Consider the following 72,089-nt stretch of genomic DNA (forward strand, 5'->3'; position numbering starts at 1 on the left):
TTGAATCATAAATGCAATTGGCTTAACTATTTGATTGATAACTTATTTTTATTTGTTAATTAAGGGTCGACACTTAATTGGCATGCATAAATCCGTTGCTAGAATATAAGGAAGTTTCTCATAATCGTTACAAACTTATATTCACATGTAGTGAATGTCGCTTATAAACGATCGCGTTAAGTTTAATTCTAGCATGAGTAACATGATGTCATAGTTGCAAGTGCTTTGTCAATGCTTATGATTTTCATTAAACGTAATGATCTTTGATTGTATCTCTATTATGATGTCATGTAGGGAACTCTAGAAGAATGTTTTGGGTTATCGAATGATGTCATCCAATCCAATAAAACAAGGAAAATCTGAGAGTTAACTAGTGATGTCATGGTTAATTTGGAGAATTGTCGTTCATAATTCAATGAAGTAGTAACTGGAAATCGAGTTATTTGCATACATGTCATGTGTGGAGAAAAAGCCTCTAGCTATCTCATCCATCATCTTATTTCTCACATTTGTTTTACAATCTATCTAATTTTTCATACTTGTTTGTTTGTTTCAACTTCATCCAAATCAAAACCCCCTTTTAGTTTTTTGTTTCAAAGTGTTTCAAATCTGTTTTAGTTGTGTTCTTAAGTGTTTTGATTCAAGTAAAAGTCAATTTTCGTCCAAAGTCATTCCTAGTGTCTAGTTTAAGTTTATTTGGTTATTTTAAGCTGTTTTGAGTATTTTAAGTTTGGTTTGAGTCTTGTGAGTCTTGTTAAGTGTTTTTAAATTTAGTTTTATGTTTTTGAATTAGTTTAGAGGTTATTAGCAAGCCCTCCTAATCCCCGGTCCAGAACGATCCCTACTTATACTGTACTACAATTGTCAAAAAATGGTTAAATTTGTGTGTTAAGATAATTTTCGCATCATATAGGCTTCCACTCGCAACTTTGTCGCTCCTCCATAAACGAGGAACATGTCCTTAATTCTTCTTAAGTACTTAAAGACCATCTTGACAGTTGCCCAGTGTTCTGATCCTGGGTTAGATTGATATTGACTAGTAATGCTCATAGTATATGTGATATCAGGCCTTGTGCATATCATGGCATACATGAGACTTCTTATGGCAGAAGCATAAGGAATAGCACTCATCTACCGTATTTCATCAGGAGTCTTAGGTCCCATGGATTTCGAAAGATGAATTCCATATCTCACAGGAAGAAAACCTTTCTAAGACTATTCCATCTGGGTACATAGATTGGGATAATCCAATTAATTTTCTAAATCTATCACACTAGAGCTTTATCTCAAGTACGACATAAGATGCATCTCCCAAATCTTTCATGTGGAAGGTTTTGGACAACCACACTTTTACAAAAGAAAGTACTACAGTGTCATTCCTGAATAGTAATATGTAATCTACATATAACTGCATCCCCAACAACCTTTTGATAAACATAATTGTCATCTTCATTTTAAGTAAAACCAAACGATTTGATTTCAGTGTCAAAGAGAATGTTCCAGCTCCTGGAGGCTTGCTTAAGTCCATAAATGGACCTTTGAAGCTTACATACCTTAGTCTTTTCAGACTTGAACATGAAACCTTAGGGTTAAGTCATATAGAGCTCTTCCTCTGGGTAGCCATTCAGAAAGGCAGTCTTCACGTCCTTTTGCCATATTTCATAATCATGGTATGCAGCTATAGCAAGCAAAATCTGAATAAACTTAATCATGGCTACATGAGATAATGTTTCTTCATAGTCAATCCCTTCTCGTTGCCTGTAACCCTTGGCTACTAATCTAGCCTTATTAGTTTCCACGTTCCCATCAGCGCCTATCTTCCTCTTGAAGACCCATTTATTTCAAACAAGTACTATACATTCTGGAAGATCTACAAGAGTTCAGACCTAATTTTGATACATGGAATCCATCTTGGATTTCATGGCCTCTTGCCATCTCTTTGAATCAATGTCGTACATTACTTCAGTGTAATCTCTAAGGTCCTCCTTTGTTTCATTGTCACCAAGAAGGTGCAATTCCCCAAAGTCATTATCCAAGCCATACCTCTTAGGTGGTTTACTGACCCGTTCAGATCTATGTGGAGCTAGGGGTTCAGGAACAGGGTTGTCAACTTGTCGATTGCTTGTTTATGGTTCATCATTAATCTCATTAATTTCCATCGTTTTACTTATAGTTCCTTTGAGAACAAATTCGTCCTCTAGAAACTTAGCAGTTCTAGCGACAAAGACTTTCTGGTCATCAGGATGGTAGAACTCATATCCCATCGTTTCTCTAGGATATCCCATAAAATAGCACCTAACTGATCTCGCTTCAAGCTTCTTGACATATGCTTCACAACCCCAAATCTTAATATGATTAAGACTTGGCTTTCTGCCATGCCATATCTCATAAATCATCTGTGAAATGACTTAGAAGGTACTCTATTAAGCAAGCAAGTTGCTGTATATAGAGCGTATCCCCAGAATGTTACTGGTAAATCAACAGAACTCATCATAGAACGAACCATGTTCATCAAGGTTCGATTTCTCCTTTCAGAAACTCCATTAAGTTGTGGAGTTCCCAGTGGAGTCCACTGTAGTTTGTGAATTGAACCTAAACCATAAAATAGGAGGATTCGAGCGAATCTTGTCATAAGAAGGCTTAATAATAAGCTTTCCCATGCAGCAGGTTTGACATGCGATTCCTTGAATCGAACCTAAACTTTGGGTTAGTGGATGCCCGTGTGATGATTTGAGGATACGGCGCATGGCTATCCGTCCAGCATGTCCCAAACAATCATCCCAAAGTTTAATTTCGTGCGTGGTCCCAGAGGTAGGGCCGGCCACATAGTGGCTTTTAATAGGGCATATGGTCGTAGTATACAAACCACTCCAGATACACTCTACCCTAGAATACATTTTTGGTCATATTCGTAGAAAGTTATGCATAAAAATTCAACTCCATTTTCTACATAGGTTTCAACGTGGTAATTATTATCTCTAATGTCCTTGAAACTCAACAACGTTCTTCTAGAACACGAAGAATAAAATGCCTCATCAATGGTCAAAATTGTACCATTGGACAACATTATACGTGTCTTACTGTATCCTTCGATCAGATTGAATGGCATGAGAAGGTTGTCAGAGGTGCATTCTTAGGTATGAAGTTAGTGAAATAGATGTGTTCACGCAAAATGGTGTGCGTGGTTGCACTATCTGCCAAACAACTAACTTCCCCACTAGTTATACCTAGAATAAAAATAATTTGAATCAATCACATGCATAAAAGTTCATAAACTTAAATTCATTCAATTAATTTTGTTGAGAAAAATTTATGAACTTCAGGTTCATAGTACCTACAAACAAACACATATATATACAGAAATATGTAATAAGAAAATATGCAAATAGAACTTTAGGTCTAGAATTATAATTGAATTAATTATTTGGACAAACGCATATATATACAGAAATATGTAATAAGAAAATATGCAATTAGAACTTTAGGTCTAGAATTATAATTGAATTGATTATTTGGACTTCGAGCCAAATTTAAGTGTGGGTGAAAAAATATAAAACCCATTAGGCCTAAAATAATTAGTTAATTAAACTCATGGCCTAAAAATAAGGGGTCAAAGCCCATGGGTGGGCTGAGCAAATTTCTGTCGTGAGGTCCAGGCATAAGAATTGGGCTAAAATGGGCTCGGGTAGGCTACAGGCCCAAGGAAAAGAGGGAAATGAGATGGGCTCGATAAGTAGGCCCAATTATCTAGGCTAGATCCAAATGAGGGCCCGTGAAAGGGCACGGATTGATAGGAGCATATTTATGCGACTTAGTTAGCTTGTTTCTTGGCATTTATATTGTTAGTTCGTAGTTATTTTAGTATTTTAAGCTATTTTCGTATGTTTGTAGGTCCAAAGGGTTAATGTGGCAAAGAAGTGCATTTTGGAGCATTTTGGAGCATTTTTTGGGCATGAAATGGATGGCATATGTTTGGTGCAAAAGAAATGGACGAAATTTGAAGTTTGTGCATCATCCTCTCCCTATAAATAACCATTTTAGCACACTCATTTCACCCAACACATCCATTCACCTACCACTACATCCACTCATTTCACCCAACACATTCACCTGCCACTACATCCACTCATTTCACCCAACACATCCATTCTCCAAACATCCACCCACTACACCCATTACATCCACTCATTACCACAACCCACTACACCCATTACATCCACTCATTACCAAACATCCACCCACTACACCCAATACATCCACTCATTACCAAACACTCATCCACTACACCCATTACATCCACTCATTACCACAACCCACTACACCCTTTACATCCACTCATTACCAAACATCCACCCACTACACCCATTACATCCACTTATTACCACAACACTTACCCACTACACCCATTACATCCACTCATTACAACTCCATACACTTTTCTCCCTAGCCTATAAATACATCCACCCTTCACCATAATTTGGGAGGCCATCATCCAAAGACACTACATTTCACATCTCACAACTTCATTCACAAACACAATTTCCTTGTCGTGACCTCCATCCATTCATCTAGCCATACTACATCTCACCAATCCATACACTTTCATCTCTTAGCCGTGCAAATCCATTCCATCCATATATCCATACACATCCTAGACACTTGTGCTACAACAAGGTGGTGAAAACAAAGGTCCTTGACGTTTCAAGCTTGGAACTTTGGAGCGTTTTAGGTGTACTCCGTTCTTGCTTTCAATGTCTACTTTGTTATTTTCTAATTTTGTTGCAATTATGAGTGGATAAACCCCTATTTAGTTAGGGGGAAGTTTGAAGCCATGAACATGCTTGAGATTTGAATTGATTTCTTCCAATTGTGATTTGATAAGTTGTGATTGCAATTCAATTATCTATTTTATTCATAACTGATTCTTGTATGTTTGTTAAGGATGCATACTTAGTTTTCATGCATGAATTAGATGCTACAATACAAATGAGTTTCACCTAATCGTTACAAGTTTATATTCATGAGTAGTGAAGGTTGTCTATCACAATCGCGTTAATTGAATTCTTGGCAATTGTATCATGCATTCATAGTTATAATTGCCTCGTCAACACTTATGATTTTCATTGAACGTAATGATCTCTGATTGTATCTCTATTATGCATTCATATAGGGGACTTTTAGAGAATGATTTGGGTTGTCACATGCATTCATCCAATTCAATGAGTAAAGGAAAATATGAGGGTTAATTTGTGCATCACGGTTAATCTGGGGTGTTGAGTATCATAGTTTATTGAAAAGCAATTGGAAATCGATTCATGTACAAGTGTGTCATGTGTGAAGAACGGACCTCTAACTAATCCATCCATCATTTTATTTCTGAAATTCATTTTATAATCTGCCTAGTTTTATAACTTGCTTGTTTATTTCAAATTCATCCAAATCAAAACCCCCATTTTACTTTCTTGTTCCAAAGTGTTAAAAATCTGTTTTGTTTGTGTTTTAGAGTGTTTTGATTTAAGTCAAAACACTAAATTCGTCCAAAGTTGTGTTAGAGTCAAATCTGCCCAGTTTGTGTTTTTAGGCAGTTTTGAGTGTTTTTAAGTTATTTTGAGTCTTTAGAATCTGTTTTGAGTCCCTTGAGTCTATCCAAACATTTTTAACTTTGTTTTTATGTTTTTGAGTAAGTTTAGAGGTTTTAGCAAGCCCTCATAATCCCCGGTTTAGAACAATCCCTACTTGCATTTATACTACAATTTGACAACAAGAGGGTTTAATTTGAGTGCTTAACTTTCATCGCATCACGGATCCGATGCTACGAGGTACAGATAACACCGAAGGCCCTACGGAGGCTGGGTTCTGCTACAGTGGGGATACGGGAACACCAAAACATGGGTTGGTGTTGCAAGTTGAATCCAACAGAAGACAACTGGGCTCTGTAATGTTGGCCTATGGGATTATTCAAGCCCAAAGGGCTGAAGCTTGCCGAGGAATAGGCCAAGCCCAAGTGGGCTTGGGTTTGCTTTGATCCAAACACCCCAGTGCGAGATGGGTGAACTAGCCGAAGAAGAAGACCGGCACCACCGCTTCAGGGGGTCATGTCGTGGTGCAAAAAATCACGACGAAGGCCGTGGGTTCAACGGCAACCCATAAAATTGAACGGAAAGTCAAAAACTCTCAACATAGTAAAACCCAGGAATTTTCGTTTTTAATTTCAAAGAAAAAAATCTAATTATAAACAAGAAATCATCGAGGACGACTTCAAGTCGTTAGGAGGTAGCTGAAGGTAACTAGGCATGGCTGCGGGCTTTGCTACTCGACAGTTTCATGGTGATCGACGTCTTCTGGGCATCGGGTCTAGGTTTTGGGCCTGAAGTCATGGCTCCAGGGTTGGGTTTTCAGCTCGGGAAGAAACGGGGGTGGCTTATCAACATGGGTGGGTTTCGACGAAACCCTAAACAATATCTATTATTTTTCTTTTCAATTCCACATTAATTCAATGCATATTTATATAATTTAATGCTGAGGAGTTATTTGATGCAATTCATGGCATTATCAAATTCACATAATTCAACAATTATGGTATAATGCATACACAATTTATGTAGAATCTAAAATTCGAAAACGTAAAGTTGGGTCATGCATTATGATGAATGTTCATGCTATCAGGGCTGCAAAAATATCGAGATAAAAACTGTTGTTTTGGACGAACCTGATTGTGTGATGATATGGATGAACTGGTTTGATGCAGAAAGCTTCCACATCAAATTCCTAGGCGTAACGGTAGGAGCGTGCCAATAACATGTTGTGGCCTGTATTTAATTAACAAGGGAATGGGGCCAACGGCAGAGAGAGATTAGAGAGAGATGTGTTTATAGTATTGTATAGAAGAATGTGTGTCTTATTCCCCCTACGCAGTGCCTTTAGTTATAGTAATAAGAGAGAGAAGAAATCCTTCTCCTCCAAGGAATACAAGTCCGTACAGGAAAGAATAACTAGAATCAAATCTAATATAGGATTTACACAATCACACTTAAATAAGAAGTTTACAGCACTTTCTATTTTATTGTGATTATACAACAATATATTTACACTAAGGGACTGTAAAATTTGGTCTGTTGGACACAATGGGCTGGTCAATTAAATTGGTATCAAACTTGCAATTTACGAGATTGGAAATCCAATACCGCTTTTAACAAGTGATGAGTAATATCATTAAACCATAATACTATTTTTTATTAAGAATAGAACATTGAAAAATTTAGTCATTATCCTTAGTATTTTCCCACATCTTCTTCCCCTGATAAATAAAGGGCATTTCGTTCAGATCAAATTCATTGGCTTCTTCTTCTGCAAGTAATTGTGAATAGGATTACCAAAAAAAAGTAATTGTGATTACAAAACGTAATATTAGAAAGATTTAAAAAATCTAATGGTAACAAGTGTTTTATTCATTAATAAAAAAGTGTATGTGGATATCCATGTGTATTATAATGTTATATTTACCACATATTTATACCATCATTTGTACTCTATCTATAATAGGGATAGGCCCCACAATTTATGCAGACACTCAAAGTATCCTTCGTGAATTCAGCTGCAATGCTTACAAAATTCCCTTCTAAGCTTGTAGCTGATTTGACCCCGAGCATTCCCCTGAAATATGTAAACTTGTCATTTGGCGGTGCTAGTTAAAACGTCTGCCATTTGTTTTTCTGTTTTGCAGTAAAACAATTCAATTTCATTCTGTTGGAATGCTTCATGCCTAATTTGGTTTCTATCACAACTCTGCCTTTTCTGCCACACTAACAGTCTCACCAGTTCCCATTTTCACTTTGGCAGTAAGGTTTCTCTTCACAATTATCAACAATTTTTCATTTCATGTCATGTAGTTGCTGCATCCATTATCAATGTACCAAGTACTATTGACCTTCACCTTAGTCACTGCATTGCAGGCATATAAAAGAGTTCTCAACTTATCAATTTGGTTGACATAATTTGCTTTCTGTACTACTTTATTCCCGTTGCAGTTTCTAGCCTCAGGACTAAACTTTCCACAGTTGGTTTGGGAGCAAGTTGGGCTTATTATCCCATTATTCCCTTGTTCTTCAAATTTTTCTCGTTGCTACTTTTTTTGTGGGATCCATTGTTTTTTGGGGCTGGATGTAGCCCCATTTTATGCTACCCAAGAAAGGAAGTTGCTAGCTCTAATGGTGGATCTAGCCCCATTTTCTGGCTCATTGGGGATGAAATTTCTCATTTAGGCTTGAAATGTAGTAGCCTCATGGAGGATAGAACCCCCATTGGGGATGCTCCAAGCAGGTTCAACTTGCTCTTCATCGAAGTCTTCTAGTACAAATCTCAACCATTTGACTTGAGAAGTTGCCTTTGCAGTACTGACATAATCAATTTCTACAGTAGAGAGTGCAACTGTGTTTTGCTTGATTGACGCCTAAGAAAACACACCTAAGCAAGATTGAATGCATATCCAAAAATACTCATCATGCCCTCCTCACTTACAACCTCATTGGTGTCACATTAGCTTATAACTAGTGTTGTTTTACCTTTGATGTACTCAATGACATAATCCAAAGTGCCCTGAACATATCTTAGAACCCACTTAGCAATTCTCATGAGTTTCTTAGTTGGACTATGCATGAATATTGAGAGAAGGCTACCAACAAACATGATATCTTGCCTTGTAGCAGTCAAATAGAGCAAGCTTGTCACTATCTTCCCATACTCAACTTCATTTGCAGCCTCGCTACCATCAACTTTACACAATCTATCATTTACAGCAAGCGGAATTCCAACTAGCTTGCAATCTTTCAGTCCAAATTTTTGGTGTATGAAAATACTTTTCTCAATTTGGACAATTCCCATACCAAGAAAATGATGTAACAATCCGAAATCAGTCATTTCATAGTGCTTTATCATATTACTTTTGAATTCTTCAAGAATTGGTGGACAACTTCCAGTATAAAACAATGTTATCTATATAAAGAGATACAACGATTATACCTAAGTTTTCATTGGTTTTTGTGTAAAGGGTAGCTTCATTAGAACTTTTCTGGAATCCAACTTTGGTGAAATAAAAATCTACCTCATCATACCAAAGCTATAGGAGCTTGTTTTAGACCATAGAGAGCCTTGTTAAGCTTATATACTTTATCTTCTTCATCTTGAATTATAAAGCCAAGAGGCTGATCAACATAAACTTCTTCTTTAAGTACCCCAATAAAGAATGCATACTTTAAATTCAATTGATACAAATTCCAACCCTTCTAACCTGCCAAGGCTAACAAGGTTCTTATTGTGTCAAGCTTTGCAACTAGAGCAACAACAACAACAACAACAACAACAACAAAGCCTTTTCCCACTAAGTGGGGTCGGCTATATGAATCCTAGAACGCCATTGCGCTCGGTTTTGTGTCATGTCCTCCGTTAGATCCAAGTAATCAAGTCTTTTCTTAGGGTCTCTTCCAAAGTTTTCCTAGGTCTTCCTCTACCCCTTCGGCCCTGAACTTCTGTCCCGTAGTCACATTTTCGAACCGGAGCGTCAGTAGGCCTTCTTTGCACATGTCCAAACCACCGGAACCGATTTTCTCTCATATTTCCTTCAATTTTGGCTACTCCTACTTTACCTTGGATATCCTCATTCCCAATCTTATCCTTTCTCGTGTGCACATACATCCCACGAAGCATCCTCATCTCCGCTACACCCATTTTGTGTACGTGTTGATGCTTCACCGTCCAACATTCTGTGCCATACAACATCGTTGGCCTTATTGCCGTCCTATAAAATTTTCCCTTGAGCTTCAGTGGCCTACGACGATCACACAACACGCCGGATACACTCTTACACTTCATCCATCCAGCTTGTATTCTATGGTTGAGATCTCCATCTAATTCTCCGTTCTCTTGCAAGATAGATCATAGGTAGCGAAAACGGTCACTTTTTGTGATCTTCGCTAGATTGCTCCGGTCATTAGTGTGGATAAGTATATAAATGGATAGAGATAGGAAAGCAAACACAAGATGTACGTGGTTCACCCAGATTGGCTACGTCCACGGAATAGAGGAGTTCTCATTAATTGTGAAAGGTTTACACAAGTACATAGGTTCAAGCTCTCCTTTAGGGAGTACAAGTGAATGATTTAGTACAAATGACATTAGGAAATATTGTGGGAGAATGATCTCGTAACCACGAAACTTCTAAGTACCGGAGTGTGGTATCGTCTTGACTTTCCTTATCTGTCTCATAGGTAGATGTGGAATCTTCTCTGGAAGTACTCTTCCTCCATCCAGGGGTGGTATCTGTAACTGGTGGAGATGCACAAGGTAATGTATCAATGTCACTTGAAGCTTACTTGTAGTTTCAGGCTTGGTCAAGCGCGATACAAACCATGTAGTAGGAGTCCCCCAAGTCGCCGAGCTAGGGGATCTGCTGAAAGAGGTAACAGACAAGGTAAGCAATCAAAGCTCCGGCTGATTGTTCACATTCTCCCTATCTTGCAGGCAGCATGAAGGATAAAGAGAAGAAAAATGAGAAGAGATGATATGGGATACTTTTGCTTTTGAAGAAGTAACTTTCCACAGGCTTATTCTTGAACTGGGCTGGAGGGTTTTCTGGTTTCCTCCAAAGTATAAGGCCGACTGAAGAATTTGAGGGTCAAAACAAGTCCATCAAATCTAGAGTACGTTCGACCCTGCTGATATGGGATACTTTTGCTTTTGACAGAGTAGTGGATGTATCGGCACGTGTGCTGTTACGCTTGTCTCCACATGCTTCCTTGTATCCTTCTCACTTGCCCTATCTGTTCCTCAGGCAGATGCGGTATCTTCCCTGGAAGCATAAGATGTTGAAGATGAGTACTCGAGAGCAATGCCAGGGTAAGGGGTTCCAGGCAGTCAGTTCCTGGCTGGAAGCTTGATTCCAAGTGCTGACTGATTGCTCTCTTTCTCCTTGTCTTGCAGGTAAGAACAAGGCCAAAGGAAAAGACAGGGAAAAAGCATGATATGGGATACTCTTGCTTTTAACCCTGATGATATGAGATATTCTTGCTCTAGTATAGCTTGTTTACAGAGGTATTATCGGGGGGAAAGAAAGCTGAATATTTCGAAAGGCTTCGTTGGGAGTGCCCTCTCAGATAAGAGGAAGGGTTGAGCATTTTTGCAGGTCTGCCTGTCCGTTGGGGATGGAGGTCGACATATATAGGAGTCTCCCTAACATCAAGTAATAATGCTATTCCTTTACCCTGCTTGGTCATAGCACGGTAGTGGGAGCTGCCAGCTTCACAAGTTTTAACTCTGTCAGAGCACTTTGAAAAAGTGGTCTATGGTATCTGGAAAGCTGATGTTGCGTGTGAAGATTACAGACAAGCTTTATCCAAGGAGATCCGGCTCTTGAAGTTGGGAAAGTGGTGCCTCTTCGGTTTTCGAACAAGCAATCCTGTCGGGGATCTGGCTCTTGAGATTCGGAGAACGATGCCTCTTCGATTTTTGAGAAAGCAATCATGCTGGGGGTCTGGCTCTCGAGATTCGGAGAGCGATGTCTTCGATTTTTGAGAAAGTAATCATGTTGGGAGTCTGGCTCTCGAGATTCGGTGGGCGGTGCCTCTTCGATTTTGGAGCAAGCAATCTTGTTGGGAGTGTTTTCTCGAATATGAGTAAAGGTTGGGCATGTTTGCTAGTCTACCTTGCCACGAAGCACAGAGGTTGACACACAGGGACTTTCCAATTATCCAGCAGTGGTACTGTTCCTTTACCCTCTCTTCGATTTTTGAGAAAGTAATCATGTTAGGAGTCTGGCTCTCGAGATTCGGAGGGCGGTGCCTCTTCGATTTTGGAGCAAGCAATCTTGTTGGGGGTGTTTTCTCGAATGTGAGTAAAGGTTGGGCATGTTTGCTAGTCTACCTTGACACGAAGCACAGAGGTTGACACACAGGGACTTTCAAATTATCCAGCAGTGGTACTGTTCCTTTACCCTCTCTTCGATTTTTGAGAAAGTAATCATGTTGGGAGTCTGGCTCTCGAGATTCGGAGGGCGATGCCTCTTCGATTTTGGGGCAAGCAATCTTGTTGGGAGTGTTTTCTCGAATGTGAGTAAAGGTTGGGCATGTTTGCTAGTCTACCTTGCCATGAAGCACAGAGGTTGACACACCGGGACTTTCCGATTATCCAGCAGTGGTACTGTTCCTTTACCCTTGTGGGTAATAATATGGTAGCTAGGCCTTCAAAATTTATGTGTCTAAACTTTGTTAGTGTTGTTTCTTTGCTATTCTTTTACCCTTCTTGGTCAGAGCGATGTAGTGAGAGTTGCAAGCTTCACGTGTCTCGACTTTGTCAGAGAACTTTGGCAAAGTTATATGTGGTACCCATGAGCTACTGTTGCGTGTGGGAAGTGGGTGATTGAACAGTACGATTCATGTGCTTTCTACTTCGCCAGAAATCTTCGACAGAATGCCCATAATTTCCGCAAAGCTGAGTGTGCGTGTGACAGGTGCTGACAAGGCTGGAAAAGTAGTCTCAACTTTGTCAAAGAACTTTGGCAAAGTTATATGTGGTACCCATGAGCTACTGTTGCGTGTGGGGAGTGGGTGATTGAACAGTACGATTCATGTGCTTTCTACTTCGCCAGAAATTTTCGACAGAATGCCCATAATTTCCGCAAAGCTGAGTGTGCGTGTGACAGGTGCTGACAAGGCTGGAAAAGTAGGTGCCTCTTCGATTTCTGAGATCGGCCCTCGTGGTCTCTGAGCAGCCCAGCTTTTGAGAAAGCAAACCTCTTCGATTTCTGGGATCGGCCCTCGTGGTCTCTGAGCAGCCCAGCTTTTGAGAAAGCAAACCTCTTCGATTTCTGAGATCGGCCTTCGTGGTCTTTGAGCAGCCCAGCTTTTGAGAAAGCAAACACCTCTTCGATTTCTGAGATCGACCCTCGTGGTCTCTGAGCAGCCCAGCTTTTGAGAAAGCAAATGCCTCTTCGATTTCTGAAGCTTCGTCGAGTGCAGATTTTTATAGAGGCTAACATTAAGTTCCAAAGCACACTTGAATATCCACCAGTAGAAGCTCCATTCTTGCACTTCTAAGATCTTGATTTGTCCGACCTCTTCTCTCTTCTACACCTTTGAAAATGTCTGGCCCCTCCGACCGTCGTTTTGACTTGAACCTTGTTGAAGAGGCAGCCCCGCCTTCTCCAGACAACATATGGCGCCCATCCTTCGTCTCCCCTACTGGTCCTCTTACCGTTGGGGATTCCGTGATGAAGAATGATATGACCGCTGCGGTAGTGGCCAGGAACCTTCTCACTCCCAAAGATAACAGACTACTTTCCAAACGGTCTGATGAGTTGGCTGTTAAGGATTCTCTGGCTCTTAGTGTTCAGTGTGCAGGTTCTGTGTCTAATATGGCCCAACGCCTATTTGCTCGAACCCGCCAAGTTGAATCATTGGCGGCTGAAGTGATGAGTCTCAAACAGGAGATTAGAGGGCTCAAGCATGAGAATAAACAGTTGCACCGGCTCGCACATGACTATGCTACAAACATGAAGAGGAAGCTTGACCAGATGAAGGAATCTGATGGTCAGGTTTTACTTGATCATCAGAGATTTGTGGGTTTGTTCCAAAGGCATTTATTGCCTTCGTCTTCTGGGGCTGTACCGCGTAATGAAGCTCCAAATGATCAACCTCTGATGCCTCCTCCTTCTAGGGTTCTGTCCAGTACTGAGGCTCCGAATGATCCCCCTCCGGTGCCTTCTCTTTCTGGGGCTCTACCGACTGCCGAGACTTCTCCTAAGCAACCTTTGTGAAGGCTCCCTCTTGTTTGTTTATTTTGACTCAAGTATATGTACATATTTGTAATTTATCGGGGATATCAATAAATAAGCTTTCCTTCATTTCAACGTATTGTGTTAAATCACCAAAGCCTTCTTCGCTAAGTTCTTTGAATTTTCTTTTGTTGAAGCTTGTATGTTGGAGCTTTGTGAGTGGAGCATGTAGGTTGAGGTAGTGTTCCCTTAACCCTTCTGAGCTGCTAAGGCTAACAAGGTTCTTATTGTGTCAGCCTTGCAACTAGAGCAAATGTTCCATTGAAATCCACTCCACGCTTTTGGGAATAGCCTTTTGCTACCAATCTGACTTTATTCTTCTGCACTATGAAGTTCAATTTTGTCTTGTAGACCCACTTTACACCAACGATAGGTTTGTTGGATGGTCTTTTTATTCTCAAGTGTAATTTTTCTCAACCATATCAATCTCAGCTTGCGTTGCTTTGTTCCATGAGTCATCCTGAACTGTTTCTTCATTACAATGAGCTGAAACGTCATTCATACTTCTCCACTTCTGTGATGTGAAATCAAAGAATTATCAAAAAATTAAAAGTTGGGAATTAAAATTTTGACTCTGTCTTCTTTGCTTCTTCTCCAAAGAACACAAAAACAAATTAATCTGTCTTCTCTCTCTCTATATGTAAACAAGATAGTAAAACAAAATCTTAAATTTTTCCTAGCACGCGGCTCACTTAAAAATGCCGAACGGATCTGAATCTGCCTCCCCAAGAAGATCGATGACTTTTGAAAGATAGACAAAGAGGATTTCAAGTAGAAACTCATAGAAAAACTAACTTTGGGAGTGAGAAAAATGGAAATTTAGAACTGAGTTTTGTTTGGTTCGAAATTTTAAATCTTGGGGTTTTTTTTTTTCCTATCGTTGACTATTTAGATATGAATTTTTTCCAAATAAGTTTTCAATAGATTTTTTGCAACTTGTTTGCCATGGTGATTAATTTTATTATTTCATACTGGAGATTTGGAGAGGAAAGGCTTGTGGGTTCTTTGGAGAATAAGACAAGGAAGAGAGAGTTTTTAATTCCCAACTTTTGTTTTTTTTCACTAATTTTATCAGTGAGACCCATTCAAACATTACTATTGTAATTCCAGTGTCTAGCAGGTCTGGTAGGACACAAGCTTTTTAGGCGAGTCTTCTTAACAATTCTCAAACCGGCCTACTCATAAATCGTGAGCTTAATTAGGCTTGTCAATTACTTACGCGATCTGTTAACATGACATGAAAACGACACGAAAATAACGGATTTCGACGATAATTAATCGGTCCGTTATCGGGTCACCTATAAAAAACTGTTAATAACGGGTCCTTAACGGGTTTACATGCGACTAATCTGTGAGTAACTCGTTTCGACTCGTTAAAAAAAAAAAATCATTTCAATGATTTTAAAGTTAAACTACTAAAAAGGCTTATTATTGTTTACTATTCTATAAGAAGCACTGTTCTAAAAAGCGGGCTAGGCGGCCGCCTGGGCGCTGGGCGTCAGGCTGCCACTGCAATTATTCCAAAAGCGTTCAACAAATCGGCAAGGGTATTAGGTGGCGCCTAGGCGGCTGACTGGGCGGGCTAGGCAGACTAGGCGGTTCAGTTAAAAAAAGTTATACATATCGTTGTTTCATAGCATCGCCTAAAAGAGGAGGCTTTCACATAATATTGAAGAGAGAGAGCGTTGCAGAATTAGAATAGCATATCTACAATTGTAGGGATAAACAAGAAATTGACATGGACAGTTGGTATTTCGTCGACCGAGCATGCAATTTTCTTTGATGCGCTAGAGGTTTTCGGAAATTTTACTGAGGAAAAAGAAGATGGGCGGAGCAGGGAAATTTTACAAAGGAAGAAGAAGATGGGCGGAGCAATCGAAGGCGAGGAAGAGGAAACGGGAAAGATAAAGGCCTTTGCATTTTCCAAGGCGTCAATAACACATCCTCTCTCTTTGACTGGTGTCCACTACTTTCCACTATTAATTACCCACCTTCAGTCTTTTATTAATTACCCACTACCAACTTATAATTATAATAAAATAAAATAAAAATAGTTACCCTCTCCACTAGTAAATATGTTGTATACGGGTAATGTTAGTTTTGTTAGAGAGACTAAATCTTATTCATGAATTTTATACAAGTATAATATTTTGGAGGTGTCAATATGCACTTATTTATAAGATATACAAGAAAGTTACCTAAATCCGCTTAGGCAGCCTAGACCCCGCCTAGCCGCTTAGCCACATAGGCGCTAAGAGCCAGCCCGCCGCCCAACTATTGCCTAGCGTTTTTTAGAACCTTGATAATAAGTTAAAAAAAAACATTTATGTTTTATTTATTTAATTCTTTTTTATTATGAGAGTTTCTTAATATCATTACTAAGATAAATTTTACTTGATGTGTTGTCCAAAATTCAAATCAACTAGTTTAATATTTGTATAGGCAAAAAGACAGATTTTTAATTTTAGAGTTAACGAGCTAACTGTCACAGCCCGTCCCGAGATTCTATTTATCGAGATTGTGAAATGACGAAATTGTCCTTGACGGATGCTAAGGTATGTGTGTGACGTATTATGGAATAATGCATATTTTCCTAAGTTTGGAAAATTTGAAATGGATTAAAAATTATTTGCAATTTGTGTGGTTAGGGAAAGAGGTTGGACTTGTTTTGGGATGGACCACACACACACACGGGACACCTTCCCTTTCTCTCCCCCGTGCTCCAACCTTGTTTTGGGATAGACCACACACACACACACGGGACACCTTCCCTTTCTCTCCCCCGTGCTCTCTCTCTCTCCTCTTCTCAGTTCACTCTCTCTCCCTTTGAATTGTACGGACAAAGAACAAAACCCTCGAATCATCACGGATCGACGCCAATAAGGTGAGGTTCTTCATCCTTTCAACCTCCTGATTCGAATGGTGCAATTTTTAGAACTTAGAACCTTCAAAATCACGTGAAATCAGAATCCCATTTTGAAATCACTGTTCATGCACACGTGAATTGTTGATTTTCAGGAAATTCTAAGCTTACAGTGAGCTTAGTGAGGTCCTAAGGAAGCTCGGAGTGCTTAGTTTGAAGGTTTTGGACGTCGGGATCACTGAGTTCGAAGTTGGCCAGTTTTCTTGGAATTTCTCTGGTGAGATTTCGTCATTTTTAGAGCCTTAAACTAGTACATCGTGATTCTACATGCTTGGGGCTTCATTTTGATATAAAATGTGTGAAAAATGGTTGGGAAATGACGGAGAACAAGGAGATTGAAAAATCTCCAGTTTTCCGGTGACCGGAAAAACCAATCCGGCGACTGGAGGAAGAAGATGATGCACGTGGAGCGCGTAGGTCCGTGCCCCTCCCGGCGCGTGGGGGCGCGTGCAGCCTCAAAAAAAATTTCTAAAAATACCTCGACGTCCATGACGTCGAGTAGGTCACTGTGGTATATTCATATATCCAAATTGAGCACCGTATGAGAAGTTATTATGAATTGTCGGTTATGTGCTTTAATTAACGTTTTTATAGTTGTTTCGCATATAGGTGATACCTATCCCGAGGACGAGCGCATCCAGGGACGTCACGGGGGTTACGACCCTTCGACTTACCAGTGAGTGGGCAGTTATTTTCTGTTATTACGTATATACTACTGAAATTCCCAGAAATTGAATTTAAAAGAAAGTATGTTTATAAGATGCCATGCATGCATATTATGAATTATATGAATTGATAATTGATGCATATATATATGTGAATTGGTGCTGTGGACGCACAGGTGAGTATCAGGTGAGTTTTATGTTATTTATGTGAATCATTGATGATGTGAATTGTGTTGAGAGCTCATAACCTGCACCCTTGGTGTTAGTGCTTATATTATTCATCGTACCGCACGCTCACCTTGGATCCAAGTAGGTGCATGTCGTACAGACCATGAGAGGGTTCCGACATGCTAGTTGTACAGATCACTAGAGGTGGTTCCGACTGGTAGGTGACCTTAGATTATGTGCACAGATGATTGATGAGTAAAGCACTAGAGCGTATTATTACACCATTCTTGTTGTACAGACTACTTCAGGTAGTTCCAACTTATGTGCAGAGTAGTGCCATATAGGTCACCGTGGTGACTCCGGTTGGTTTGGATATTGAGCTATGGAATTAACCGTACAGGACCAACTGCAGGGTCTTCGGTTGATTCATTATGTCACCTATTATATTGATGTGTTCTTAATCTGTTATTGACATTTATGGCATGGCATATTTTCTGGGGTTTGATAAAGATTGGTGATTTGAGATATTTGAAGAAGTATATGCATATTATGTTATTTTCTGGGAAAGTATACAGGTTTTACAGCGAGGGGTTAGAAATGTTTTAAATGAAATGTTTTTGAAAAACTTTGGTTTTACTGACCCACTCAATTTTGTTTTGCGCCCCTCCAGGTTCTAGTTAGCAGCGTTGGTGGCCCACGAGGATTCCCACGGCGTACTGACAGACTACATAAACGTAGGACTCACCTGCGGGTGTTGTAATTTAGTTATGGTCCTACTTGACTGCACCTAGTACTTATGCTCTGAATTTGTGTGTTTCAGACTTAAACTTACTCTAGCATGCTAGTTGGATATTATTGCTAGTAGTTGGTTTTTATTCCTTCGTATTTCTCTTATCTTTTGCTTCCACATCGCACTTTTGATTACATCATGCTCACGTGATGGCCAGCACGCCTTGATTCTAGGATTGGGGTGTGTCATAACAAAATTTTTTACACTCTCTCCTACAGTCAATCATACTCATAAGTGTTTTATCCTCTTAAAAGTTTGATTAAAACATTATAAAACACATCGAAAAATAACAATATAAAAGTAATTTAAAAATACCAAACACGTTAAAAGTTATAATAATTAATTTACAAGTGCAAAAAATGTGAAAAAATTAATATGCAAACGCTCGTGATTGTATCCTCTACGCTTTGAGATGGGGACATCATCATTTGAATTTTTAAAACCTTACAAACCCTCATGAATAGTATTTTAGGGGGTTCAAAATAAATAAAAATTCATAATAATTAATGTACAAGTGTGAAAAATGTGAAAGAATATAAAAACATTCATGATTGCATCCTCTATATGTAACAATGGTTACATCATCGTTTACATTTTTAAAACCCTTTAAACCCTCATGAATAGTGGTTTTTTATATTTAAGTGCAAAATTAATAAAATTCATAATAATTATTGTAAAAGTATGAAAAATGTAAAAAATAAAATAAAAATATACACAACCACTCGTAGTGACAAGCTTTACAACTTTCATGAATGGGTCAACTCTAAAATCCGACACCATAATCGATAAACCCTTAGATTTATATTTAACCGTCGATTCTCGTACGTTTACACTTTATTCTTCTTATTGAATTTCAAATTTTCTTTTTTGGGAACATCATCTTTTAGTGGATGTAGAAAAATGAACGATCGAATCATTGATATCATGTTCCAATATTTACGGTGAACTGAAATATAAGTCGATATTATATAGTTTTTAGAGACTTTATAAACTTTGAGCAATCTTTTCACTAACGGTAAAACTCTGGATGTAATATGAACTGTCCCGAATCGTTCATCTTCCTACATCTTTTGATAGATCATGTTTTCCAAAAAGAAAACCTGAAAAAAAAAATTGGTGAGAAGAATTTCGATCTATAGTTTATTTGATTATAATGGCGACTTTTGAAGTTGAGCAATTTCACGAAAGTTGTTAAACTTATCATTACGAGCGTTTATATATATATTTTTTAAAAATTTCACACTTAATTAATATTTATGTGATGCTTGAAAGACAAAGGTGCTTGACAACTATTATTAGCACTCCAAAAAGCATATTCTACACTCATCATAAGTGTATTTTTCTTTCTAATTATAGAAAGTTTGGAGTGTCAAATGAGGTTTTTAGAGTGCTAATAACAATTCCCATGTGTTTTTATGTTTTGAAGAAATTTTTATGTGGCAATGTGGAATGTATATACTAATTTAGTATTATGTTTTTCATTTGATTATTTATTGGTGTAAATACATTTTCTTTAACAGGTAACGGATCAGATCATATTACTTATTTATTTTAACGAGTATTACACTAACACGACACTATCTATTAAGATATTAGATATGACATAAAAATAACATAAATGCAGAAAACACGACATAAATATTAACGATAAGCCTAATGATCATGGGCCGAGCCCATGCCGGACCATCAGCCGCCACGAACTGAATCCAGGAAATCCTTCCGTTCGTTGGGGCCCACCTTCCACCACCACCGGCACAGAAACACACAAATACATCCCAGCTGACTCTACTCTAACGCTGTCACCTCGCTCGTTATTCATCGGCGCGGCGGCTGAGCGAATGGTTGGAGCCGGTTTGTTTTAATTCGATTTAATATTCCGTATTTATGGAGAGGTGTCGCCATCGTAATCTCTAGGGTCGGTCCGTCTGTAGGGCCCAGTTTATGAGGGTAGAGAAATAAAATACACTAGAAAGTAGAACAATTGCGGACCAGCCAACCAGAGCCCGCGTGCAGTTGCTGGTGAATATATGATATTAATAATACGAAAATATTTTATTGATAATACAAAAGTTTTGTATTAATTCTTTTTCCAGACCTTAAAAAAGTTTCCTTATAGAACTGTTGTATTAATAAATTTGCACTCTTTGGATGAAATTTTTTATTTATTCTTTTGTAACGGGATGCCCTGGGTTTTGCTTGTTTTGAGGATTTGGAATGCGGGTCTCTGGGGTTTTGGAGATGGTTGCTGAGGAAGGTGTTAAATACTGTTGTCAGTGAGAAAAAAAAATATTGACAAATTAAACTATAAGTAGGAGAATATTGTGAATATCTCTGTAAGTATGGAGAATATCTGTGTAAGAATAGTAGGCAATTTTAGAGAGATTATCTATTTGAACGATATTTTGTAGACAATATGATATCGTGGTTGATTATTAGTCTTTCTTTAATCATTTAAAGAAAAAATTCAAACCATCAATCAGATGGTCTACAAAATATGGTTTAAAAATATAGTTTAATTAAAATAATGTCATACATCTAATACATTGTTGCCACATATTCAACCAGTGCATCTCTCATCTAATATATGTTTGCCATGTTGGTGCCTTGATTACATGAGAGTTTCTCTTCGAAATCACGTTCAAGTAATAAATAATTCATGAACTTGAATTTTGTTATAATATATTGAGGTAATTCTTATAAGTAAAATATTTATCATGTGTACATGTTCAGAAACCTTTAATTTCAGTTAGTAATTGGATCGATTTTAAGTCATTTGACAAGCATGCATGTTCTAATAATGATACACACACACACATACTTTTCTCTTTCTGATTAAATTCAACAAAAAAAGTTTAATTTGATAACGGAGAATGTAATCACATATCACATATGGGATGAATGATATTTTTAATTGTATTAATTTTTTTTTTTCACAAACCCAACAGAACAGGCATACATTGGATAGATGAGCTAAATTTCTTAATATATGATGAGATAATTAGGGCTAAAATGTGTGTATATATAATTTTTCTCACTTAGAAGTTAGGAAAAGTTTATCACCACTAGTAGAAAAACATGTTTGCGCGACGAAACCTTGCGCGACGTAGAGCATTTCGTCACGCAAAGTATGTTTGCGCGACGACAACACACAGGACGTCGCGCAAATGGTCTTTGCGCGACGGTACTTTGCGCGACGTAGTAATGCGTCGCGCAAAACAGTTTTGTGCGACGAAGGTACAACTACGTCGCGCAAAACAGTTTTGCGCGACGTCTTGTGCGTCGCGCAAGAGTTTGGCGCCAAACCAAGCTTGTTTTACCGCTTTTTTCGAACTTTGCGCGACGCAGGTTCACTACGTCGCGCAAAACTGTTTTGCGCGACGCATTATGTACATCTTGCGTCGCGCAAAACAGTTTTGCGCGACGTAGTGAACCTGCGTCGCGCAAAGTCAACACGAAAATATACCTTTTTGTCTTTCTTTCCAGTGTTCTAACACTAGTCAAACAGCTAACTGCCTTCCCCTCTTCCTCACCTACAGACCTCCATAGCTGCTGATCACACTCAGGTGATTTAAAAACCTCTATGTTATTTATCCATTTTTTTATATATGATTGTATTGAATTTTTTGTTAATATTACCTAATATATTGAAAATTTTGATCTCCTTATTACCTAATATATTGAAAATTTTGATCTCCTTATTACCTAATATATTGAAAATTTTGATCTCCTATTGATGATGGCACATGATCTTCCCTTCACCAAATTATCTTATGGTGTCTGAACAAATAAATGGTGGGATCCTAAATATAGCTCTATTTGCCTAGCAGTAGCAGACTATGTATGACTATTGTTAATATAACCTAAGCTTTCATGGCAGGGAAATGGTGGGAAACCCGATCATTACTTACCCAAAAAGCTTACGAGAATTAAGATTACCGTCTAAACTGGAGTTCATTATTTGGGATTAAACTATGCCATTCACAGTCACAAAACATCAAAACTAGAAGGAAGTAAAGACAAATATTAGACAATGAAGATAAGAAGTTGTAAAAATCCCACTACTCAAAAGGATAAAAAAGGGTTACTCATGCCAACTAGGATTTGCAATCAACTTGGCAGTTGTAAAACTAGAAAAATGTTTTAAACAACAAGTAAAAGAAGAGAATGGGATAGGAGTGTAGGTCCTTCAAACGCGATGACATGTGTTTTAATGTTTTCACATGACATCGGATTTTAGTTTAGAATGTCACAGACTTACGATGGAGATGTAAGAAACAATTGAGACGCCATTGTTGGAAGAAATCAAACCCACCAAGCACTGTCACGTAGAGAAAGTTAAAATACATGACAATACTTAATTGGGTTAGTTTACTCCACAGTTGCGTCCTAGTTGTAAGTTCGTTCTTGTGTCAACGGGGTTGCTTATTGTTCAATCTAGTTTTTGGCAACCATTCCAAACTGATTAGCACATAGAAGTAGCAGATCATCACTCTGTACACAAAATACTGTAGCAAGACTTTGGATGAATATTTGTTAATCAAAATTGCTAAATTTTATTAAATGCAAAACTCAAGTTACAACAACCTTATATACGAGCTACGTTTTTACAGAGGTAAACTCAGAGCAGTTTGTTTTGATTATTTAAGAAAATTCGTCTTCATCATCGGAGGCCGGCAAACCTTTGAGCACATCTGTTAATGCATAGTAATGGCTCACACACTTGCGGTCAGTTATTATGTTGCTTGAAAGCACAATCCTCTTAAAATGCTCCGCTGCTGCTGGTACGAGCATCCACATTCCTCTTTAGGCAGTAGATGGTACCTAGTACAAATAATTCCTCAGGCACTTTACAAGCAGCTCCTCCACTTTTAATACCACCAGCATTATATGTTACTTCTCTTTCATTTAAAGGGACCCCGGGACCAGTAGGAATTTTCTTTATGATGAGAGCAGTAGGAATTTTCTTTATGATGGGACCATCTGTTCAGACACCATAAGATAATTTTGGTCATGTTGGAGTTTTTTGGGATTCAATTTGTAATTGATCTTTATTAATTTTATCTATTTTATTTAGCTTTAGTAATTATTGTGATTTAATTTATTTGTATGCACAAATTTTTGTACATCACGTACAAAATTGTTTTGTGTTGTACGAAATTAATACTACTTAACTTTGTACACTTTTTTTTAAGAAAAGCTTAGTTTCCCGTTTGAGAATTCGTTGGATTTCGTGTATGGATGCGAAAGCATGACTGCGGTCCAATTAATTCTTGAATTGTCCCATTTTATGGACAGTTTAGGAATACATAGTTATGTGTTGTAGTTTGCGGTTCACGGATTAGGTTTCGATAGTGGAAATTTTGGTAACATTTCCTGTTGTTCTTCGAGTACACGGTGGATATTATGTATCTACGGCGTGCACTTGAAGAACTGTAAGGAGATGCTGCCGAAATTAGCCCACGTCGAAATTTAATCCATTGGAATCGTAAATTACGACACATAACTGTGCATTCCTGAATGGGATAGGGCCCTTACCGGAGGAATAAGGTGACAATACAATAGTTGAAGTTGTTGTAACTCTTGTACTTTTATTGGGATTGCAGACAAAATGGACAAACGGTGGATACATAATCATAATAGATGTGATGTTGAGTACTTGGATGGAATAGATAAGTTCACTGAATTTGCAACTAGACACAACCCAGATTCAACTCATATCCGATGTCCATGTAGAAGGTGTAACAACTCAATGTGGGAGACATTCGAAAATGTTCGATTTCATTTAGTAAGAAATGGGATGATGGAGACCTATACTACTTGGTATCATCATGGAGAACGATTAGATCAAGCTTCGTCTTCATACGTGACACAAGTGGACACTGTTGAATCTAATGTGGATCCTAGTGAACAAGTTATGAATATTGTAAATGACGTTTATCCATACGCCTCGAGCAACACCAATCAGGAAGGGGGAGATGATGTTCATCCAACCATGGACAGTGAGGAATTTAAAAACTATGAAAAACTATTGAAAAATGCCAAGCAAGAATTATATCCGGGTTGCGAGAACTTTTCGGTGCTCTCAGCAATTGTAGAGTTGATGCATGGAAAAATCAAGTTTCGTTTGTCAAACAAGTGTTTTGATTACTTTTTGGGAGTTATCAAGAGGATGCTTCCAAAGGAGAATTGTTTACCTGAAGATCATAAAAGTGCCCAAAAAGTGTTGAAGGGTCTTGGATTGGGGTATGAAAAAATTCACGCATGTGTAAATAATTGTATATTGTTTTATAAGGAGAACAAACAGTTGGATACATGCCCTATCTGCAATGAGCCAAGGTTTAAAATGACATCACAAAATAGAAAGACCAAGATTCCACAAAAAGTAATGCGTTATCTTCCATTGAAGCCTAGGTTGCAACGATTGTACATGTCGATGCATACGGCAACCGACATGAGATGGCATAAAGAAGGACGGGTAAATGACGATGTTATGAGGCATCCTGCAGATGGAGAGGCATGGAAAGAATTCGATCGGATGTACCCTAATTTTGCAGCTGACCCGCGAAACGTCAGATTGGGACTTGCCACTGATGGATTTAATCCGTTTGGGGTTTTAAACCTAAACCACAGCACTTGGCCAGTCGTCGTTTTTCCTTATAATCTGCCGCCTTGGAAGTGCATGAAAAAAGAATACATGATGTTGACTTTATTAATGAGCGAAGATCTAGGAAAGTCCATTAATGTTTATTTGCGGCCGTTGGTTGATGAGCTAAAAGATTTATGGGAAAACGGTGTTCGTACATACGATAAGTATACTGGGCAGATGTTCACCATGCGAGCGGCAGTGATGTGGACAGTAAACGATTTTCCCGCCTATGCAATGGTTTCTGGGTGGATGACTAAGGGTTATTTGGCATGTCCAATATGCAAGGAGAACGTAACATCGTCTTGGCATGCGAGAAAAGTTTGTTATCTTGGTCATCGTAGATGGCTCCCTTGGGACAACGAGTGGCGTCATAACGATAAAGCCTTCCATGGCACAAAAGAGACTCGGCTAAGACCAAGAGAATGGTCCGGAGATGAGATTTTGGATCAGTTAAATAGTTTGGAATTTGGTCATTTCGGCAAAGGGGTCAGTCAGCCCAGACCAACTACACATCTAAACTGGACGCACAAGAGTATGTTATTTGAGCTCCCGTACTGGTCAAAGTTAAAATTGAGACACAACCTAGATGTTATGCATATTGAGAAAAATGTGTTTGATACTTTGGTCGGGACAATTCTAGACATTGAAGGAAAAACGAAGGACACGATTGAAGCTCGCCTCGATTTGGAACGAATGGGCATTAGGTCATCCATGTGGATGCAGAGTGTCGGTGGTACAATGAAGAAAGGCCATCCTTTTTTTACAGTTAAGCCAAATGGGAAGAAAGAGTTTTTCAACTTTATTTCTTCTGTAAAGTTTCCAGATGGGTATGCTTCCAATATCTCGCGTTGTGTGAATGTGAAGGGGTGTAAATTTTCAAACATAAAGAGTCATGATTGTCATGTGATACTCCAACGCCTTCTTCCGGTTGGTATTCGACACTTATTGCCTCTTGATGTGGTGAAACCAATCGTGTTGTTGTCGAGATTTTTTTCGCAGTTGACTGCAAGGTGTTTGCGAAAGTCAGATGTTAAACAATTGCAGGAAGACATTGTGAACGTCTTATGCAAATTTGAACAGATATTTCCCCCAGCTTTCTTTACAAGTATGATTCACGTGATGATTCACTTGCCAGATGAGGCATTGCTTGCCGGACCAGTGAACTGTCGATGGATGTATCCAATAGAAAGGTAATTAAGCGCGTGTGTGTGTGTGTATATATATATATAACAAATTCATGATCAACGAACGCTTTGAATAATTTGTAGCATACCTTTTATTTGTGCAGATATATTGGTGAATTGAAAAAGTGTGTCCGAAACAAGGCAAAGCCCGAAGGATCACTGGTGGAGGCATGGGTCGCATATGAGTCACTTACTTTTTGTGCAATGTATCTTCAAGATGTTGAGACAACTTTCAATCGTCCTCAACGCAATAATGACGGTGGTGTCAGAAAAGAGAAACTGTCTGTTTTTGCCCAAATTTCGCGACCATTCGGCGATCCTGTAAAAGGCGAATCGTTTACCAAAAATGACATGGAGGTAGCGCATTGGTTCATACTCAACAATTGTCACGAGGCTTTGCCATACCTTGAAGAGCATGAACGGTTGATGAAGCGGGAACATCCTTCACATTTATATGCGAAGAAGCATCGTGATTTGTTTCCTTCGTGGTTTCACGCACATGTAAGTTTTATGTGGTTTGAATTAAGCATATTTTCCAACTTGTTCATGCCTGTCTTTAAATTTGGTTACATTAACAAGTTAACTTTTTGTATATGTTATATTAGATGAACAAATTGAAGGAATTGAATTCACCCTCTTACGATGAAGAATTATATAACTTGGCGAGAGGACCACTTCATGTTGAATTGTTCTCGGGTTGTCATGTAAATGGGATCAAGTTCTTAGGGGCAACACGTGATGACAAGTTGTCTACTCAAAATAGTGGTGTCCATGTCCCAGGTGCTGGCGACAGTGAAGACATTGATTTCTATGGCAAACTAACTTGTGTAGTACAATTGCTTTACAAAGACAGGTGTCAAGTGATACTGTTTAAGTGTCTTTGGTTTGATACAAACCCACATAACCGAACGAGTGTTAAGCAAGATCATGGTTTACTATCAGTAAACACTACGAGACATTGGTACGATGAAGACCCATACATTTTGGCAACTATGGCGAAACAAATATTCTATCTAGACGACCCTAAAGCCGGCAATGGTTGGAAAGTTGTTCAGAAGATTGATCGAAGAGGGCTATATGATATTCCGGAACTAGATCATGATGAGAACGACGACAATGTCGCTGACCAACAGTTATCATCTTCGATAGAAATTGGTGAAGAAACACTTCGGGATACTAATATTGTCCAAGAACCGTTTGACGTACCTGGAGTTCCCGAATTCGAAATATCAATTGACCTTGGTGATCTACCTCAATACAATGCAGCGGAAAAGGCAAACGAAGATGAGGACGAATGGGAATCCGGAAATGGTAGTAGTGATGATAGTGAGAGTTATTATTGTAGTTCGGATGAGGATTAATATAAACTTGTGAAGGAAAAAGCAGGAGGCTGAGGGTTTAACACCGCTTCTCATCTACCACACTAATATTCCCAACAAATTATCTCATCGTCTCCATTCTATAAAGATAAAGATATCATGTAAGTTGTATGTTTTATGTTATCTTTATATTTGTTTTACTCTTAGTTGCATTTGATAATTGCGTTATTATGACAATTTTTCAATTGCATGATTGATTTTTTTTTCTTTCCTACATCAGGTTGTCATTGTTGCATTTTTGACATGGCTTGGATGGTTCATCCCTGGAGAATTTGGTCTTTTTTCCGGAAAACTAGATACCAAAAGGCATGGATAAATTTGAGCTGGCATTACAATTCGGTATCTCAGTATTAGTGGTTGCTTGCCCTTTTGCCATGGGACTAGCAATCCCTACGGCAGTAATGGTTGAAACAAATTGCTTTTCAATTTAGAATCTGGGTTTTCAACTTTTCATGCATTTTATTTTCATGTTTTTTTGCTGGTGTACCTTCATTATACTTGTTCCTACTTACTTTTCCTTCCGATGACGTCGAAAACCTGTTTGTTTTGGTATTAGGAAAAGACAATTACTGATTAGATACTATCCATATGTCTGAGGGTGCAAGTGTATTGGGATTGAACATGCAACAATCATTTCATAGTTGGAATCTGTCTCATATGACTCTTTGGTTCTGACGATTGGTGGCCTTGTCCATGTCAAGCCATACTCGCCAAGTTTTAGATCCCAGTTTCTTGTAGATAACAGCTCTCATTGAGGGAGAGTTCTCCCCAACTCCTTTTCTGATAACAATGTAAGAATTCATGTGATTTCATCATTCTTGAATTCATATATGTGAGTTCATCAAACTGCCGATTGCAGCTGAACTTGGTAAATGAGCTGTATATATGGTTAGACTTCTTAAGGTTTTATATTCGAATGAAGTAAAACATACTGGAGGGAAAAATGTGATTAAGCCATGTTTGAATTAATGAAGAACAGTTGGCTTAATAATAACTGAAGATAACTGCATTATTAATGGGATAAGGCAGTTATCAGATATAGAATGGGATTGGTCCCTCTTCTCGGTATAAATATGGATGATTCACAGTTAAGCAAGGTTGCCCCATTTGAAACCTAATACATCCATTGTAGTCGTACAAGAGAAGGGAAGATACATCCTAAAACAGATCATGGCTTCAAGTTCAGGTTTGCATGCTTATTCATGTATATCAGTCCATGCATTGATTTTGGTATAATTGGGTTCTGCCGCTCAAGCGGTGGTCTCTGCCGCTCAAGCTGTAGTTCTGCCGCTCAAGCGGTGGTCTCTGCCGCTCAAGCTGTAGTATGACTGAGTTCTGCCGCTCAAGCGATAGTCTCTGCCGCTCAAGCGGTTATCTATTGCAGTAAATCTTAGTGTTTATCAAATATGCCATTTGTGTTGATTTACATGTAGTTTAGTAACTTGATTGATTGGATCCTGAATTATATTAATTTTAATAAACAAGGCTAATAATTGTTTCGTTCTTTTTGTTTTTTTTTTTCCTTTCTAAAATTAAAAGTTGAACAAAAGGGCATGAAGGTACCTAAGTCATGAAGGTTGATAAATTTTTTAGCATTTCACACTTTATTGATGTCTGGACGTTTACTGACATGTGTTTGATCCCTGCAGGTGAACACGGTTGTCTTTGATATAACAGGAACTCTGACAGTTGGGAAACGGTAGTTAATGCAGTGCTCGTTTCCAATTACTCAATTGAGGAGTTCTGTGCTGTATCTATTGCCACAGAGGTTGGTGCTTATATTTCAAATTTGTACATTAAAAGCTTCATTTGCTTAGTTGCATTAAAAATGTTAGTGTTTGTAGAGTAGTTAGGATGAAAACCTCTCGGAGGCTCTGACCTTTTTCAATTACACTCTCACGATGCAGTTTCCAGCTCATAGCAAGGGAAGGACGCCATGGGAGCCTCTTTACAGGCCTGCGGGCGCCAGAAGTACGTCGAAACCGGACGCAAAGTCCACAACTTGGTCTCTGCGTTGACCGTTTTCAACTGTGATTTTGTTCTCAACACACGCATCATTACCATGTGCAATGTGCGGTTGTCCTTTGGATTCCCGCTCAGTTTTCGACGGGCTGAAGAGGAAGAACTTGTTCCAGTGGAATGCGCTTGTTAGTGGGTATGCAAGAAACGAGCTTTTTGTTGATGCCATTGATGTGTTTGTGGATTTGATCAATAGATGGGACTGATTTCGGATGTGTTTGTAGGCAATGCGTTGATTGCAATGTATGGGAAATGCGGGTCGGTTGAGGATGCAGCTAAAGTGTTCGAGATAATGCCTGAGAAGAATTGTGATTTGTTTGAATTGTAAGAGGCTGCTAAAGACGTTTGGATCAACTGAACATGTGATGGAGGCTAAGGATTTTGAGGTGCACACAGGAGCTGGCGTTAGTGGAAGAGTTGGTGGCAAAATGGTTTTGGTTGGGACTTAATATGTGTTTACAAATTAATATTTCTTGTAGTTTAAGCAAATACCAAGCCAAAGTTCCTCTAAAATAACGGTATCTTTTATTTATTAGGCCAAGCATAAAATGAGATACATATATAGTATTATGGGAATATATGAACTATGGAAGATATGCCTGACAATTCCTGACACGACCCAATAACACGACACGACACGACACGGAAAAAAGAAAATGAAACAAAAAAGAGAGGGAAAATGAAAATTAATAAAAGTTGTGAGAAATTTTTTTTTTTTAAGTTATTAACTTTTTATCACATATATGACATATCCCACTATTTTTATAATGACACGTAATATACTACTTCGTGTACCAGTCAATTATACGTACAAAATAAAGAGATTTAAATCTACTTAATAAATATATATATATATATACACACCATTGAACTTGATGGGATACGAATTATACGAAACTAATTTCAACGATCCAACCGTCAAACTTGTTTGTATATACTTCGAGATCGTATCAGCAAAAAATTGCAAAAACCAAACATTCAGAGATTAAGTAACCGAACAAAACTTTTCAATGGTTAAAAAACGAAAAATCACGATTTAACGGTTATTTTAACTCCGATTTTGATTATTTTTTATAGCTACACTCCTTAATCCTATATGAATACAATGAATGAATTCGATCTTCAATTTAAAATATTTACACTAGTGGATACCAAAAAAATCTTATGTTATACTTAATGAAAGTATGAATAAACTCTTAAGTATTAGTGAATTTATTGTTTTGATGGGATACTCATTCTACGAAAGTAGTTTCAAGGATCCAACCGTCAAACATGTTTGTATATACTTCGAGATCGCATACGCCAAAAATTGCAAAAAACAAACATTCAGAGATCAAGTAACCAGACAAAACTTTTCGACGGTTATAAAAAGAAAAATCATGATTAACGGTCATTTTAACTCCGATTTTGATGATTTTTTGCAGCTACACTCCTTGACCCTATATGAATACAATGATTGAATTCGATCTTCAATTTAAAATATTTACACTAATGGATACCAAAAAAATCTTATGTTATACTTAATGAAAGTATAAATAAATTCTTAAGTATTAGTGAATCTATTGTTTTGATGGGATACTCATTCTACGAAACTAGTTTCAATGATCCAACCGTCAAACATGTTTGTATATACTTCGAGATCTCATACGCCAAAAATTGCAAAAAACAAACATTCAAAGATCAAGTAACCGGACAAAACTTTTCGACGGTTATAAAAAGATAAATCATGATTTAACGGTCATTTTTACTCCGATTTTGATGATTTTTTGCAGCTACACTCCTTGACCCTATATGAATACAATGATTGAATTTGATCTTCAATTTAAAATATTTACACTAGTGGATACCAAAAAAATCTTATGTTATACTTAATGAAAGTATGAATAAATTCTTAAGTATTAGTGAATCTATTGTTTTGATGGGATACTCATTCTACAAAACTAGTTTTAATGATCCAACCGTCAAACATGTTTGTATATACTTCGAGATCGCATACGCCAAAAATTGCAAAAAACAAACATTCAGAGATTAAGTAACCGGACAAAACTTTTCGACGGTTATAACAAGATAAATCATGATTTAACGGTCATTTTTACTCCGATTTTGATGATTTTTTGCAGCTACACTCCTTGACCCTATATGAATACAATGATTGAATTCGATCTTCAATTTAAAATATTTACACTAGTGGATACCAAAAAAATCTTATGTTATACTTAATCAAAGTATGAATAAATTCTTAAGTATTAGTGAATCTATTGTTTTGATGAGATACTCATTCTACGAAACTAGTTTCAATGATCCAACCGTCAAACATGTTTGTATATACTTCGAGATCGCATACGCCAAAAATTGCAAAAAACAAACATTCAGAGATTAAGTAACCGGACAAAACTTTTCGACGGTTATAAAAAGATAAATCATGATTTAACGGTCATTTTAACTCTGATTTTGATGATTTTTTGTACCTACACTCCTTGACCCTATATGAATACAATGATTGAATTCGATCTTCAATTTAAAATATTTACACTAGTGGATACCACAAAATCTTATGTTATACTTAATCAAAGTATGAATAAACTTTGAAGTGTTACTGAATCTATTGTTTTGATGAGATACACGCATTCTACGAAACTAGTTTCAACAATCCAACCGTTAAACATGTTTGTATATACTTCGAGATAACATACGCCAAAAATTGCAAAAAACAAACATTCAGAGATCAAGTAACCGGACAAAACTTTTCGACGGTTATAAAATGAAAAAGCACGATTTAACGGTTATTTTAACTCCGATTTTGATGATTTTTTACAGGTACACTCCTTGATCCTATATGAATACAAATAATGAATTTGATCTTTAATTTAACAATTTAATACCCCTAAAAACTATAATAATTATATAATATAATTACATATATATATTAACTAATTAGATATATATTTACTAGTGGATTTCGTACAACGCGTTTTTGATCAAGTTCAATGATATATATATTTACTAAATAGATTTTAATTTATTTATATAATACTTATAACACTTAAGAAATTGAATGATATATATATGTAAAAATAAAAATTTGTTGGTTTTTATTAGAAAAATATATTATTTTGGGGTTTATGTAAAAAAAAATTGAATTTGAAAGCAGTAAAGTCATATTTTCAGTAATTTTTATAATAATTGAAAAAAAAAAAAAACTTTGCGCGACGCCTTAACATGGTCGTCGCGCAAAAGCACTTTGCGCGACATCAAATTGTATACCAACGTCGCGCAAGATATGATAAATTTCGCGCTCCAATGCAGTGAAAAAAAGGCGCTTTGTTTCAATTTTTCCTAAGTTTCGACTCTTTCCCGTATAATTAATAGACCTCTCTTCCCTCTTGCACTCTTTCGGCCTTTCCCTCTTTCCCATATAACCTCTTGCTCATCTATCCTCTCTTTCCCTCTTTCCCGTATGGTTCCCTTGCTCACCTCTCTTTCCCTCTTTCCCACCCTCTTCCTCACCTTTCTTTCCCTCTTTCCTGTATAACCCTCTTGCTCATCTCTCCTCTTTTTCCCGTACATATCTCTCTCCCTCTCATTCACAAGCTTTCCTCTTCACAATCACGAATCCAACCATCACCACCACTACTCTGTCAGTTGTCTCTCTCCCTCTCGTTCTAAACGACGGGCAGTGACGCGAATCTGGAAACTGACGCGAATCAAGTCCCAAATTCAAGGTGAGGGTTTCTGATTTTTTATGGGTTTTTGTTATTTAGGGTTTAGGTTCAAATTGCATGTTGGGTTTTGTCAAATTGATTTTTTTTGTGATGTGATTCAAGTTGATTGTGTGAAGTTTTTGCAATTTTGTTGATTTGTATGTGTATTTTGTGTATGAACATGAAGGTGTTTTCGGTGAAGCTTTTGCAATTTTGTCGATTTAGGATGCGAAGGTGGACTCACATAACATAATATCAAATCAAATGTATTCAATAATCCAAAAAATTGGGACATAAAATATTGATTAACCTTGACAAATGCTTGTAAACTATAAATTCTTGAAGCTGTTGTTATCTAAGAGTCCTCCATGCACTTTATGTAAAGTAATGTGCTAAGACGCTACAAATGGAAGCAGTTGCTGAGCTCATTAGACTCAAGTCTCTCTGCCCCATTCTTCAAAGTCATCAACATTTGTTAAACTGTCTTTGTTTTTGTTTTTGTTTTTGTTTTTTGTTTTTTGTTTTTTTTTTTATGTTTGGCAGTTTTTATGAGTTATTACCAAAATTGATTTGAGTATGTAGAGCATAATTTGAGCATTTTTGAAATGAATCTGACCTTCACCGAAAGTCAAAGCCTTTGTGTAATTTCCCCTGTTTGTTTATAGAGGATATTAGGTGAAGCACATGCCTTTACTAGATATATTTAGGACCTTGGATGTACAAGTTAAGAGGGGAGAGAAGACTTGTAATTTACTCTTTGATGTACAAGTTAGGACCTTGGAATATACCATACATAGGAAGTTAGAACTCATGGGTGATTTACTCTTCTAGTCTCAGTTCTCTTTCTCTTCTCTGCTTTTCCTTTTCCCTTTAATTTTCTCATTTCTCTGTTTTGCTTCTCTGCAATAATTAAATACATATTCCAAGCATATATATGTGTGTGTATATATATGTATCTATATGCAAATATTGGAAGATTAGTTGGTTGGATGATGGATTGCAAAATGTTTGCCACTGCATTTTGGAATTTCCATTTCTTATTCTGTTTTAATTTTTATAATAGTTTTATTAGTTTAACCATATTAGTAATTTAAGTTTTTCTTTTTAAATGGATTAATGGGTTTCCTACTTTGCTTGATATCACAGTTCTTAACTACATAACTAGATTACCGAAAATAAGACTTGAATTTGAGTCTTCATCCCTTGTATCGAAAAATGACTTAAATTTCATCTTTTTCTGTTGTTTAATGTCATAACTTATGTGATTTAGCTTTTCGTTCTGATTCTTCATATTGGGGAAGATATTGTTTCTTCTTTTTCATCATCCTCTTTTTGTATCACCTTATTCCTTGAAATAAAATGAAGTATCAACTCTAGGACAAGTAAAAGTTGGTGCATGGTAGTGATATCTCTGGACAGTAGCTGACAATAAGTGAATCACCAGATAGTGGCAAATTGCAAATGAATAATATCAGCCATACACCAGTGACATTTATTTTGTGTATCTAATTGTTGATCCACACACATCTACACAAGGTTGTTCATAAGGTTGTTGCATATAATTTGTTACTTGCTCAATTTAAATATACATTGTCCGTACTTTTTTTGAAATTAAGAATGTTGGTAACCTACTTATTACTTTGGTTGCTAATTGATTAGTTTCTAATGTTATAATTTTATGGTTTAAAAAGTGTATAGATGTCGCATTTGATCACTCGTCGTCGGAGTGTGACCAATGCGCCTCCCACATTATCAGCATCTACTGCTCCATGCGTGAGTGCTCCATTGAATGGGGAGCCTACTCCCTTTATTGAGGCTACTCCTACGGCGTCCCAGGTGCCTGTCTCATCGACGTCATCAGTGTCCGTTCACCCGCTCAGTGCACGGCGGCCTCACCGGCGTCGTCGCGAGCCGGACCCTTATGATCACACTTCCTCAGCATCCAGGGTTGAGGGTGAGGCCTCCCAGCCAGGTAGTTTTTTTCTAATTCTCGATCACTACGTTGTATTTTTTTTTTTCATTTTAAAAGTATTATTTTTATGATGCTGAAAATTTGCTAGATTGTGAAAATGTGTTGTGGGTTGTGAATTACTGTTATTTTAATGTTTTAAGGTTTTGGGAAATGCTTTACTATTAGGGGAAGTTATGTCGAATTTTCTGTGCAAATTTAAGCTTAGGGTTTTCACCATTTAAGTATTTTTGGCCAGCTAAAAAAAAAACTAGGGGGCCTAGTCGAATGCTGAAGCCAGCACAGAGTGTACGTTTGACTGGCTCTAAGATCAAGATTGAGTATGACCCGGTACATCGTGGAGCTGCTACAGCACAACAGCATAGCATCGTCGTTAGTAGCTGTGGTGTTGTTATTAAACAAAATTGTCCTATGCAGTGGGAGAAGTGGGCAGAAATTCCCGATAGGACGAAGGATTTGGTGCGAGACAAGTTGTCGGTTAGTATATTAATTTTTAGCCTTTATAATGAAGTTGTTTGTTAGTATATTAATCTTTATCCTTTAACTACTTGGTTCTTCATAAAAATATTGTTCTTCTTGATGTTCTGTATATTCATTTTGACTTACTGGATTACTTAGGTATGTTTCGAATTTGGTAATGAAATTCAATCATCTAACTCTTTTATCTAGTTATTTAATTCATTTTGATCTATTTCATCAAATTTGAAATTAACTCTTATGTTTCTTTTTCAAATTCATAAGCTAATCTTATTGAATCTTGTTTATTATAATCTTGTACTTTATGCCATGTTTGAGTTGCTTGTTCATGAATGTCATTGGGTTCATAAATTATATTTACGATTCTTGCATTCTTTTTATCTAAATAAACAAATTCGAATTCAATATCATTTTTTTAGTTTTGTTTACAAATAATAAAAACCAAATTATATTATCTTAATATTATTAAATTTCTTATTATTATTTTATTGTTTTTCATATTCGTAGGTCATTTTTGATCTTGATGATATATCCCCCGAGGTCAAGGCCTACTTAGACGAGACCTTAGCAACCCGGTACAAACATTGGAAGAACTATCTTCACACGCATTTTCAGCTATGGGATACTTTGGAGATTGCTCGCCTAAGTGGTTGCCCAAGCGAGTTGAAGGACCGGCCAGAGGATTGGGAGTGGCTCTGCAAACATTTTACGGACCCAAAATTTGTGGTATGTACATAATATTTTAATAATAATTTCTTATTGTTTTAGTTATTTTTAAGGTTTTTTTATTAATTTATTTCAAATAGTCGCACTAACATGTATATTGTGTGTTTAACAGAAGAAATCTGTTGCTGGCAAGATAGCTCGGGAGTCAAAGACACTTCTTCACCATTCCGGTTCGAAGCCCTTTTCGTATAGGCTTGAGGCACGACGTCAGGTAAAAGTATATTAATTTAGAAATTTTATACAATTTATTTATTATTATTGATTAATAAAATTTTCTTAATGTTTTTTTTTTCTTCAGGAGGGTTCTAAGTTCCCAGAGATCGACATGTTCGAGGATGTTTACGTTCGACCTGGAGATGCGAACAGTGAGCATCTTCATGTAAGTAAATGTAATTGTTATTATTCTTATATGTATGCATGAATCGTTCAAATATTATTTATATATATGTTTTTTCTTTATTATTACAGGCTCTTATGGTGGAAAAGCGCACTGCTGTTATCCAAGAAGCAACATCGCAGCTTCCCCCTGAGACCCCGATTGAGGACGTCCCGGTACCCGAGGATGCAGGTTTTCAGATCATGACTGATGTCTTAGATCAGAACCTTGGTCGTCGTCATGGCAAGGTTGTTCGTGGCATGGGGAAAGCACGAGTTCGTGAGACTGGTGCCTCTTCTTCCAGATCGAACACCGCAGAGGTCGATTCATTGAAGGAGCAAGTGACAACCCTACAGGGTCAGCTTCAGGTCCAGGGCGAGCAGATGAGGGAGCAGATAAGGGCCCAGGGCGAGCAGCTGCAGGCTTATGCTGGCCAAGTGAGAGACCTTGTACGAGCCATACAGATGACTGGCCTCCAAATCTCACTACCAGTAGTACCTGATCTTGCTACACCTTCGACTTTCGAGCCACTTCACCCTACTGATACCTAGTAGCCATTTCACCAAGAAGATTACTTGTAGTTTTTTTCTTTTTCATTCGGACATAAACAATACATTTCCATATTTATATGGAAATGTATAAACCCTATATATATATTATAATGAAATATTTTTCTTTGGTGCATTAATTATTGTTTATAATTGTAATTACAAAGAAAATAATATTTTTGACCATTTCTTCAAAAAAAAAAAAAAAAAAAAATCCACTTTGCGCGACGTAGTTTACGTCGTGCAAAGTCAAGCGACGCTACTTTGCGCGACGTAGCATACGTCGCTCAAAGTAGATTTGCGCAACGAAGGGTTACATGCGTCGCGCAAAGTTGATTTGCGCGACGTTTCATACGTCGCGCAAAGTAGCGTCTCTTGACTTTGCACGACGTAGACTACGTCGCGCAAATCCACTTTGCGCGACGACGGGTTACATGCGTCGCGCAAAGTGGATTTGCGCGACGTAGCTGCGTCGCGCAAAATCCACTTTGCGCGACGACGGGTTACATGCGTCGCGCAAAGCCTTCTGTCACTGCCTTGCCGCGACGGTTTGCGCGCGACCAAGGTGAGTTGGGCAAGGTTTTGCGCGACGTTTTTTTACTTTGCGCGACGACTGACCTGCGTCGCGCAAAGTGTTTTTTTTACTAGTGCACACCTTTTTAATAAGGGTTATGAGACAAATAGTAATAATCTAGAAAGCGATAAACTTTGGTATCATGATTAAACAGGACGTGAATATCAAGGGGTGTTACTTTTTGGCGGGAGAATGTTCACCACAGCCTCGTCCTCAGGCATGCAGAGGTTAAGAGGGGTCACCACCAAAAATATCCTTCCACTAATTACAAATATCTCCACATATATATTTATATCATCAATCATCGTCATCATACAGTATTACAAATAGTCAATTAATTTCTATAAGACACTATTAATTAAACCCTTTTGTTATTTTGCCCTTCAAGGTACAAGGTTAAGACATCATCCAATCCGCACCGTCCAATCTTCTTTCACTCTCACATAGATAGGATCGACAACCTCAAAGAAGTTCAACTTCAATTTCTCTTCTGGTCTCCATCACTGGTGGGTGGCAAGCTCTCTGGAGGTTACCTCCCTTCCCTCTCTCTCTCTCTCTCTCTCTCTAAATATTCATTGATTGATTTCGTTCACTTTCTTGAGCCATTTGAGCGCCTCCCCTTTTTTTCGGGCAAAGCTTTTGCAGCAATCAAGCCATCCACCCATCCCATACAGACACACTCTGAAAAGACAAGGGAAGAGAGAGAGAGAGAGAGAGAGAGAGAGAGAGAGAGAGAGAGAGAGAATGTATTTGAGGAGAGGGATATATAATATTAGGGCATGTGTTTTGTTAATATATATTTTGTTCGTTTGTTTTGCTTTGCTTCTTATTTAACTCCACTTCTCTGAATTTCCATTCCTGGCTACCCTCCACCTTTCCCTTTCCCTTTCATTTCCCTATTTTCCCTTCCTCGGGATCTGATCTCTCTCTCTTTCTCTCTGGGACTAGTACAAACAACTGTTTGAAGAGGGGAGATTAGTAAGTTCAATTCCCGGGGATTTGCTTTGTTAATTTCTTGTTTGTTTGTTTGTTGACTGTCGTTCCTTTGTTTCTGTGCTTCTTTTTTTGTGTCTGCTAGTGGGATTTTTCTTTTTTTGTGTCTGCTGATTGGTGATTGGATACAAGGTTTATGGTTCATCAACCAGATCTGTATGCAGCAATTTTAACTTCCATAGGGTGTTGTCAAGATTACCAAGGTTGTTACCTCTTCCACTCACCTCCTCCTTTTTCTTCACCATCATCTTCTTCTTCTTTTGTTTCTCTTTTGGGTTTGATTTATTTTCTTTGTTGTAATGGTTTTGATTCATCGTGCAGTCACTGCTCGTGAATGTATTGAAATGATCCTGAATTCTTTGGTATTAAAGCAAATGAAATATTAGCTTGGCTTAGTCAAATATTGGGCAAACTTAAGTTCGTTCAAAATATATATGGTATATGTCTATAGTTCAAAATAGGTGCGATCTGGTTTTTTTCCAGTTTTTGTGGTGTGTTGCGCTTCATTTTTTTATATATAGCTGATATATAATTTGGCAAAATATTATCACATGTGGAAAAACACTAGTCTCCTTTGATTAGTAATTACCTTCCATGGAGCCATCTTTCAATTTTGGGTTTACCCGAGTGATCAAAATGATTTCTTTCTTTATCAACTTGATGGAGTTTTCATGTCTTTTAACCACATGGATCTATACTCTCCAGAACATGTCATTACCATATGGTTACATGAAAAACAAAATCATTAAGAGGAGTCCTACATGTATAATCATTTTGTTTCTGGTTATCTGATAACTTGCATTGGCTTCTTTTTGTTATCGTTTTTTATTACCACAAATATGTGTTTCATGGATTATAGTTTGAATATGTATCTTCCAATTCTCACAAGGAGCTATTTTCTGCATAATTAATACACATCTCTCATATATGTGTGTGTGCTTGGGTGTTCCTTTTTATTTTTTCTTTTTGATTTTAGTTAATCCTTTTTATGAGCTGACCCGATTGAACAAAAAAAATGATAGTTTCTTGTGGTGTAGACAAAACATTTTGTGTTTGTTTAACTTTAAGCATGATTATACCTTTCGTTCCCATCTTCTTAGTTTAAGTACTTGAATCTTAAGTCAACTTTTTGTCATACATTTTTTTTTCTTGGCAAATTTTGTGGCCATATTTTTCAGTCTCACAAACATCAATCCTTATGTTATAAACTTAAAGTGAAAGATGCCTCAGTAGTGGTCACCATGCTTGATACAAAAGAAACCCTTTTCTTTTCTGTTCTTCTATATTAAACAATATTTGATTTATACATAGGATAAAAGTTTTCACATCCCTAATGTTAGTATATAATTACACATTTATACAAGATTAAAAAGCTAATACCTTGAACGAATGTTACTAATGTACATACATAGTTCCAGTCCAAGTGCTACACGTCGGTCATCTTGTTTAAATTCTTCTTGCATGCCAATGTCAAACTCCTGTTTTCTGTAGTTCTCACCTTTAGTTTGATGGACATATATGCATTTTGTATAATCGGTAAAATAAAAGATAGAACCACATATTAATTAATAATAAATCAATTGTTAATGGAAATATTTTGGGTTATGAAATTCGTACTCCTCTATAATTAATTCGCCAACTGATTTCCCATAATCTCCCATAGGCACATTCTTGGAAAGTGGATTTTTTTCAATAAGTTCTAGAAAGAATTTTAAAAATATCTGGTCAGGAGGGGAGATTTTATAGGATGATCTTCTCTAATTTGGTAAGTTTTAGATTTCTTTTTTATTTTCCTTTTTTTTTCAGAATTATTTTAGGCCCAACTAGGGTTCTTCTCTAGCTTTAGATGTATATATAATTTTTTTTGTCTATTTTCTAGGTTTATATACACATATATATGCTATATGTTTTAGCCTTTCGATCGACATAAGATTTTCTTAATCATTGAAACATAGTGTTTTCTCCGTTCTTTGTTTTCTGCGGAACCATCTATAGATAATAGAAGGCTTCTTCATGGCATACTCCATTGTAAGAATCAACAAGGTATATTGAAAGTAGTTGTGATTCTCAGGTTCCTACCCTTCATGCCCGCTACGTGATGCTTTTTTGTTTTTCTTGGATGATACGGTGCATATGTTATTTGAAAGAACAAAAAAGAAAAAAAAAAAAAAACTTTTTGCAGCTGCATATGTCCTCACTCATGCATTTACACAGTTATACTAAAATATTGTTCTGTAACTAAACAATTTGGTACGTCATTTTTGCGCTACATGTATTTGTGTAATATTATTCTTTTTATAAACAACATCCAAATTACTCGTCGTGCACGGGAACATTAATCAAATATTATCTCTGCGTGTGTGTATTTTTCTCTATTGATATGAACTTACTGCATTAGAAAGTTAGATATGTTAATCCCATTCTTAAAGTCAGTAAAAGTACAGTCTTCTTTCCCCTTTGCACATAATCCTCTCACAACCAGGAGAAAGAATTTGTAATATACCTTAATCATATTGCTTATTATTTGGTCATGTGTTTTTTTATTGGTCTGAATGTGTTCATATTTGAAATTATAATGCAGGTTTTTCATCATTATCCGCAGGTGAAGAATATGAATACGCTTTCATCACATGTACCCCCAGGCTTTCGATTCCGTCCCACAGATGAAGAACTTGTTGATTATTATCTCAGAAAGAAGATTGCTTCGAAACTGATTGATTTTGATGTCATCAGAGATGTTGATCTTTATAAGATTGAGCCGTGGGATCTTGAAGGTACTTACTAATTAATTCATGGTTTGGTTATAATAAGCAAGCTCATCCGATTATCTTCTGATCATGTTTATTATAATGTTGAATTGGACAGACTTGTGCAAGATAGGAAGTGGTGATCAGAATGAATGGTACTTCTTTAGCCACAAAGATAAGAAGTACCCTACTGGAAGTCGTACAAATAGGGCAACGAAAGCCGGGTTTTGGAAAGCTACAGGAAGAGATAAGGCTATTTATAGAGGAGAAAAATTCCTCGTTGGGATGAGAAAGACCTTAGTCTTTTACAAAGGCCGTGCTCCTAATGGACAGAAGTCAGATTGGATCATGCATGAATATCGACTAGAAACTAGAGAAAATGGAACTCCTCAGGCAAGTATATCTTAATTTTTGTTTTTTTGTATCAAGCTATGAGCTTATTACATGTTACATGCTGAGCATTAGTTCCACATCGATTGTGCTAATTGCCTAGCTAATATATAAACTTAGAAAATATAGTTATATATATATATATTGACCCTTTCCACCGAATAATTTTTGTTTTTATTGGTATCGAATATGGTATCAAAGCTAAGCGTATCGATTACTACTAGGTTACTGGCATTAATATATCAAGCTTTTGCGTATTCTTTCCATGCATATCTAGAATTTAAGCAAGACAATCAAGTATTGGTTTGTTGCCGCTCATACCATGTATGCGCTGTACTTTTTTGACCGAACACAAGATTGATGAATTTGTGCGCCTCCACAATAAATATGTTTCTATACCTTAAAAGTGAAATTTCTAACATCAAATATTGTTATGATTGTACCGTGCAGGAAGAAGGATGGGCTGTGTGTAGGGTGTTCAAGAAAAAGTTGGCAGCCGTGAGCAGAATGGGAGATTACGTGTCACCAGATTGCTATGATCAAGTCTCATTCCTGCCACAACTTGATAACCCTCCAAGGACATCAATGTCCCGCACTTATGCATCGCAAAATGAGCAGCAGCTACACTATTCACAATGCAAGAAAGAGTTTGATTTGCAGTACAACATGCCACATCATCATCATGACTCTTTTCTCCAGCTCCCTCAATTGGAAAGCCCCAAAGTTCCTCATCAGTCAGCTACCCCATATGGTAATTGTGCTATGCAGTCTTCCACACTCACACAAGAGGAGCAATTTGCGCAATACATCTCCCAGCAAAATATGTTCAAATCATCGTCATCGCCATCGGTACATGCGCTTGACAACAACAATGATTATCTGGAAGCTGTTGATCAAGTGAAGGATTGGCGAGCCCTTGACAAGTATGTTGCGTCACAGCTCAGCCATGACCAGCAAGATGCTTCCAAGAAAGTAACAAATTACTCTCATGCAGAGGAAATATTTCATGTGGCTGAACACATTAATATGCTTGCCAATGACGCATCCAGAAGGCGAGACAATAATAATAACATTGGACAGGACTATGCCTCAATATCAACCTCTACTTTCCAAATTGATCTCTGGAAATGATCAAGAACATGAATATTACAGTAACTATTAGCCAATACATAATACTAATTAATCGTAGGAGGTACGGTACTTTAAAGGGATCGATATTTGAGTATTATTAATCCAGTTGCTGTACATAAGAAAACACAATTATGGTATTATTTTTACCTATTCGACTTTAAATTTGTGACTTTTTGTGTTGATGAATATATACTAGGGCAACTAGGTGGACCAATTATTTGATTAATTACAAAATAACTTAGTCAAGACTACTGTATACGTAGTACGGGACTACAATATTTGTTGAATGTATTTTGCCTTATTTCACGTGACTAATTCAAAGGGTACTTTAGTGAGTAAAACTCCTTTATTATTGTATACTCGATCAGATATATTGTACATAAAGTTGCAGCATGTGTTAATTGTGATCATGAGTATAGATATGTGCAGCTAGCATGACTGTATGTGTTGAAGTTGAATGATACCAATTTACAGGTTGTTATGCAAATTTTTACTGTTTCAGACTAGATGACTTAATTATTTGTGATATTTATTGATTGGAAATGCTTCTCGAATTGTATTTTAGCAAGGCCGGTTGGGAGCTGTTTATATTTTGTGCAATTAAAAGAGAAAATAAAAGGAAGACCACAACCAGAAGCTAGCCGTCCGGCGAGTTCTGTGTGTTGATTTAGTACTTGTCATGCCCGCCATTTGGAAGGGAGGTGGTGAAAAAGCATAGTGATTTGGGACGTCATATGCACGGCCGCTGAAAGATCTTTCACAGCCCTCTCAGCAGCACAAGTCAGCAGCTATAGATCAGTTAGACCACGCATGATTGATGGATTTAATTTGGTACTTATAGTCTGTTAGGCTATATATGTTAAATGAGTCAATACTTTGTACACTATTAAATCAGGATATATCGTTAATATATAAGCAAACGATTTTACAATTTGAGTTACATTTCACAGGAGATGTATCAATGAGAACCTAAATAATTAACGGTTCAGATCATATAATATATAAAGAGTAGGCCTAAACAATTGTTTAGCACGATATTATTACTAACTGGTTAAAGGGACTGAGAGGCTTTGTATTGAAAGCCTTTTAGTGAGCTGTTTTATTCTTCCATTTGGTAGGTCGAATAAGAAAGTCTTGAAGAGAAATCTTTTTGGATCTTTCACTATATGTATTGGTATCGTAGTCATACGCACTAACCTTTCCTGGCGAACTACTCTTACAATCCCCAATGGCTCTCCCTTCTCAATGCTATGGTTTTGGAATAGGTAATAAAAACTGCGCGCATTTGTGGTTTCCTTTCTGGTTGTAGTACACATTTGAGGAAGAGTTGCAGTTACTAGACAGTATAGAAGATGGTGACTTTGGTGCTATGCAAGACGATATATATGCAACGGTCAATTGATCTTTGGTGGCAAACCTCCAAGCAAATACTGATACATATAAAAAGTAATACAAATATGTTGCAGTGACTAATAAGGTTATAATTAGAATTTGCATGTCATGCATAACAAAAAGAAATTTTCTACTTGGCATACCTTGCAAAAAGATGACTCGATCGATCGAGCAGCAGAAGCTGTTCTTGAACAAGTGTGGTTCCGGCAGTACTAGAAAAGTTTCAAACATGCATGCAGCAGAACTGTGCTTATAAATTTAGTTATGGATAATCTCCCGCCTCAGCTTCCCAGCCAGCCAGCAGCAGGTTGAGCAACAAGTCTTGCAGATGTAGATTTGACGGACCGGCTCTGTTCATTTCAAATTTTACCCGGTGGGGGACGTGAGGGATGTAAATACCACGGAATAATGAGTGATAGATTGGGACATAGTAACAAGAATGAATATATGTGTAGATATAAAAGTATATATGGTTGCTATATGGAATATATATTGACCTAGCTAACTAACTGATCTTCTCTTACTTGAGTTGAAGTCAAGCATGGAGCTTCCTTTTAAGCAATTATTATTTTTTTCTCAGGGACTACATCATTGGGCGTGCTCTATTGGATTTATTTATAGTTAGAGAGAGAGAGAGAGAGAGAGAGAGAGAGAGAGAATGCTTGGGAAATGGACTCCTCAGAGAAGAAAAAGAAAAGCACAGGAAGTGAGTGCTTGTTTCTGACCAAGGTGGACGTTCTGAGTTCTTATACCTTTTTTTGTTGCGTCACTTAAGGTAAAAGAAACAGACTAAAAAAAGCATGTATTCATTGTATTATATATCAGCTGGCCTGCATATATATATGAGAGAGAGAGAGAGAGAGAGAGTGTTTGGTTTCAACCTGACCTGTATAGCCCTGGAAAATCCATATGCATGCAGTGTGTATCGTTGAATAATTAGGGTTTATTAAGAATGTTGTTTGTAGACTAAAATAAACATCATTATCTTTTTATTTGGTCAACAAAACAAACATAATTCACTACGTCAATTGTGAAACAACGGCATGTGAAGTAGCATCATTAATTGATCATGTGCTTCCTGAGACGTTTGCTAATTATTGATTCTGCCATTGCAACAAAATAAACATAAGTCACAAATTAGCTCCACAGTTCCCTGAGTCCGGACCTGCCTTTTACTACTTATTGATTCTTGCCCTTGACATATTTCTAAATCAGAATCTCATATGTGGTGCTCGGACGATGGGATAGAGTTATACTGAAATATTGATTCACCACACCCTCTTCTTTTTCATGCGCATTTTTCCTCTATTCAGTAAAAAACTGAAATCTAAATGGTCAAGAAACGAACCCTAGGGTACTTTACATGTAGATTGTCTTGAGCTTGCACTATGTCGTACGTGCATCTGTTGAGAATATGAATTATACATAAGAAAAAGAAGGTACTTCGCATGTACTTACTAGCTAGTTAGGCTACTGGAAAATCCTTCGGCAGCTCCTTCATATTGAGTACGTTACTTATATATAATAAGCGACATTAGGCTAGCTAGTAGTCCATTTTTGTTTGGGGTGTGCTATCCACACACCCCATTTTACTTCTTACACACCCTTTGATAATTTATGTCCGTTGATCTTCTTCAATTCATCCAATCCGACGGCAGAAAATTAAATAAGTGTGTGAGAAGTAAAATGGGATGTGTAGATATCACACCCCTTTTGTTTTCGTTTAGTGATGTCATTCTTTGTCATTGCTGATTGCAGCCTGTGGCATTTAGGTGGAATATATCTACAGAAATGTCGTAGTTCGTCGTCGTACGTAGCTTGATAATAGATACACTCTTTAATTTGTTTATCCAAACTTGCTATAGGGATTTGTTTGTAACTATGTCCTTCGCCCTATATGTTAAACAAAGTAGAGTTATTAAATATTAAAAAAAGCCCATATATAACTTTTATCTTTCTGTGGATTGCTATTGGTAAAAATTACACATACAAATAAATGCGTACGTACGTGTACATTTATATCATAATATATTATATATATATTCAATGTAGAAATACAAAACAATTATACCTTTTGATGGAGGCTAGGTTTATAGCTCCGTGCGACACACATGGGCAAAGAGGATGAGTTGATAGGAGAGGAGGAAACATCTGCTGATTGGAATAAGTCACGCTAGGACATGGAGGCCAACCAAAAAGGAGTCCAAATTGATGGATGTTTCGATAGCACTCTAGTCTCTGCTTTCTGATTTGGGTGGTATAATGTGTTGATGCAAGTTTGTCCACTTGAAGAAAGAGAAAAGTAAAGGGCAAGCAACTAATGAATTGGTTTCTTTAGCTGATGTGGTTTCAAACTTGACTTGTAGGAATACGAATATATATATATACAGGCTCTTCCCCACCACTTTCTTTTTTATTTAGTGTGTTCTATGCTTTTGTGACACTCCTCAACTTGCGAAAGCTACCTCTCATGCATCTGGCTACTTAATTTGCCTCTTTCTATATAAATTATGCATGGCTACTCTTTATAACTACATTTTTATTTTTATTTTTATTTTTAATTTATACTCAAAGCGATGGAGATATTTCATTAATAAGAACCTAACTAGTACAATACGTCTCTTATTATAAGTTATGTATGTCTACTCTTTATATCTACTTTTTTATTTTATTTTAATGCTTGATTTTTTTATACTCAAAGCGAGAAAGAGCTTTCATTAATAAGAAGTTAACCGGTACAATATGGTACCAAATAAGTGCAATTTGTCTAATGATCAATTTCACATGAAGATGATAGTACAAATTCACATAACTAATTTCACATAACAAATAATAAAGGCAAACCCCCACACGGCCACCACAACAACTAGAGACAATAGTACAAATTCACATGAAGATGATAGATATGACACGCTAGCAACCAATGCCCACGCAAAGCCAGTCGCTAAAACAGCAGGCCACATCAACCCCTTGAAGTGAGCACAACTACTCGTCGAAGAGATACAACCTGCAAAGCGGACAACGCAAAACACTAGCTCATTTACTAATCTGTAATTAGTTTGAGAGGAATTGAATTGAGCAGGAATTGGAACGGAGTGGAGTTAGAATCAAATTCCTGCTAAAGTTATTATTAAAATTGTCTAGAATCGGAGGATGAATGCTATTGATCCATATAAACTATTTACTAACTCACATAAATTCGGAATAAAATCAATGTGATCACTAAAATATCCTTATTTTAACTAATCTTTTTATATGCTAATTATTTTTAGTAAAACTTTTTTTATTTGTAGCTACAAAACAAATAAACAAAGCCATGCGCCCAAGGAGTGGGATGGGGTTGGCCAATGGAACTCTGATGCTTAAGTCAGTTTCTTTGAAAAGAAAGAGTTTAGGGCTTTGTTACATAGTAAAAGCTTACCAAAATTTGATGGAGAAATAAGGTATTTATAGATCTAGGGGCGGCCATGGAGGAGATAGATCTCGCTCCATGTGTTGTCATCTAGTTGGCCGAGGTATGTCATCCATATGATGGAGTAGGAAAGAATCATCTTAAAGATATTATTGAATAAACAATATCTTGAAATTATCTTGTGGAATCCTTGATTTAGTTTGATTGTGATTACTTGCTTGATTGAATTCAATTAGGAAAACATAAAAATAGGATTTGTTTATTAATCCTATGTTTAATTCCTTTAACTTTTCTCCTTGCCATGGGCATGAGAGCTTGGAGAAGTTGTAGTCAACAGCTCAGGTCTTCTTAAGGATTGAACTACGCGTGGAATGAATGTCAGGTTTACCAATTTAATGCAACATTCCCGTCACTTCTGAGTAAAAGTTCATGTGTCATTTTATGTATTGTTTTTTGTTCTACAATGCCCTCACACCTGTTGTGCTGCACGTAGGAGATGCATGAGGTGTGGAAGTCCAAGTTAAGTAAGTTTGCCAAAAATGGGTTCTTTGATTCCATTGAATTTTGAGCTCTGACTTGTACTAAAAATATTTTGGATGATAGAGTTCAACTGCCTAAAGAATTTATTGATTCTACCTTAAGTTAATAAACCTAGAGAGCAATTTTCTTCCAAACAAAAAAAGAAAGAGAGAAAGTGGAAGGATATTGTTCCCCTCCTCCAATTTTCTTGTTTTCTTGCCATGTGAAGAGTTGGTGGTCTACTTCGTTGGTCAGATATTGAACCGTCTAGGATAATGAGACAAGTTCTGTTCCCCATCCTTGGCGGTTAGAGAAACTCTCCTGCAAATTAGGTTGGTGTGTCCTTATGCTTGTCTGCCTTTAGTGTGTCATCGGTTAAGTTGCTGCATTTGTTGGAAATAGAGTAAACCACGCCATGAAGTCTGCTAATGCCTAGCCTTTATCGTCGCACATTTAGATTTTGTAGGACTGATCTTAATTGATATTGCGTTATGATGATAACTCTATGTGCCTGAAATTATTCCTTGAGTTTTAGAGTTGCAACAATAAGCGCAAAAATTAGCTTTTCGATTTTCAGGTATCTAGTTTTTGTGTCGATTGAGGAAAGCTTTTGAAATGTAGAAAACAGGTAGTCGGGGCCCCACTGTTTCCCGTATGAGGGCAGAGCTTAATACTACTTCAGATTCCGCCAAGTATATGAACTAGTCATCTTTTGCATCGGTCGGTTGATCACGAGAGAAAACATTTGAGAGTCGCTGCTGGGACTTCATATTCAGGATCGCTCGAATCTGCTTAGGATGTGATTCGATTCCTCGCTAGGGTGACAAGGTAACCTACTAATCTACCTGAGGAGATTCAATGTGCATTTGGCGAGGTTGAGCTTCATCTTGCACTCCTGAAGGATGTTGAATGTCTCAGCCAAGTTACTGATGTAGTTTGACCGCTGATTGCCTTTCACCATGATATCATCGACATAAACTTCTATGGTTACTTTGATATGCTTCTTGAACATCATGTTTACCAATCATTGGTAAGTTGCTCATGTGTTCTTAAGGCCAAAAAGCATGACTTTTTGGCAAAATGTGCCTTGCTCAATCACGAATGCAATCTTATCCTTGTCAGGCTCGTACACTGCAATTTGATTGTAGTTTGAGCATGCATCTAAAAAGCTAAGTAGTTGGTTTTTGGGTGTTGAGTCCACCAGTAGATCAATTTGAGATACTATGTATAGGTTTTTGTGGGATGCCTTGTTAAGGCTGCTCCCGAATTTTTCTTTTTTCCTCATCACTAGCATAACGTTAGCCAACCATGTTGAGTGCACCAACTCCTCGATAAATATGGCTTCCAGTAGCTTGTATATTTCACCTCAATGATCGTTACTTGCTCAGGAGTGAAATGTTTCTCTTTTGGATCACATGTTTGATAGTGGGGTCGATATGCAGCTTGTGGTGAACTAGCTCAGGATCATTGTTGGGTGAATCAAAGGGTGACCATGCAAATACGTCACTATTTTCCCTAAGGAAAATAATGAGTTCTCCATTCTCCTTCAGGCTCAGATGTAATCTAATTTTAGCCATCTTATATGGCTGGGTGGGATCAAGAACGATGTACTTAATGTCTCATTTTGGCTTTTAGTCTGCCTCGTTTTCCGATAAATTAACTAGATGCGATTTTTTTATTAGCCTGCTGTAATTGTTATTGGGTTTGGGTTGAATCGTCTTTATGCACCTCAGCTTCTACGACTAAGGCAAAAGACTTATTCTTCGATTCCTTGAGGACTTGCCTGGTGCATGGTGTGTTGAGGAATGTTGAATGTGTTGTTGTTTTCAACCATTATTTTGTTAACCATGGTACGGGCAAGTTGGACAGAGATCACCAGAGCATCATTGTGGGGAAAGTCCACTCCTCTAGAGTCATGCTTTGTGAAGTCAATGATCGGTTCTGGTACTGCATTAAAAGCTTGAACCTAGAAAACTAATTTCGTCTACTAGATCTTCCTCTTCTTAGAACTACTGGTGGCCCCCAAGTGCTCAGATTTGGCGACGATGTTGTTGATTTATATTTCTTTAATAGGGGTTTGACATTAGCTTTCGCGTCTCATATGGATTATTTTGGTGGCTTGTTGAGGTACTTGTCACATTTGCCCTCATTCACCAGCCTTTCGAGGTACTCATTCTATTTGAAGCAACTGTTTGTTGCATGGCCTAGACCACGGTGGAATACGCAGTACTTCATGGGATCTAGCTTAGAAGTGTTTCTCTTGGAAGGTGGCAGCAACTTGAACCATGGTTCGTTTTTGAAGTCGAGGAGGATTCGGTGGATCGAGACTAAGAACTTGATGATGCCTTAAGCATTGAGCTTCTTTTGACTTAGGAAGCGTTTATGCACTTATTTCCTAGCCTGCTTTTGTTTACCTTCTTCTGATTTGCCTTCGAGTCTCTTTAAGGTTGCTCATGTGCTTTTGAGGCTCGCTTGGCTTCATCACAGAGTGTGTACTTCTCTACCAAAGCATAAGAGTTTGCTAGGGTCAAGTCTTTGCCCACAATCAATTATCCAACCAGGGTGTGCTACGCTATAAGTCCCTTCCTGAATGCTATTTTAGCCATCACATCTGATGATCATTGAAGTTCTAGATTGACTATAGTGGCAATGTGTAGAACTACTTTTGTGTTTCGTCTTGCAAAGTTATGGCGAAAATCTTGCATATGAGCGCGTTGTTGTTGATGTAGATGATCAAGGTACTACAATATCGCTTAAGATGATTTTTCATATCTTCATCTCCTTTGAAGAAGGTGAAATAAGGCATGTTGAACTTGCTAGGTAGGTCCATCTGCTCGATCTCGTCTGTGAAAGATGTCCAGCTCATGTTAGTTTTGTATCTCTGAAACGCCTCGTAGGTGGTCTTATTACGCTGAAAATCGAGCAGTGGCTCAGTCAAGAGCCTCTCCACTTCTTTCTGAATCTACATCTGATGGAGTAATGGCAGTTGGGGCGACCTCTAGTGATTGTCTGTAGGTATGTATTGTTTTTCCTTGCAGTTTGCTCGTCCATGTCGTGGTTATAGTATATGTCATTCATCTCTGGTTGGCGAGAGTGTTTCTAGTGATTACGCTTGGTGTTAAAAGCTAGTTGAACTTGAGCCTGAGTGTCATTGGGTTTCTTCATGTTCCCTGTACTGCCTGATGTTGTGTAAGGTGGGAGGAATTCCCTATGACAAGTCGCGAGTGGACATTTGCTTGAATTCAGGTCTTGAGTGTTCATCAAAGCGTGGACCTAACAATGAATGCACACTCGCCTACTAGCCAAGTTGCGATAAGGTTGGAGAAAATATTTTTGCGAGGCCAATGAAAGAGTGCACACTAACTGAACACTTGGTTCATGGCTGATTGAGCGACTATTTGTCGAGACACCTCTGTAAATAATATTGTCATTAGCTCTTGTTCTGATTTAGGACACCTTATCAAGAGTGTTATGCGTATTAGTGTGCTTAAGGGGTTGACTGACCAAAGTAAATTGATGTGCGAGGGCGTTCGTTAAGTCTGCAACCTGCCAGATAGGTGTAGATTGTCATTTAGTGGGGATGATCTCTTCCGATGGGTATCTCCGTGAGTGGCACACATTTTAGCTAGGGCATGTTAGATTTGTCGAAAAAGGGGTCAGAATTACCAAAAACTAGTAACAATCGTCTTTGGTCTGATTTCTAAGTCGATGATAGAACGACCCATGTGATGCACTCGCCAAGATAGCTTCAATCATTGATTACTCCTTCCGACGACCAATCCCCTTCAAATACCTAGCTAGTATCCATGAGGTAGAGCCAAAGGTGATCGTTGTTATCGAAGCTCAAGAAAACTAGATAGATGAAATTATCAATTATATACAAAATGGAAGACTACCGAAAGATCACCACTTAGCTAGGAAATTAGTCGAAAAAGCTTCAAGATATACGAACATTTGGGGTATGCATTACCGACATTCCTATTCAAAACTTCACACTTTATGTGTCACATTGGAAATTGGCTTACAAGTCTTGAGTGATATCCACTCCAGAATGAGCGGCAACCATGCCGGTGGAAGATCGTTGGCACAGAAAACATTGATTGCAAGATACTATTGGCCCACCATGTGACAGGATACAACCAGTTGTGCCCAAAGTTGCAATAAATGCCAAAGGTACACCCTTATGAACCATCAACTTCGTTGGACCCATTAAGAAGGCTTAAGCGAACATACAGTAATTGATAGTGGCAACAGACTACTTCACGAAATGGATAGAAGCAGAACCTTTAATAAGAATCATTGGTGTAGTTGTTAAATCCTTTATCTGGAATAACATCATCTGCTAGTTTGGGATTCCACAAACGATACTCATAGACAACGAGCTGTAGTTTACCAGCTTTAAAGTCACGGATTGATACAAAGAACTTGGGATCCATCATCTCACTTCCACTCCAAGGTATCTACAAGGTAACGAACAAGCGAATGCCTCAAACAAGATCATCCTGCAATGCTTGAAGAAAAGGTTAGAAAAGAAAAGCAAGTGGCCAGAAGAGCTGCCTGGAGGTTTATGGGCGTATCGCATAATACTATGAAAAGCCATGAGGGAGACATCATTCTCCTTCATTTACGGAATGAAAGCCCTTATCCTAGTCCAAGTCATAACTATGTCGAATCTATATAATGAAGAACAAACTATCCTAGAAAATGCAAGAAAAAACCATCATAGAAAATGCAGGAATCCTAGAAAATGAGAATGCGCTCAAGTCTGATTAGTCGCTTTCCAGTAGCAAATCCAATCCTATTACAACGAAGGAGTCAAACCTAAAAGTTTGCAAGCTGGGGGGTTTTAATCTTGAGAGAAGTCTTTGAAAATACTAAATCCCAAGAAAAGGCAAACTCGAGATAAATTGAGAAGGACCATACAAGATCGCTGAAGTAGGAGGCAAAGGAACCTATCATCTGGAACACATGGATGGAACCTCGATTATAAAAAATAAAAAATAAATAAAAAAAAGAAAAAAAAGAAAAAAGAACATTGCTAAGCTTAAGAAATACTATCCGTAAAGGTACCAGATCCGAACTGCGTGCAGTTTTATTTTCCTTCTTGGGATATGTAGGCAGTTAATTTGGACGCAATCATAAGGCCCCACCATAGGCTTATCGTCAAAAGTGATCCCTGATGTAATTTTTACATTATTATCATATTTTTCCTCGAATTACACCTGTGATTTGATTCTCCTTCCCAGAGATACGTAAGCAATCCTTCTCGAATTCAATCACGCCCCCTTGTCAATCAATCCTACTTAATTCGTCAACAAAGAAATTATGAACTGTTTACTTTATGTTCAATGTTTCGTGTTTTCCTTTCCTTTTGGTGATGCAATGAATGCTCCACTCATCTCAAATAAACACATAAACTTCGAAAACCTTGCACAAATCCAAGTCTAAAAATGTTCAAAGTAATGCTGCCAGAGAAGCCTTATGTAGCCCATCCCCTCTAAAATGGTTAGCAGCTTAAAAGACTTTAACCGTAATAAGTGCGGTCACGATTGGTAGGCTACGGGAATGAGCACTTAGCGACCTGACCTGGAAGTCTAGTGCATCATCCGGCCTCTGGAAAGAATATGCAACCATAAAGGTTGTGGGTTATAACATTCAAATCAAGGCTTTACGCCATTTGGGGGAATAAAAGGACGATTCAAAAATCATCTGAGGGTGGCTCGGAATACTTAATTTACAATAATTAAAAAAATCATTAAAATCATAATAATTAATTTACAAGTGTGAATGTGAAAAAAATATGCAAACACTCGTGATCGTATCCTCTACACTTTGACGATGGATACATCGTTGTTTGTATTTTTAAAACCATAAAAAACCCTCATGAATAGTGTTTTTAAGGGGAGTTTAAAACAACTAAAAATTCATAATAATTAATGTACAAGTGTGAAAAATATGAAAGAATGAACAAACGCTCATGATTGCATTTTCTACACTTAGACGATGGTTACATCATCATTTAGTTTTTTAAAATCCTCCAAAACATCATGAATTATGATTTTTGTATGAGAGCAAAATAATACAATTTTATAAATAGTTTTGTAGAAGTGTAAAAAAATATAATAGAAAAATATACAATCACGAGTGATTGACAAACTTTAACAACTTTCGTAAAGGGGTCAACTCCGAAATTCAACACCATAATCCATAACCTCTAGATTTATATTTAATCGTCGATTGTCATTTACACTCTATGACACACCCCGACTCGGAATATCCACTAGGACTCCGAATCAGGTTGTGCTGGCCGACACCTAGAAGGTGACGAAGCCATAAAGTGTAGTGATGTGGAAAAATGTGAATAAATTTAAAAAACCTAAATATGCCTAAATACAGAGTGCGCTAGTGAGCGGGAATGAACTCATCTCACACATGACGTCAGAGCATAAATAAAGTACAATATAGTATATAAGAATTATACCCTCAGAGGTAGCCACCTATGCTGAGATTTTCCAAGAATCCTCGTTGATACGATCACTCAACAGTTAAAGCCTGGAGGGGTGAAAAACAGAAAACGTGAGTGAGCGAAAACAAAGCTTTTGAAAACACATTTCTCTTTCTAAACATAATAACCCCTCACCGTAAAACTTGCATAATTTCCTAGAAAATAACAATACGTATATATATAGAAATCATGCTCGAGAAAAGTGAAACCAAGTATATGCCATGTCGAGTATCTCAGTAATAAATACATAAGCCAGGTGAAATAACTCAATGTGAAATGATATGTCAGCCGGAGTCACCTAACGTGACTTGTACGGCTGAATCTATAGCTTATAAATCTATTTCACGAGTCGGAACCACCTAATGTGGTTTGTACGACATGCTGGGTGTAAATAAGTACGCTTATGTGCTACGATCATGTGAAGGCTGTGCGATAAATCGCGGGTCGCCTATGAGTCAGAACCACCTATTGTGGTATGTACGACAAGGCTGTGCACCAAACTTGGATCCAAGGTGAGCGTGCGGTACGGGAGGTGAACATCACGTGAAGGACTATGCCCTAGCCACCAGCGGGAGCACTAACACCGGGGTGCAGGATAGTAGGCTCTAAATGCATCTATGTTTAATCATAATAATGCAACTCACAATCATCAATATATATACTCACCTGGAACTTACCTGAGTGTCCGCAATGTCAAACACTAACATACATAACTACTAATGCATAATCTAATATATAAAGCAATTGACATGTCATTTAAAATCGTAAATCCATTTAAAATAGCTTCTGGGAAAACGTAAAGCATATATATGTATATATAGAAAACCAAAAGCCCACTCACCTGGATTCCGCTCTACAACTCCCTAGCACACACATCGAGGCGTCATGAACTATTGGTGCCCAGAATAATGATCAAATCATGTCTCAGAAATCTTATCGATAGAATATGTAACTTACATAAAACACATCCCCACGTAGTTCGATCCAGAAGATCCGCATCACGGGTTTCTAATCCCTTACTTCCAAAGATACACATTATACTTCTAGAACAACATCCTAAAGTTTTATTACGATCCAACGGTTGGATCTCCGCCAATTACAAATTCAAGTGGCGGTTAATGTTTTATTTTATCAACTTACAAATCTAATTTGGAAAGATCAGTATGTCGGATTTATGATCCGTAAGTTTCTATAGTCCTCAAATATTAAGTACTATAGTGTATTAAAGTTTAGTGACGATCCAACGGTCGGATTGTCGATTCATATAATGACCTATTAACGTATCGTAGAGAATTTAGGTTCCAACTATCAATCTAAGTCATATGATTATCAGGACTGAACTCAAGGCATCTAATTTATCCTAAAAATAGCATTGACGGCCCTCTGACCACGCAACGCTGCACGCGCCGTCGTGGGTGGCGGTCGGCCGCCTCGACTTGCTGGAAAATTCAACTATTTTTTAAAATTCCCAAATTTTACAGGCATGTAGAGCAAATCAAGGGGAACTATTTTTATACATGTGTCCAAGTCCAATTTGGCCGAGAAGTGCTCAAATTCGTCTCGAATCTGTCAGAAACCCTAGAAATTGGGTGTGGTTGAATTCGACGAATTTTTAACTCCGTTGTCCCCAAACTTGTTTGGGCTTTATTCTTGATCTCTAGAGAAGGTGAACGAGGATGGTGGTCAATGGTGATGGTTGCAGAATCGGGTGGATCGCTGTTGCCGTGGCTTCGGGACACCTACGCTAAAATTAGTCGTGAAACAGGACCTTATCCACTCGAATCGTTGGTGATCAATGAAGGAGAAGAGGCGCGAGGGTGTTTGCAAGTGATAGGAAGTCCTGATTGGCAGGGAAAATGGTGCAATGTCACTGGAAAACTACTCGAGTTGTCCGGGTCTAAGTTGGGTCGAAGGTTGGATCAAGGGGATCCGGCCCTGGTAGGCTGCTCTCCCCCTTTTCTCCTTTCCTTCCTTGTTTCTCCTCCCATTGGTCCATCTCTCTCCCCTCCTTTCCTACTGGTCAATCTCTCTCTTCTCTAATTGGGCAGCCAATACCCTTTCTTCTTTCTCCTTTCTCCTTCCGTTTCTTCTTCTCATTCTCTTATTTCTTACCAAAGATAATCTTAAAATAATATAATAGTACTTATGAAAATATATAAAATAATAAATGGTAATATCATTACTCCAAATCCGCTTCTGTTTGCGCCTACCCGCACGTATTGTCGAGTACTTCAGGAATACGCTAAAGGAATATTTTGTATGTCTCACTATACGTTAGTTAACGAAAGTCAATACCCTCGCCTCTAAAGGCATTTTAGTAAAATCACACTTTTAAAATTATAAAAACCGTAAAATTGGGAACGAGTCGTTCTTCTTACATGATTTTGTTTTTCAAATTTTCTTTTTTGAAAACATGATCTTTTAGCAGATGCAAAAAAATGGACGGTTCGGATCGTTGATATCACGTTCTGATGTTTATGGTTGGCCGAAATACGAGTCAACGTTGTATGTTTCTAGAGACTTTATAAACTTCGAGTAATACTTTCACTAACCATAAAAATCTAAATGTGATATCAACGATCCAAATCATTCATCTTTTTGCTTACGCTAAAAGATCATGTTTTCAAAAACAAAATATGAAGAAACGAAACTCGCTGAGAAGAATGGAGGATAAACGTAAATGACAATCAACGGTTAAATTTAAATCTATGATTTATAGGATTATGCTAGCAATTTCGAAGTTGACCTCTTTACAAAATTTGTTGAGCTTGTCATTACGAGCTTATATATATATATATATATATATATATATATATATATTCACACTACTATGTTTTTCATTGGATTATTTTATTAATTTAAAGTATAGTTTTTTAAATGGGTAATATGTCAGGTTATATTACTAGTTAATGTTAACGAGTCGAGTTCAGGTCGTGTCATATTACCTGATCACTTTAACGGGTGTTCATGACACGACCCGTTAAGGTATCGGGTATGTCATGAAAACTACACGAACGTGAAAAACACATACGAATGCCCAGTGTACATAAGAATTCCATCAGGCTATCTCCAATGGAGATGGCTAAAGGTCCAAAAGCTAAAAAATGGTTCAACATATGGTTGTGCTATAATTTTATGGAGTCTACTAGGCTATTATTTGGCCAAAGGGGCATCATGCTAGCCAAATGTAGCCCTCCTCTTAGCTCATTTTTTGGGACCCAACTTCTCATTTTCAATAATGGATTCAAATTCAAGGGCTATATTTGAAAGAATGAAATGGTATTTAATTAAATTAACCAATAAATTTAAAATATAAAGTTAAAAATAATAAATTATCGAGGGGCTAATTTAAGCCGCTTTCAGTTGGAGATGACATATGAATATGGCTTGACACTGTTCATTTAAAAATAATTTTTTGCAGGACTAAAACTCTAGAAGGGGTTATGTTTTGCCTTTTCGGTTGGAGATGACCTTAGATAGGGAAATTTTATTTAAACCCATGTAACCTATTTCTACACCCAACTTACTCTTTGCACCCATTTGATTTTTAACTAAACTATTAATATCTCTTTAAACCCTAATTACTACCTAATATATCCTCATAAACCCAATTCAATATGTGGATTTATTTTTACACTCTATCTTTACGCCGTCTGGAAATAGACACTAAGAATTGGGGTGTGAATTCAGCCATGGCTGACAACAAGACTAACACTCCTATAATTGTTGACATAAGCCATGTATCACCATCTCTCTCTATGTGGTCTCTGTTTCATGAGCATAGTGTGTCTGCTACCATACCTTTTCATAGGAATCTTTCTATAGGCTTCATGGAGTGTATGGAGCACTAGTAATCAAATTGGGTTTATTCGAAAACATTACTGTTTGGTGATAGCTTGTGTTTCACGGCGAGGAAGAGAGAGGTAAGAATAGTTGTAAGTTTGCTTGAGATAGGTGCAGCAAGTAAAGGAAGAGACCTACATGGGTGGACTACTCTCCATAGAGCCTGTTTCAAAGGGAAGATAGAAGTCATTCGAACACTGTGAAAGGGGTGTGGATATGGATGCTAAAGATGAAGATGGATACACCGCGTTGCACTGTGTAATGGAGTTGGGACATGCGGATGTGATTGAGATGTTGGTGTTTCATTTGGGAAAAAATCTATGGGACTATAGGAGGAGATCATCAAAGGAGGAATGAAGAAGAAGAAATTGAGTCGAGCTTGAGCTCTTCGTGGGAGCTTCGATTGTTCGATACCATTGGCTGTTGTTTAGCTAGTAAAGTTGGAACTAATATTGGTGCATTGTATTTTGTGCTCACAATGACGCTACTTTTGATTGAAAGTATATGCGAAAGAAGTTGTTGACTCATTCGTATGTAGTATGTTCATTCTAAATTAAAACACCTAAATACGTATATTTTGTTATTAAAACAAACTTGATGCGTATCAAAATTGATTGTAATTCCTTATATATGCTAATAAGTGGATGTATTGTATTGTACGTTTGTTACTTGATCTACAACATAAGATATTGTAAGCAATGAGATATTCGTGAACGAAATTTTGCAGTATATATTGCTTGTTTAAATCCCTAATAACATATTATAATTGTTCGGCTATGAATCTTATAAGCTTGCAGTAAAATATCATCATTTACCATATTACAGGTGAAAGGATACTTAATCTCTTATGGGAGAGAAGTGAGATTGTAGAGAAATTTTCAATAACAACTCCTTGTCAATGGATTATGATAACTATGCATGCATTCAAACTACATTATAATTAATGTGTGAAATCGTAAATACTAGTTTAGCACATGAAATTTTAAGAATGTACATGTTAAAGACTTGAAGCTTATTTTTGTCTTCCTCTTGAGAATCATTCTCGAGGGCTCTTAAGCGGTAAGTTTCGTGCATTGATACCCAAATTGAGGTCCATGGGTGTCTAGAAATGCTTCAATAATCATCTTCAAGATCCACAATATCATTAGTGACTACATTCTCTAGGCCTCAAAGTTGCTTAAATTGATCCACATGCCCCTGGTATTTTGAGTACAAGTTTTTCTCTCTAATATCATTGCTCATTTGACTACTTTTGTTCCACATGGTAAAAATTGCTGGCATAGAGTCACCTTCACACAAATGTACCTACAATACACAAAGTCATCAATCAATTTAGAGTTATCAAATAAGACAAAATAAATATATATGTAAAAAGAAAAAACATATCTTATACCTGGATAAAATGATGATCTTCAGTTAGATAACCAATGGCAACCTCACGTAGGTCAGTATCACTTGATTGAGATGATGACTCTAGAGAGTATGGAAGAAACGTAATGTATTGTGTCATGCTCAAGTGTATCAAAATCACGTTATAACATGTAGCAATAATTTGTGTGCTTATATATTTGATGCGAAATATATAAGCACACAAATTAAACCCTCTTTTTATCAATTGTAGTAAAGTATGTAAGTAGGGATCGTTCTAGGCCGGGGATTAGGAGGGATTGCTAAATCACTTGGAAACTGACTTGAAAACGTAAAAACAAAGTTTAAAACACTAACTAGACTCAAAGAATGCAAAACTATACTTTAAAACACTAAAACAAACCAAAAGACTCAAAACAGCCCCTAAACACTCAAAACTACCTTAAACACACAATCTGGGCAGTTTTGGGACTCTAACACAAACTTGGACGAATTTTGGTTTTCTAATGAACTAAAACACTTAAAAACATAATCTAAGACAAGTTCTAATTAATATGACTCAAAGAAATAAGATGGGGTTGATTTTGGACGAAAATAATTAAATTAAGACAAGAACAAAGTAAACAAATTCTTAGACAAATTTAAGTGAATCAAAACAGATTGTAAAATGAATTTGAATGAAACTTATGGATGGAAGGCTAGCTAGGAGGTTCTTCTCCACACATGTCACACTTGCATACAAAACGATTTCCAGTTGCTTTTCGATAAGCTATGAATACTCAACGCCCCAAATTAACCGTGAATTGCACTAATTAACCCTCAGTTTTTCCACAAGTTATTGGATTGGATGATTGCATACGACAACCCAAAACATTCCCTACAAGTTCCCTACATGAATTGCATAATAGAGATACAAGCACGAATCATTAAGTTTTATGAAAAACATAAGCATTGACGAGGCACTCGTTACTATGATTTGCATGAAACTTATGCCAAGAATTTACTTAACGTGATTGTGACTAGCAACCTTCACTACTTGTGAATATAAGTTCATAACGATTAGGTGAAACTCCCTTATATTCTAGCGTTAAATTCATGCATGAAAATTAAGCGTGCACTCTCAACCAACATACACAAATCATTTTTTATACGATCGGATAAGTAAATTGAATTCACAACTTATGAATCACAACTGGATGTAATCAAATCATATTGCAAGTATGAACATGGTTTCGAATCACCCCCTAACTAAGAGGGGTTTAGTTCCTCATACTTACAAAGCAAAGATACATAAAATTAGACATTAAAATCAAAGGAAAGAAAACACCTAAAATGCTCCAACTTGGGTAGCAAGTGCATCCAAGAATTCTCCTTTGCTTGCTTGCGGCAGATTGCTTTGTGGACGGATTTTTGGGTAGTTTTATGATGTAGAATGGATGGGGAATGGTATGGAAAGGTTTAGGGTAAGTGTGGAGGAGTGTTTGAGGGTTGGAGGGTGGTGGAGAACTAGGCAAAGAGGGTGGAAGAAGGTGGAGTGGCTGTTATGTTTTCTAGGCACTAGAATGGTGTTTTTGGGGTGTTTTGCTACCTAGGGTGAGTATGGACGAATTTCTGTGATGAATGGTGAATATGAGAGTGTGAACCCTTTGCCAAGGGGTGTAAACATGTATATATAGGCCCCAAAAACCTTAGAGAATCAGGTTAGGCTAGGGAGAATGCACGGCAAAGAGTGTATGTGGTGTGCAATGGTCCAAGGGTGAAAATGAAGTGATGATGCAAAGTGTGAAGGGTAAAATGGAGTGGTCTTGTAGCTAGGGGGCATGAATGATTGTGTACATTGCATAGAGATGGAAAGGGAGGTGAAAATGTGTCAATAAATGGGTCAAAGGTGCAGCAACATGTGGTACACAAGGCATGGGATTCCAAATGTGAATGATGGAGCATCAATTGGTGCATGTTATGGTTGTGAAAGTTGTATAAAATTTTGTGGGTGAAGGGAACAAGAGGTATCAAGCAATTAAGTGTAATAATTAAATGAATTGAAGCATGAAATCAGAAATTATGTAGGGGACAAGAGTGATCAAGCATGGCATGGGAATCCAAAGGGAATTCTATGTTGTTTTGCATGGCAATGAAGGCAAGTTGGGGTGACAAATTTTTGGGCTGAGTTCTTCATCTTTTGGACCATAATTCTTCACATTCTTGGCCTCTTTAGTTCTCAAATTCGTCCATCCACTTTGGCCCAAATATGTGACATGCATTCCAAGCTCCATTTTGCTCCAAAATGCTCCAAATGCATCTTCTTGCCTACTTTGTCCATAAAATCTGAAAACACACGAAAATGACTTTAAACATTAAAATAACTAAGGAAACACGACATAAATGCACAAGAACAAGTCAACTAAGTCGCATAAATATGCTCCTATCACTTGGATAAAATGATGATCTTCAGTTAGATAACCAATGGCAACCTCACGTAGGTCAGTATCACTTGATTGAGATGATGACTCTAGAGAGTATGGAAGAAACGTAATGTATTGTGTCATGCTCAAGTGTATCAAAATCACGTTATAACATGTAGCAATAATATGCCCCATATCTGGCATGGTCAACCAACTATACTTTGGTGCAAAACCATCTTCAAAATAATCAAGTGCTCGCTCAATCTCCGCATACATGTTGTTCCCTATAAAACTCTCCTTACGCCATCCATTATCAATTCCCAACACCATAGATATGACTCTGTATCCACAGTTTCCATCAGGATTAACATCAGTTTGACCAGTAATATGTGCCTTGATAGCCTCAGGGAATTTTTCTCTATATATCCAAGTCAGCAAGGGATCCACAAATTCAGGAGGTGTATAAATCTAGTGCTTGCTCATGTTGGAAATGTGCCCTAAAACCAATCATATGATGATACTTTACGGACATTTCACATGTTAAACTAATCTAGTTTAATATCAAGGGCAAAGATTATTGTTTGAGCCGTCTCATATAAATGTTATATGCTTAAACGATAAGTCCAAGGAATATGTGATTGGGAGAATGCGATCTAAAGAATTTAGATTCATGAGACCATTCTTTCGTAGACACATCCTAAACGTTCCTGATCATAGGATTGCCAATTGGGCATTGACAGTCCGTTAAGATCAGTACGTGCTGTGTCTTCTCTCAGGGAGAGTGACTAGTCTCGAGTCATTGGTGTGTGTGACATCAAGACAAGTACGTAGGTGCTCAATAGAGAATGAGTTCACTGAACACGATCAACGAAGAGTTCTCATATTCATGTCACATGAGAACTCATGGTTGGAATAATGCAAAGTAGTCCTTTGACCTGAGGCATCATAGTTGTCTTGTGGTTAAGTCCTTGATCTTTGATTATGTCAAAGTCACTTCATCAGGAGGGTGTCCACGGCATAGTTGGGGTTAAGCCACTTAGCTATGGAGGCAAGTGAATGCGCAACAAGGGATCTCTAACCTTCAAACCGTTTGGGGGAGAATACTCTATGATATGATTTAGAATCTCTGGCCAGAGTATGAATGAGATTTAGGAAGTCGTTCCAAATCACATTCAAGGTAATCATATAAGCACACGAATCACATTGGATAGTAGACATGAATAAACTTTCAAACCAAACAATGTGGTCAAGAGTATTGTATTAGAGAAAGATCGTATTGCATTTGTAATCCTAAACTGAATAGGTTCTCCACCTCTTCTGATTAGCTTGGGTAACCATATATGCTTCTAGGTGTCACTCATGGTTTGTGGAAGCCCTAAACGTGTATAATCACTAAAGGGAGGATTGAAAGTAAGTTTCAATTCACAATCGATTTGAAAAAGTTTTAATCGCCCACTGCCTCGCTAAAAGGAACCTAATGGATCGTATACCGTGTAAGGTGGAGATTGAAGAAACAATGGAGATGAGTAAGAATAATTAAATGGTTTAATTATTTATGGCAATGATTAATTAATATGTTAATTAATCAAACGAATAAGTTCGTTAAAGACCTCGGGATAGTTTTGGACCTTAAGGCCCAATGGGCTTCAAACGTCAAGCCCATTGACTTAAGTTGTATGACAATTTAATGAATAAAGATTCACAAAGGCCCAAAAGCCCAAATCCCTTATGTGGCCGGCCATGTGTGTTGAATTAGGGTTTTTGGTTCTTTAGGTCATTTAAAGAAGTGACTATATAAAGAACTTTATAGCCTAAAATTCATTAAGGGTTTCTTTTAGGAAATTGGAGAGAACACAAAGCTCTCCTTTCTCTCTAAAGAGGCCGGCCCCCTTGGAGGGATTAGCTAGCAATCCCACTCCTCCAAGGTCACTCATTTCTTCTCCAATCTAACCTTGGTGTAGACACTTAGAGGTTCTCAATTTTGGGAACTTGGAGAACCATATTCTTCCATCCAAATCCATGGATCTAAGAAGCAAGGAATGAAGGCCCTATCCTTGGGTGATTAGCCTTTGCTTATGCAAAGAGGAATCTACAAAGGTATAAATTTCTCAACTCACTTTGATTTGAGTTGAGTCTTGGTTCACCAATCTACTAGGCTTTGAATTTCATGGGTAATGTTTTGTTTTTGAATGCATGCAAGCATGATTCCGCCTTTTAATTGTTAAATGCATGCTATAGATGTTATTCAAATGAACATGTTTTCACAAAATCATCCTTCAAGTGGTATCAGAGCCTAGGTCTAGTAGTTGGTGAATCCTTTTGGGTTTTGTGGTTCATAGTTTGTGATTTAAAAGTTGTAATATGTTACAAGCTATATTCTTGTTTCTTTGAATGTAAATTTTGTTAGAAAATTTGCCATCTCAAATGTTGTAGATGTAGTTCTTATGAGCATGAATATTGGAGCTAAAATTTGGTGCCATGTTTTTGGGAATTTTCGGCCAAATCCAAAGGGTGGTTTTTTGGGTTCTTGTTTGACTTGTTAAAAGTGTTTTCAAGTAACTTTTGGAACCCCTATGTACCCTAGTTTGGTTATATGTTATTTCCCTAAAGTTTGAATGGTTTTGGGATGTTTTTGGAGTAAAAATGTTCATGGAAATTTTTTGGGTTTTTCATGAATGTTCTTCATTGTTCTTGACATTTTTGCCAAGAACAAAAAGGTTTTGTGTTTTGATTCAAAGTTTTGATTTATTTCATAAAGTTTATGTTTTATGTTTTTCAAATGATTCAATGTGTTAGATATTTGTTTAAATGGTGGTAGAAATAATGGTGGGTGTGAAAGGATTAATTCCCTTTCACACACACCACTTGCACCACTTGCACCACTTGCACCACTTGCATGCTTTATGTCAAAACTCACAAATCAACACACACATCACTCATTTTCCTTCTCCAAAACCGGCCCTCCCTCAAGTGGGAGTACTTTTGGGGTTTTTATGCAATTACATAAAGTTTTGATACTTTTGTGTATTTGCACTTTGGCCCAAAAGTTTACGTTTTTACGTTTAGGTCCAAAAACGCTAAAGGACAAATTGTTTTGCTCCTTTAATGAAGTTTTTGCATTGTTTAAATTTTGGGTTCTAGTTGTAATTACATGAAGTAGTGGACTTTTGTGTTTTTACAAAGTGACCCCAAAAGTTTGTGTTTTTGCAATATAGCCCAAAGGTTGTGGTAATTGCATATTGGCCCAAATTAGGTAGAGAACAAAATTGTTTTGTCTCTTTAAATGAGAATTGGATTTTCATTTCATTTAGCTCCATTTAAATCAATCTTATGGATACAAAAACCAAATGAAAATGTTGCATTCAATTTAATTAGTTAAAGTGTTAATTAATTAAAGGGCGATTATGAACCTAAGCCTACGATAATTGAGCTATGTGAAATGCCGTTTCAAATTTGTTTAAACCATGGGAATGTGTAGATTAGATTTTGGTTGTAATTTGATTTGATCAAATGTTGTAAAAGAGCATAAGCTCTTCTTTACTTTAAAGTAATTTGATTTATGCAAATGTTGTAATGAGCATAAGCTCACCTTTACTTTGAAGTACTTCTTTCTTGCTTTATTTGATATGCATGAAAATGAAGTAGTTGGGTCCAACGCCCTAAGACAACACACCTTAATGTGATTAAACGCGTAACTAAAATCAATCACCATCCCTAGACCGAGATTCAACACAATGCTCATGTTGAATCTAAACAAAGGTTCATAGTCATCCTAAGGCCCTAAGGCAACTATATAGTCCATCAATGAATGCAAACCTTATGTTAGTAGTATCATATACTCTTGCTTTAAAAACCGTTTTATAAGCATAGTGGGAGTATTATATACAACTAAAAACAATCAAATGGACCAATAGTTGTAATAAGACCAAAATTGTTTTAATATAGATTAAAATGAATGTTTATATATGATGAGACCTAAAACCCTCAACCAAACCATTATTAAGTTGATAAGCGTGAGAGTGCTTTGAACACTCTTTCGTGGCCTTCCACCGTGGTAGCTCCGATCATTTGTGACTCGTACACCGGCTTCACCCTATCATGGGGGAGTACAAAGTGCGTGCTTACACTCAGGAGGAGTCTATATACATACTTGATGAGGTGAGTGTAGGCAACGAGGATGGCCAACATCATATCATTGTGAGGCTATTCTTGAACCCCTTCATGAACTAAGCATGGTGGGAATGACTTAACTAAGTGCAATGGAGCCAACATCATATCATTGTGAGGTGACATTCTCTAGAGGCAAAATTGATGGGTACTTGCAAGAGATGCAAATGAGTAAGCGTACTCTCTCATTATTATTAATGCTAGCCAACATCATATCATTGTGAGGTGGGCTTGGTAGTAGTGAGTCTCCCATACCCTACTAAGAGTTTCATCCAAAACTCTCGAATTCCAATGAGGGATATGGAATTTGCCAAAAATAGTGGGTGGTGCTATTTGATTTAAAGACCCGGATCAAATGGCTTAAAATCAATCAATTTATATTCGTTATGTGTTTGTTTACCAATATATTTGCAAACGCTATCCAACACTTGACAAATAAAAGCCGAAAGCTTTAGTTTCCGGACTTGGTACTACAAAACCATAGATTGTCTTTAAATGGCTTGTAAATATACCCAAGTAGTCTTATCCTCACAATCTTCCTATTGATAATGTATCATTAGAAGAATATGTTAGAAAAAGTCTATCATAAAGAGGACAACACTTTTAAATGTCATAATTCTTCAATTACAATTTGTTGTATGAAGAAATAAGAGTTGCTTTGAACAACCCTTAATCAATGCAAACATTAGTGCTTGTTTCTTTGTTACATGAACAAGGAACTTTAGAAGAAAGCACAAAGGCATGGACACTTAATGTGCCATGATTCTTCACTTACAAATTGTTGTATGAAGAAATGAGAGTTGCCTTGTACAAATCTTGAAAGTTTGTAATTATGTTTAGAACATAATGGTTGGTTGACAAAAATAGTCCATTAACATGGACTTATGATGATTTTGAATCATTGAGTGTTGAAGTGATAAACCACTTAACGAGACGGAAACTAGGCTAAGACTTCACCTTTATGTCCCTATCCTAATGGTTCACTAAGTTTATTGTAAATTATGTAGTGAACAATAAACACATACTCCCCAAAATGTTTGATGTGTATAACACAATTGAAATAAGTTTCAAGAGAGATAGTGGGAGTTTAAGGGACCATGACTAATGTAGTCAAAGGTGAAAGTCAAATGAAGAAGATAAAATTAACTCCAAGGGAACAAACTTTCTTTATGAAAGGATGGACATTGGAAGGGGTATTTGCAAGAAATGTCTTGCAAGTGTCAAGAACACACATTTTGAAGGTGTTGTAAATTGTTCTTGAATAGTTCAAAACAGTTGGTTCTTCTACTTGAATGCTTGATTCCGTATTAGTAACTATGTTTTACAATTGTTGTAAAAGTGTGACTAATAAGAAGTAGAAGATATATGAGAGAAGAAAAGGTACTTCACATTCGGAACGTGAATAAAATATAGATCTCTGCGAAAGCAGATAGTACTTACTTCCTCATAAGAACTACCAAAGAAATTGGAAAAACCAAAGATTGTCTTTACATTCCAATTTTAAGGAACTTAATTCCGTCACTATAGTAGAGATGGATGAATGTTTTGTTTGACAAAACATTGTTCTTTATTAATCAATGATTGGATTATAGTAATCTAATTGATTGTCTCTATAGTAGAGATGATATGGTAGTGTTAAGTGTTTAGAATATAATGATGCTTAAAACCCAAAAGGTTGCAAGGTAGTGACTAATCCCAACTAAATTGTGATACCTCTAAAAACATAAGTTACGAGTTGGTCATATATGGATGCTTTGGATCGTTAGATCTGGATCCAATACCTTCCTTTTAAAATTGTATAGAGGCGAAATGTTCGAATCTTTATGCTTTTGGAAAGAAGAAAAAATCACAAAGTTGTTGAGGTTAATTCACTTAGATGTTGGTGGCACTTGTCCACAACATAATACTACTCATGTTATATGACATTCACCGAAGATCACTCTCGGTTGGACTATAGTTTATTTTGAATAAACACAAATCCGAATACTTTGCAAAATGTTTCAAAGAATTCAAGTAATGTAAGTTGATGAGTAAGACGTCTAAAGTATTTACCTCCTTAGATTTGATCCAAGATAAGGTAACACTTTAGAACAGTTTCCTTGAAAGATATCAAGGAAATAAGCATCATAAGATAATAGATTTCTACATAAGGAGAAGAACGAACTTAAATAAGATTTAGTTCGTTGGATGTTATCTATTACCCATATATAGGATATATACTTCTAAAAACAATATGATTGTCAATTAGAAGATCTTCCAAATTTTTCATGACTCCATAAGATGTAGTTGGAAAGAAAGACAAATCTTAATCATGTTAAGATTTAGGGTTGTGTGCTAATAAGCAATATTTGTTTGATAACAATCTTGTGGGATATCCTTAAATTAACTTTTGGATATTGCTTCTATAAACCAATTAACAAATGTTGTTTTGTTGGGTAGTTCATTGTAATCCTACAATGTGATTTGCCTAAAAGCAAATGAACGAGAGATAGAACTCAAAGAATGGGTTCTTTGAGAGACAAGAAAGTAATCAACAAATATAAACAACCTAGTTCCTATACCAAAAGCTCCAAGGTAGTCGATAAGGATTTATAAACCGTCTCAGTTGAATGGTTTGAACTTTATGACTATGTCATAGAGTTACACCTCTTAATTCGAAAGAAATAAGAATGAAAATCCTTATGACTACATTGAATGTATATATGATATATACTCAAGGAAATGGTAAAGTACCATTTGACCCGAAATAATGAAACCTTCATAAGCTAAATGGTAGCTTAAGGTAACTACAATCAAAAGGATGGTTGACTTTGAAGAAACCATTTTTGACGTAGTCTTGGTTTCAATTAATTCGAAGATAGCTAGCTACAACTAAATGGTGATTCAATGTTTGGACATAATATGGGTTTCCGAAACCATTATTAAGATAGTCTTGATAATATATGTCTAAAACTATAAATCACAAGACATGTAAGTTGTAGAGATCCATCCATCATGAATCTTAGCAAGCTAGTGGGAGCTATAAGCATCTTATGAGAAAAGGATCAAATCGTTTGATTTCTCATAAAGATGTAAATGAATCTTTTGTTTACTAGGTTTACAAAAGATTAGTGGGAGTTAATCATATTCCTAAATTTAAATATATATTTGATATATTAATTTTGGAAATGAAAAGAATACTTCTTCATTAAAGTTATAACTTTAAAACATTATATGAAGATAGAATGTATATGGGAGATATAGTCTATATACATGGGATGGAAATCTATAATGATATATTTCATGATATAATTGGATTATATCAATCCCTAATAATAGACAATAGATGCTAGGAAGTTTCTCATATGATGATAAACTTCAATTAGAAGGACAACTCTAGTGAGACTAAGAAGTTGCCCTTCTCAAAGAGAACGTACTCTTTGACTCCCAAAGAAATAATGCGTAAATAGAATCCTTTATGCGTAGGGATTTATGTATTTCATATTGTATGAAAAACATTGATATGAGTTGTACCTAGAACGGTACAAGACAATATCAGTGCAAGCCCAGGATCAGAACCATGGCAACTGTCAAGTGAGTCCTTAAGTATTTGAGAAATACTAAAGGATAGATTCCTCAACGAATGAGGAAGAATTAGAGTAACGTAAAGGAAGCGTAAATGTATTAGATTATGAATCTAATCCATCATTGGATGTTTCTTCATTATGAATGAAGAGATAATCAGATATCTCTTTATTATGACTAAAGAGATATTTGGATGGAAACATTAAAAGTAATGACTTTAGTATGTTCCATTATGAATGCAAAATATATTGCCATATAGAAGCTTACAACAATGTTGTTTGGATGGGAAAGTTCATTTATGAACTCTCTATTCAGTTCCAACCAGAAAGTGTATCTAGTGTACTGACACTATGACACTAATGGGGCGATAGCTCAAGCCAGGGAATCAAGGTCTCATCAAGGTCCGAACTCAAATGAGAGACTGAACCACATGATTGAGAATCATGTATAATGGTGACATCGTTATTCTCAAGGTTGCTTCTATGGATAACATATAGATATCCATTGTCTAGGCCTACTATTCAACCATTTATGAAATGACTACAGAAGAGGTATCATCACTGATGACCAAGCTGATTGGCTCTAGTGCAAGTGGGAGATTGTTGGAAATGTGCCCTAAAACCAATCATATGATGATACTTTACGGACATTTCACATGTTAAACTAATCTAGTTTAATATCAAGGGCAAAGATTATTGTTTGAGCCGTCTCATATAAATGTTATATGCTTAAACGATAAGTCCAAGGAATATGTGATTGGGAGAATGTGATCTAAAGAAGTTAGATTCATGAGACCATTCTTTCGTAGACACATCCTAAACGTTCCTGATCATAGGATTGCCAATTGGGCATTGACAGTCCGTTAAGATCAGTACGTGCTGTGTCTTCTCTCAGGGAGAGTGACTAGTCTCGAGTCATTGGTGTGTGTGACATCAAGACAAGTACGTAGGTGCTCAATAGAGAATGAGTTCACTGAACACGATCAATGAAAAGTTCTCATATTCATGTCACATGAGAACTCATGGTTGGGATAATGCAAAGTAGTCCTTTGACCTGATGCATCATAGTTGTCTTGTGGTTAAGTCCTTGATCTTTGATTATGTCAAAGTCACTTCATCAGGAGGGTGTCCACGACATAGTTGGGGTTAAGCCACTTAGCTATGGAGGCAAGTGAAGGATGATTTTGTGAAAACATGTTCATTTAAGCAATATCTATAGCATGCATTTAACAATTAAAAGGCGGAATCATGCTTGCATGCACTTAAAAACAAAACATTAACCAAGAAATTCAAAGCCTAGTAGATTGGTGAACCATTAATCAACTCAAAACAAAGTGAGTTGAGATTTATACCTTTGTAGATTCCTCTTTGCATAAGCAAAGGCTAATCACCCAAAAAGAGGGCCTTCATTCCTTGCATCTTAAATCTATGGATTTGGATGGATGAAAAGGTTTCTCCAAGTTCCCAAAATTGAGAACCTCTAAGTCTCTTCACCAAGGTTAGATTGGAGAAGAAATGAGTGACCTTGGAGTAGTGGGATTGCTAGATGCACCCTCCAAGGGGCCGGCCTCTTTAGAGAGAAATGGAGAGACATGTTCTCTCCAATTTTCTCAAAAACAAACCCTTAAATGAATTTTGGCTATAAAGTCATATTTATACCTTTATTCATTTGAGTGGAAAACTTGTAAAT

General features: G+C 37.1%; 4 protein-coding genes and 3 long non-coding RNA genes across 14 annotated transcripts; 5 read left to right on the forward strand and 2 right to left on the reverse strand.

Annotated features, from left to right (window-relative positions):
- Positions 1-7,258: 7,258 nt before the first annotated feature.
- Positions 7,259-8,916, reverse strand: LOC139194988 (uncharacterized mitochondrial protein AtMg00810-like). The gene is made up of 2 exons (XM_070820156.1): positions 8,562-8,916; positions 7,259-7,347 (listed from the first exon to the last, which is right to left on the reverse strand). Exons 1-2 carry the CDS (start codon positions 8,914-8,916, stop codon positions 7,259-7,261), a joined length of 444 nt encoding a protein of 147 aa, XP_070676257.1.
- Positions 8,917-17,339: 8,423 nt separating this feature from the next.
- Positions 17,340-18,456, forward strand: LOC139195143 (uncharacterized). The gene is made up of 2 exons (XR_011579777.1): positions 17,340-17,421; positions 18,249-18,456. It is a non-coding gene; the product is annotated as an uncharacterized lncRNA (long non-coding RNA).
- Positions 18,457-23,976: 5,520 nt separating this feature from the next.
- Positions 23,977-27,559, forward strand: LOC114824488 (uncharacterized). Its single transcript, XM_070820157.1, has 3 exons — positions 23,977-26,204; positions 26,303-26,699; positions 26,804-27,559. The coding sequence occupies exons 1-3, from the start codon at positions 23,977-23,979 to the stop codon at positions 27,557-27,559; spliced, it is 3,381 nt and encodes a 1,126-aa protein (XP_070676258.1).
- Positions 27,560-29,149: 1,590 nt separating this feature from the next.
- Positions 29,150-30,192, forward strand: LOC114823027 (uncharacterized). The gene is made up of 3 exons (XR_003771192.2): positions 29,150-29,345; positions 29,485-29,732; positions 29,821-30,192. It is a non-coding gene; the product is annotated as an uncharacterized lncRNA (long non-coding RNA).
- A 2,844-nt stretch (positions 30,193-33,036) lies between these two features.
- On the forward strand, positions 33,037-37,533 carry LOC114824923 (uncharacterized). Of its 2 annotated transcripts, none has more exons than XM_029102638.2 (7): positions 33,037-33,318; positions 34,989-35,269; positions 35,505-35,743; positions 36,251-36,469; positions 36,582-36,680; positions 36,768-36,848; positions 36,938-37,533. In XM_029102638.2, exons 2-7 carry the CDS (start codon positions 34,996-34,998, stop codon positions 37,394-37,396), a joined length of 1,371 nt encoding a protein of 456 aa, XP_028958471.1. In that variant the 5' UTR covers positions 33,037-33,318; positions 34,989-34,995; the 3' UTR covers positions 37,397-37,533. The 2 variants fall into 2 exon arrangements, with proteins under 2 accessions (XP_028958471.1, XP_028958472.1); XM_029102639.2 differs by having other exon boundaries at positions 33,098-33,318; positions 34,996-35,269.
- Positions 37,534-38,746: 1,213 nt separating this feature from the next.
- Positions 38,747-43,476, forward strand: LOC103418039 (NAC domain-containing protein 7-like). 7 transcript variants are annotated; one of them, XM_070820493.1, is made up of 4 exons: positions 38,747-39,163; positions 41,563-41,734; positions 41,826-42,104; positions 42,552-43,476. In XM_070820493.1, exons 2-4 carry the CDS (start codon positions 41,572-41,574, stop codon positions 43,226-43,228), a joined length of 1,119 nt encoding a protein of 372 aa, XP_070676594.1. In that variant the 5' UTR covers positions 38,747-39,163; positions 41,563-41,571; the 3' UTR covers positions 43,229-43,476. The 7 variants fall into 7 exon arrangements, with proteins under 7 accessions (XP_070676594.1, XP_070676596.1, XP_028954149.1 ...); XM_070820495.1 differs by having other exon boundaries at positions 38,749-38,945; positions 41,826-42,100; positions 42,548-43,476; XM_029098316.2 differs by having other exon boundaries at positions 38,764-39,163; positions 41,542-41,734; positions 41,826-42,100; positions 42,548-43,476.
- Positions 43,477-44,103: 627 nt separating this feature from the next.
- LOC139195266 (uncharacterized) lies at positions 44,104-45,079 on the reverse strand. Its single transcript, XR_011579983.1, has 2 exons — positions 44,764-45,079; positions 44,104-44,658 (listed from the first exon to the last, which is right to left on the reverse strand). It is a non-coding gene; the product is annotated as an uncharacterized lncRNA (long non-coding RNA).
- Positions 45,080-72,089: the final 27,010 nt, after the last annotated feature.

This window comes from Malus domestica, chromosome 04 (assembly GCF_042453785.1).
Source record: "Malus domestica chromosome 04, GDT2T_hap1".
NCBI lineage: Eukaryota > Viridiplantae > Streptophyta > Magnoliopsida > Rosales > Rosaceae > Malus > Malus domestica.

Bases quoted from the DNA above. Each gene is read 5' to 3' on its own strand.
- LOC139194988 (XM_070820156.1), bottom strand. From the start codon at position 8,916: ATGACTGATTTCGGATTGTTACATCATTTTCTTGGTATGGGAATTGTC. The intron at 7,348-8,561 runs GTAAAACAACAC...AATTACTTGCAG, and splicing joins TGTCATTGAGTACATCAAAG to AAGAAGAAGCCAATGAATTT.
- LOC114824488 (XM_070820157.1), top strand. From the start codon at position 23,977: ATGGACAAACGGTGGATACATAATCATAATAGATGTGATGTTGAGTAC. The intron at 26,205-26,302 runs GTAATTAAGCGC...TTATTTGTGCAG, and splicing joins TGGATGTATCCAATAGAAAG to ATATATTGGTGAATTGAAAA. The intron at 26,700-26,803 runs GTAAGTTTTATG...ATGTTATATTAG, and splicing joins CTTCGTGGTTTCACGCACAT to ATGAACAAATTGAAGGAATT.
- LOC114824923 (XM_029102638.2), top strand. From the start codon at position 34,996: ATGTCGCATTTGATCACTCGTCGTCGGAGTGTGACCAATGCGCCTCCC. The intron at 36,681-36,767 runs GTAAAAGTATAT...TTTTTTCTTCAG, and splicing joins GGCTTGAGGCACGACGTCAG to GAGGGTTCTAAGTTCCCAGA. The intron at 36,849-36,937 runs GTAAGTAAATGT...TTATTATTACAG, and splicing joins CGAACAGTGAGCATCTTCAT to GCTCTTATGGTGGAAAAGCG.
- LOC103418039 (XM_029098315.2), top strand. From the start codon at position 41,491: ATGTGTTTTTTTATTGGTCTGAATGTGTTCATATTTGAAATTATAATG. The intron at 41,735-41,825 runs GTACTTACTAAT...TGAATTGGACAG, and splicing joins TGAGCCGTGGGATCTTGAAG to ACTTGTGCAAGATAGGAAGT. The intron at 42,101-42,547 runs GCAAGTATATCT...TGTACCGTGCAG, and splicing joins GAGAAAATGGAACTCCTCAG to GAAGAAGGATGGGCTGTGTG.